Here is a 72,089-nt window from a genome sequence, read left to right as displayed (position 1 = left end):
GTATCATGATTCCACCTGTACATCCTGCTAAAGGTATCATGATTCCACCTGTACATCCTGCTAAAGGTATCATGATTCCACCTGTACATCCTGCTAAAGGTATCATGATTCCACCTGTACATCCTGCTAAAGGTATCATGATTCCACCTGTACATCCTGCTAAAGGTATCATGATTCCACCTGTACATCCTGCTAAAGGTATCATGATTCCACCTGTACATCCTGCTAAAGGTATCATGATTCCACCTGTACATCCTGCTAAAGGTATCATGATTCCACCTGTACATCCTGCTAAAGGTATCATGATTCCACCTGTACATCCTGCTAAAGGTATCATGATTCCACCTGTACATCCTGCTAAAGGTATCATGATTCCACCTGTACATCCTGCTAAAGGTATCATGATTCCACCTGTACATCCTGCTAAAGGTATCATGATTCCACCTGTACATCCTGCTAAAGGTATCATGATTCCACCTGTACATCCTGCTAAAGGTATCATGATTCCACCTGTACATCCTGCTAAAGGTATCATGATTCCACCTGTACATCCTGCTAAAGGTATCATGATTCCACCTGTACATCCTGCTAAAGGTATCATGATTCCACCTGTACATCCTGCTAAAGGTATCATGATTCCACCTGTACATCCTGCTAAAGGTATCATGATTCCACCTGTACATCCTGCTAAAGGTATCATGATTCCACCTGTACATCCTGCTAAAGGTATCATGATTCCACCTGTACATCCTGCTAAAGGTATCATGATTCCACCTGTACATCCTGCTAAAGGTATCATGATTCCACCTGTACATCCTGCTAAAGGTATCATGATTCCACCTGTACATCCTGCTAAAGGTATCATGATTCCACCTGTACATCCTGCTAAAGGTATCATGATTCCACCTGTACATCCTGCTAAAGGTATCATGATTCCACCTGTACATCCTGCTAAAGGTATCATGATTCCACCTGTACATCCTGCTAAAGGTATCATGATTCCACCTGTACATCCTGCTAAAGGTATCATGATTCCACCTGTACATCCTGCTAAAGGTATCATGATTCCACCTGTACATCCTGCTAAAGGTATCATGATTCCACCTGTACATCCTGCTAAAGGTATCATGATTCCACCTGTACATCCTGCTAAAGGTATCATGATTCCACCTGTACATCCTGCTAAAGGTATCATGATTCCACCTGTACATCCTGCTAAAGGTATCATGATTCCACCTGTACATCCTGCTAAAGGTATCATGATTCCACCTGTACATCCTGCTAAAGGTATCATGATTCCACCTGTACATCCTGCTAAAGGTATCATGATTCCACCTGTACATCCTGCTAAAGGTATCATGATTCCACCTGTACATCCTGCTAAAGGTATCATGATTCCACCTGTACATCCTGCTAAAGGTATCATGATTCCACCTGTACATCCTGCTAAAGGTATCATGATTCCACCTGTACATCCTGCTAAAGGTATCATGATTCCACCTGTACATCCTGCAGCCAGTATCATGATTCCACCTGTACATCCTGCTAAAGGTATCATGATTCCACCTGTACATCCTGCTAAAGGTATCATGATTCCACCTGTACATCCTGCTAAAGGTATCATGATTCCACCTGTACATCCTGCTAAAGGTATCATGATTCCACCTGTACATCCTGCTAAAGGTATCATGATTCCACCTGTACATCCTGCTAAAGGTATCATGATTCCACCTGTACATCCTGCTAAAGGTATCATGATTCCACCTGTACATCCTGCTAAAGGTATCATGATTCCACCTGTACATCCTGCTAAAGGTATCATGATTCCACCTGTACATCCTGCTAAAGGTATCATGATTCCACCTGTACATCCTGCTAAAGGTATCATGATTCCACCTGTACATCCTGCTAAAGGTATCATGATTCCACCTGTACATCCTGCTAAAGGTATCATGATTCCACCTGTACATCCTGCTAAAGGTATCATGATTCCACCTGTACATCCTGCTAAAGGTATCATGATTCCACCTGTACATCCTGCTAAAGGTATCATGATTCCACCTGTACATCCTGCTAAAGGTATCATGATTCCACCTGTACATCCTGCTAAAGGTATCATGATTCCACCTGTACATCCTGCTAAAGGTATCATGATTCCACCTGTACATCCTGCTAAAGGTATCATGATTCCACCTGTACATCCTGCTAAAGGTATCATGATTCCACCTGTACATCCTGCTAAAGGTATCATGATTCCACCTGTACATCCTGCTAAAGGTATCATGATTCCACCTGTACATCCTGCTAAAGGTATCATGATTCCACCTGTACATCCTGCTAAAGGTATCATGATTCCACCTGTACATCCTGCTAAAGGTATCATGATTCCACCTGTACATCCTGCTAAAGGTATCATGATTCCACCTGTACATCCTGCTAAAGGTATCATGATTCCACCTGTACATCCTGCTAAAGGTATCATGATTCCACCTGTACATCCTGCTAAAGGTATCATGATTCCACCTGTACATCCTGCTAAAGGTATCATGATTCCACCTGTACATCCTGCTAAAGGTATCATGATTCCACCTGTACATCCTGCTAAAGGTATCATGATTCCACCTGTACATCCTGCTAAAGGTATCATGATTCCACCTGTACATCCTGCTAAAGGTATCATGATTCCACCTGTACATCCTGCTAAAGGTATCATGATTCCACCTGTACATCCTGCTAAAGGTATCATGATTCCACCTGTACATCCTGCTAAAGGTATCATGATTCCACCTGTACATCCTGCTAAAGGTATCATGATTCCACCTGTACATCCTGCTAAAGGTATCATGATTCCACCTGTACATCCTGCTAAAGGTATCATGATTCCACCTGTACATCCTGCTAAAGGTATCATGATTCCACCTGTACATCCTGCTAAAGGTATCATGATTCCACCTGTACATCCTGCTAAAGGTATCATGATTCCACCTGTACATCCTGCTAAAGGTATCATGATTCCACCTGTACATCCTGCTAAAGGTATCATGATTCCACCTGTACATCCTGCTAAAGGTATCATGATTCCACCTGTACATCCTGCTAAAGGTATCATGATTCCACCTGTACATCCTGCTAAAGGTATCATGATTCCACCTGTACATCCTGCTAAAGGTATCATGATTCCACCTGTACATCCTGCTAAAGGTATCATGATTCCACCTGTACATCCTGCTAAAGGTATCATGATTCCACCTGTACATCCTGCTAAAGGTATCATGATTCCACCTGTACATCCTGCTAAAGGTATCATGATTCCACCTGTACATCCTGCTAAAGGTATCATGATTCCACCTGTACATCCTGCTAAAGGTATCATGATTCCACCTGTACATCCTGCTAAAGGTATCATGATTCCACCTGTACATCCTGCTAAAGGTATCATGATTCCACCTGTACATCCTGCTAAAGGTATCATGATTCCACCTGTACATCCTGCTAAAGGTATCATGATTCCACCTGTACATCCTGCTAAAGGTATCATGATTCCACCTGTACATCCTGCTAAAGGTATCATGATTCCACCTGTACATCCTGCTAAAGGTATCATGATTCCACCTGTACATCCTGCTAAAGGTATCATGATTCCACCTGTACATCCTGCTAAAGGTATCATGATTCCACCTGTACATCCTGCTAAAGGTATCATGATTCCACCTGTACATCCTGCTAAAGGTATCATGATTCCACCTGTACATCCTGCTAAAGGTATCATGATTCCACCTGTACATCCTGCTAAAGGTATCATGATTCCACCTGTACATCCTGCTAAAGGTATCATGATTCCACCTGTACATCCTGCTAAAGGTATCATGATTCCACCTGTACATCCTGCTAAAGGTATCATGATTCCACCTGTACATCCTGCTAAAGGTATCATGATTCCACCTGTACATCCTGCTAAAGGTATCATGATTCCACCTGTACATCCTGCTAAAGGTATCATGATTCCACCTGTACATCCTGCTAAAGGTATCATGATTCCACCTGTACATCCTGCTAAAGGTATCATGATTCCACCTGTACATCCTGCTAAAGGTATCATGATTCCACCTGTACATCCTGCTAAAGGTATCATGATTCCACCTGTACATCCTGCTAAAGGTATCATGATTCCACCTGTACATCCTGCTAAAGGTATCATGATTCCACCTGTACATCCTGCTAAAGGTATCATGATTCCACCTGTACATCCTGCTAAAGGTATCATGATTCCACCTGTACATCCTGCTAAAGGTATCATGATTCCACCTGTACATCCTGCTAAAGGTATCATGATTCCACCTGTACATCCTGCTAAAGGTATCATGATTCCACCTGTACATCCTGCTAAAGGTATCATGATTCCACCTGTACATCCTGCTAAAGGTATCATGATTCCACCTGTACATCCTGCTAAAGGTATCATGATTCCACCTGTACATCCTGCTAAAGGTATCATGATTCCACCTGTACATCCTGCTAAAGGTATCATGATTCCACCTGTACATCCTGCTAAAGGTATCATGATTCCACCTGTACATCCTGCTAAAGGTATCATGATTCCACCTGTACATCCTGCTAAAGGTATCATGATTCCACCTGTACATCCTGCTAAAGGTATCATGATTCCACCTGTACATCCTGCTAAAGGTATCATGATTCCACCTGTACATCCTGCTAAAGGTATCATGATTCCACCTGTACATCCTGCTAAAGGTATCATGATTCCACCTGTACATCCTGCTAAAGGTATCATGATTCCACCTGTACATCCTGCTAAAGGTATCATGATTCCACCTGTACATCCTGCTAAAGGTATCATGATTCCACCTGTACATCCTGCTAAAGGTATCATGATTCCACCTGTACATCCTGCTAAAGGTATCATGATTCCACCTGTACATCCTGCTAAAGGTATCATGATTCCACCTGTACATCCTGCTAAAGGTATCATGATTCCACCTGTACATCCTGCTAAAGGTATCATGATTCCACCTGTACATCCTGCTAAAGGTATCATGATTCCACCTGTACATCCTGCTAAAGGTATCATGATTCCACCTGTACATCCTGCTAAAGGTATCATGATTCCACCTGTACATCCTGCTAAAGGTATCATGATTCCACCTGTACATCCTGCTAAAGGTATCATGATTCCACCTGTACATCCTGCTAAAGGTATCATGATTCCACCTGTACATCCTGCTAAAGGTATCATGATTCCACCTGTACATCCTGCTAAAGGTATCATGATTCCACCTGTACATCCTGCTAAAGGTATCATGATTCCACCTGTACATCCTGCTAAAGGTATCATGATTCCACCTGTACATCCTGCTAAAGGTATCATGATTCCACCTGTACATCCTGCTAAAGGTATCATGATTCCACCTGTACATCCTGCTAAAGGTATCATGATTCCACCTGTACATCCTGCTAAAGGTATCATGATTCCACCTGTACATCCTGCTAAAGGTATCATGATTCCACCTGTACATCCTGCTAAAGGTATCATGATTCCACCTGTACATCCTGCTAAAGGTATCATGATTCCACCTGTACATCCTGCTAAAGGTATCATGATTCCACCTGTACATCCTGCTAAAGGTATCATGATTCCACCTGTACATCCTGCTAAAGGTATCATGATTCCACCTGTACATCCTGCTAAAGGTATCATGATTCCACCTGTACATCCTGCTAAAGGTATCATGATTCCACCTGTACATCCTGCTAAAGGTATCATGATTCCACCTGTACATCCTGCTAAAGGTATCATGATTCCACCTGTACATCCTGCTAAAGGTATCATGATTCCACCTGTACATCCTGCTAAAGGTATCATGATTCCACCTGTACATCCTGCTAAAGGTATCATGATTCCACCTGTACATCCTGCTAAAGGTATCATGATTCCACCTGTACATCCTGCTAAAGGTATCATGATTCCACCTGTACATCCTGCTAAAGGTATCATGATTCCACCTGTACATCCTGCTAAAGGTATCATGATTCCACCTGTACATCCTGCTAAAGGTATCATGATTCCACCTGTACATCCTGCTAAAGGTCACGGTCTGAGTGGCTGCTCACTCCCTGGCTTTGCTCTTTGAACAGCTGTAGAAACACTCAATCAGTCTGGCTTGTAAATACTCAGTGACGTTGATGGACTCGCACCCAATGGCACATGACTTGCTGTGTGCGTGGTGTGTGTGTGTGTGTGTGTGTGTGTGTGTGTGTGTGTGTGTGTGTGTGTGTGTGTGTGTGTGTGTGTGTGTGTGTATCCTGTATCGTAGTCCTCAGCCATGCAGGGAGGGGAGGGGAGGTAAGGGACTATCTTTACCGTCCAGACCCCTACAGGCAATACAGAGAGGTAAACATCCCAGGAGGACATGTACATCTATGTATCAATGCTTGACCGCAGTGTCTAGTGTGTGTTACTCAGTGTCTGTGTCTGTCTGTCTGTGTTACCCAACGAAAGTCTAGTATCTCTGCTAGTCTCCCGTTCTTGCTCACAACCATGTGTTATGTTAGTATTAGTATTAGTACATGTATACATGTATACAATATGGACATGTACTTGCTAGTGCTGTGAAGCCTGCCTAGTCCGACCGCTCATGGTGCCGGGGGAACCCCAAAATATGGTTCTCTTATACAGGACTGAGGTGGTCTTCTTATCCTGGGTCACATGAGTGAAAAAATGATACCCTTCAGTGCTGGCTGTACTGCTTCTCTGTAACAGGTGGTCGCTGTAACAGGTGGTCGCTGTAACAGGTGGTCGCTTTATCAGAGTGGTCACATTGAGGTTTTACTGGACTTAAAACTGAGCTAGGCAAAAGTAGTTGTGTGAGTGTAAATTGAGTGAACTTGAAAGTCTGTCCTCTTTCGCACCTGTCCTCATGATGATGATAACACTAATGGAATATGTTTGGTCACTAGTGATCAGTCATTGCAGCTCTGGCTGCCATCCAATGTTGCACATCACCATCACCAACAATACTCTGTTACCGTATTTCCACAAATAGTAGGCCGGTCTACTATTTTTTCAACCTCGTCCTAACCCGGCCTTATAATCGAGGACGGTCTTGTATTCGAGGACGGTCTTTTATTCTTTCGACCCAGTTTGACCCCAGTCTTCTATTTTTCGCCACACAGTTTTACCCCCATTCTTCCATTTTCTTCTACACAGTTTGAGCACGGTCTTCTACTTTTACCCACAGTTTGAGCACGGTCTTCTATTTTTAACACAAGTTTGAGACTCATTTAGTAGGCCCGGTCTTCTAATCGGAGACGGTCTTTTATTTTTTCAATCGCCCCGTGCCCCGGCCTTGTATACGAGGACGGCCTTTTATTTGCGGAAATACGGTATGTCATTAACATGCACGACTCAACTTAAGTCATTGCCGTCTCCTGCTCGAATCTTCCATCAGACTCGAGCCTGCCATTAGCTCCTCAATACTTGCAATAGAAGGTCCCACCAGTGCATTGAATCGTGAGAGGCCATGTTTGAATGAGAGGGAACAAGTCCCTATGCCAGCCGTGTGGGACTTCAGAATGCCAAGTCAATCTTTTTTTTCCTGCATCGCGTCTCAGTGGTCAGTGCACAACACTACATGAGTACGAGTCCTTACCGCCATATCGATACTATAGTCATGAGAAATCATCGTGATTTCGCTCAGGAGGACAATTCCAATCCTCCCCAGCAGGCCACTGCTCTCCGGATCGAGCGATCACTGCCTTCCTTTCCTCGCCGATACTCGAGAGGACCGGAGAATGACCCTGGAACGTAGAAGAAGACAAGGAAGGACATTATCAATGGAACAAGATGAATGAGCGCGCTACTTCCTTTTTGGAAGATTTCGGAAGAATGCACGGGAGAAACGCTCACTCGGGCTGCGCATTCTTAGGTTCATGAATCAAGCTGGGCACTCACCGCAAATCCACTGATGGAAACCCAAAGATAGGCCAAAGACACCAGCACGACCGATCACTCAGTTCGCCTCCATGGGATACACGTACACACACGTACATGTACTACACAGCCTTCTCTTTCCTGCTAGACGCACAGACCAGTACAATGACAATGAAAGCAGCCTTGCCAAAGACAAGGAAAAGATGTCTGCAGGCTGGCAGGCAGTCTGAGTCAGTCGAGTCGAGGACATGCAGATATCCGCGCCATTAGATTTTCACAATACGCGCCAAAGTAGTATCCTCAGCACGTGTGGTTTGCGGACGATTACCGTCGACGCGTCTATGAATCTGACCATGATGACTCATAGTCACAGTGTTGCCAACTCAACATACTCAATGCGCAGCTAGATTATTAATTTTATACAGTAGTAGATCGTGAAATCCCAGTTTGATGATAAAATGATCAGATCAGATGCGTGAGAGCATGCGAATATCAGGGCAGGTCACGTCAAAAATGTCTCTCTTGTTTGGATCGTGAACGTCTGTTTTGACGGCTGATTCGTGTCCGCAAAGCCAACTAAGGTCAGGAACTGGAAGATGGTTCATTGTTTGGACCCGCTCTACTGGCCGTAGCTCTGAATGACCCATACTGGCCATGCTAGTAGCCAATACCTGCTCACATACAGGCATAGGACCGTGGACGTGGTCTCGGTGTGGGTTCTAGGCAATTGGAGGTGAGATGCAATTACAACCGAACATACATGTAGCGATACTACTGAGCGCCAGTAGCCAGTAGACGAGTAAATTGAATTCCGTTCCTGTATCAAAACAGCAGTCTACCAGAGGGCACCTCACCTGAATGAACCATACCGGTATCCTACTGCAATGTACAGTGTATGTGTTTTAGTCATTACGTCACTAGCAAGTAAGTGGCAGAAGTACTAGTACCGTCCCATGGGCCATGGCATGTGCTTGTATGACCTGATCTGAGTGAAAACGTCATTCGAGGAGGAGGATTTCCATGTTTGGCCACGCAGAACGGTGGCCATTGATCATCCAATCCATGCACAGTCGACTCCTGATATAACGAACACCATTGTGCAGAATAATAGTTCTTTATAGCCGAAGTTCTTAACAACCGAAATGCACTCACACCATACATGTACAAGCAACATGACATGACTGGCATGGGGCCCATGAGAGCGTGATTGCACCTTGTACATGTGTACATGCAGCCCTACAAGATACAGTTTGTTATAACGAAAACTGTTCCCTATAAAGGGTCAATTTGTATCGGCTCGAACAGGGCCATGGACGCTTGTTCGCTATAAGTTCGTTATAAGTGGAGTTGACTGCACATCCCTAGGCCCATACAACATTTCCATGCAGGGTAAGTGCCACTTTTAAAATAATACATTAATTTACAAGTAATTCATATCCATGTACATGTCTGCATGTGTACATGGCACCTCTACCTCGACCACCAGGGCCCAGGGACGTCGGAACAGGTGCGGCCAAAATGTTATCCTGTGTCTGTGATTTCTGAAGCAATGAAATATGGGCTATTTCGGCCTAGTTTTCCTAAATTTTCCGTTGGGAGGGCCCCTGGGACTAGGCTCCAGCGGATTATGCTCACGAAATCATGCTTTCATGGATGCTCGCAAAATCCTCGTATCATGCTTTGGCATGCAGGGAGACTTATTCGCTGTGTTTTACTTATGGAGCCTAAAAGTTCGGACAATTGTGCGTTTTTCGTACTTCCAAGTGGCCATAAGTGCAACAAAATGCATGAGTATCCCCATACCAAGGTGTCCATGCATGCTAGGGATCAACATAGAAAAGAGAAACCATTACTTCTTCTATTCATCAGTGGACTTCCTACCCTGTTACCAAGCAGACCAGCACTGATCAGGTGCATTGTACACAATTGTGTTATTATTATCATACGCATTCTCCCGCGTTCAAGTGTAGCAGCAGTATGCTGCGTTCACAGCTTCGCTTATGCAGAATGGCTTGGGTGAGAGGAGAGGGGAGAGAAATCAACCAACATCTATGAAATAGGTCACAATAGTCAATAACATGAAGAAAACCAACCTATAATTGTACATATGCATGATTGCACAAGAATGGAGACGACAAAATTTAACGGCTATAATCATTGTGCCACAAAACCGGTACACAGGAGATCTGTCGACAATGTAACGAAACATAAAACTCAGTTACTCAATACAGGTTCCACTAAATTACAAGAGAACAACGCTACAACATTAGAATTGCCGCTAAATTATCGCAAGTGTAGAGAACGAGTCCAAAACAAATGAAAACCATGAACAGACTGTCCCGAAGTTATTTTGGGAACAAATTGTACTACATGTACTTGCTGACACTGACGCGAAATGTGTAGCCTACAATACTACTAGGCTACATAATTATGTGCATACTAGAACTGTAACACAATCATGTACTTATGCTCCTGCTTCCGAAAGGATGCCAAATTATGCCAATAATATATTGCGGGCAATAATTATGCCGGCATAATCCGCCGGAGCCTACCCGGGACCCCCCCCCCCCTCCCCCATCTTTCCATGGTCTTTCCAATGTACATGTACGTGTAGATTACCTTCCGACGCCCCTGACCACAGCGCATTACACAGACCGTGGATCACATAGAACTAGTTACTTCCCAAATCAAGAGTCAAACTGTCACACAAGTCGTTCCTGGCAACGAGTAAAGAGGCAAGCTATTTGGTGGTCGTGATGACTGAATCTTCCTGATGGTGCAGCCCAAGGGCCCAAGCCAGGGGCCATAGGCCAAGAAGGATGCGACTGCAACATGTGTAAGGGCAAGATCTCCTGTCGTGACAAACGATTTAATTTCTTTTAAGAATATGAGTTGAGGTCAAAGGCCGAAAGGTCAAACTGTCTACCTCCCAAACTCAGAATTCCCAGAAGTGAAATCAGTTAGGCAAATGATAAGCTGACTTTTCCTGCGGAAGAAGGCTGTTCTACTGGCCATAGACTTGGCAATACATTTAATCACGTGACATGTCACCTAAGAATGCTGGGTTTACGCAACATTATCTTACGTCAATAAGAAGCCATGACATGACGCATGTCGGTAGAAGAGATAGGGCCTGATCATTCCAACACATCCTAAGGATCTTACCTGCAATGTACATCCATTATTACCACTTCTCTAAGCTGGTTGTGTTTCTCAACACAATTAAACAAGCTGGTGGTAACGCGGATGTGCGAACTTTACTTTTTTACTTTTAATCATTGACTCCCATTGATTATTGCTATACCTAACCAGTCAAATATTCCTGTATATTTTGACCAGGGAGTCGTCAAATACCGGTATTTGACTACTCCCTGGCTGGTTCATGGTCATGACCATCATCAAAAGAAGAAAAACACGACATTTGTGCAACATTTATTACCAATACACTGTACCATAATTTACAATGTACTTCGCATGTCATTGACTGTATACATGTGTGCCACACTAGAGGAAAGAAAGAGACAGGGCAGACGGTGAAACTAAATCCATTCATGCAGTCCACTCACGGAACCCCCGCCTATTCACACATACATACACACACATACACACATATCCCCCCCCCCCCCACACACACACCATCCACAAAATGTAAACTTGATCAACAAAATTTCCTGGCCGATTGAATTTTGCTGATTTTGCCGCTTCAATCGGATGCCTGTTGGCTGAAGTAAATCACCGTCCACAAGTGACCATCAGGTCCAAACTAATCTTGATGCCATTGAAAATAATGTCTTCCGATTGGAGATGAGCCAACGTTTCTCGCCAGCCAAAATGCCTGTGTTGATTTACAGTGCCTGGAAGTCTATGATGGTCCAGTCTTGGGGACTTGGGCTAAGCTAAGGTGAATTTTACCATGCATGATGATAGTGAGCACTGAGCAGCAAAGAGAGCATGGTGATGTTGGTACATCGGTTCCCGTCAGACATGCCATACTGATTTCTCCGATTGTAAGTCGCATTTCTAAGTTCGCCCCCCCCCCCCTCTCATTCTAAGATCTCTATCCCCCAAAAAGATAGGGACTTTATTAGGCCAATTTAGGGTGTAACTAGTACTAACTACTTACAATCAGATGAACACAATATACATGTACATTGACACATTGACAATGTGACTTATTTTGAAGTATATTCAGGAAAGGCAGGTACTATAGTATTTGGAGGGTGCATAGACGGGTGCTCTAAGACTATGACTGAGAAACAGAGGCAACCCGAGGTTCAAGTAGCTGTGCTTGGAAACGCCAGAATTTCTTCCGACCGTGCTGAGACCCAATGGGTAGCCTGGCATGGAGGTAAGCTCCTATACTGATATCCGATATGCAGTGAATAGGATCAAGTATTCGGTCTATAACTCACCTTGTGATTGGTCTGATCTACTCACCTCCCAAAGCTCCCCGATGAGCTGCATCTGCATCTTGATCCGGGAGGCCAGTGGTCCTCCTGTGGATGCGGAAATGTTAGTCTGACGTTAACCATAAAATTAAGGCTTTGTTCAGGAAATACAGGACTTGCTGGGAATGATGTTTTAAAGTCTCATCTGTCATGAACATAGTTCATGGTCATTTTGCTGCTGAGAAAAAATCTCCTCATTCATCACTACCATTTCGGTCATGGCTCGTCCTCAGGGTGAACAAACTATCGTCGTAGTATCGAGATTGAATGCAGTACTGTAGACAATCTGGGTACTGACTAATGTGGGAATGTTGCAGCTAAGCGTTACATGCACACCCACACCTTATCTCACACATCTCTCATCTTCTTTCACAGTGCACAGCACGCTTCACAGGCAACTAACTTCTACTACGCTCAGTTCTTGGTTGTCTCCGTTGATTGTTCACCCTTTTGCTAGGATACTAGTACATGTACTAGTAGTCTGTGCCCGAAAATTTGGTGATGGTGGAGGAAAGGTATAATTATATTTCGCAGGGAAAAGACCAACCATCGCATGTTTCACTATATTCATGACTCATGAGTGATCTAGTGATCAAACTGTGCTATAAAAGGTATGTGTATGTGTAAAGGAGGTGCGCCGGAGTGTGCTAAGGGAACCTCGAGCAATAACTATTACATATTTCAAGTGTGTTAGGGGTGTTCACGCAAAGGATGCCAGCATTAATAGTATTTAGATTCTGTTGAACCATGACCTTCGGTGCTCATGCTCCAAGCATGTTGCTTGCTTACATGATGGCAGAGCCTGGACTTGGGCAGGGTGAGCCTCGGTTTTACATGCATTTTTTGTGATTGAGTGTTTCACTCGGCAGTATCACACATTTGGCATAGGTCAATCACTGATCATGTTAGCTGTGGAAGATTAGTACAAGACACGGCAGTGAAATTAGTATGGGTTGCAGTGAACTGCCAGAATCATACTGACTGTCAGAATTATTAGCAATGAAAGAACTTTTCAGCAGAGGGCCCAAGCCTTCTGAGCACACTGCTGCTGCTGCTGCTGCTGCTGCTGCTGCAGTGTGCAGGTGGTGCGTGGGGAAACAAACCTACAAAACCGTGAGTAACATTCATGTACATGTACATGCACTATGCGAAGTAGGAAGAAGGTAGTGTGACTGCATAATGATAGGCAAAAGAAGTTAGTACGACATGAACTGCTCACATGCACCTTGGGGATCACTCTGTGATGAACTTCTTGAAGCATCAACTTTGCGTATAATGACTAGGGCTCAAACGGTTAGTCCGATTAACCGGTTGCAGACCGGCTACGAAGAAATAACGGTTAACCGATAAAGATAACGGTTACGCAGTAACTTTTCAGTCAATTTTTCAAGTATCAGGTTGTTGTTGATTTTTATTTTACTTCGCAAGGCCAAGCGGGCAATGGTGCCCAATTAAGGTCGTTGCAAAGTATGCACTTTCGCAGGCTGTCGCACGGGTACGCAATTTCTGGGCTGTCAACTCGGTCATAATCTGGCCTCTTGGTGTGAGAGTATGTATGAATGAGCATGCAAGAGAATGTACATGTGTGCGTTGTACTGAATAGGGTACATTTTTTGAATGAGTGAAGTCAAATATACGGTTAAAAAAGAGTCCGCAGGATTGCCGTGGCTTATAGGTTATAACCGTTAAACCGACCGTTAGCTCAGCAGTTAACCGTTAGGGGTAAAACCGTGACCGTTTGAGCCCTAATAACGACACTCGACGGGGCATCAGAAAAGTGTCCTTATTCGCGAAATGTCCTTATACCCGGAGTCTCATTATATGTATTACAGTTAGATGGGATTTTGCTCTGGGCATGGAAATTCTGTCGTTGTTCGCGAATTGCCGTTATATCCGCAATCGTTATTAGCGAAGTTGACTGTACTTACTTTGCTAGTCCCAATGACGACATGTATGGCCCAGTGTATGGGTCGCACAGGCGCTAGGCTTCACAGATCAAGTACATGTACGCTATAGGCATAGAATAAAGGTTGAGACACAGGATTTATGAAATCTGGATCTCATGCGGGTTTTTTTATACAGGATTGGCACCCTGAACCTTCCCCCAGCTCTTGCATCTATTTCACTGAGATTTACAAGAGTTCCAATGCGAGCTCTATCGTTGCACATCAAACATCGAAGTATGATTTCTACATTGTATGCAAAGATATCACTTGACTTTTGCTGTATTTCTCTCTCTCCCCCCCCCCCCCCCCCCCCCACACACACACTTCTCGACAGGCTCTGGCCCAGAGAGCCCTACACATACCGGGAGGTGACACTGGTGCAGACTGAAACCATATGTGTAGGGCTACCTGCTCTGGCCTGAAAACCAAGTACATTGTAATAGGCAATGCGAAGCAGAGGTTTTTGTTACAGGTTCTTTACCGTAAAAGTCCGTAAACTTGATAAGTACCTGCCCGAAAGAAATACCCCCTCCAATCTTTTGGCTCTGTCTGTTGTTGAAGTCAAGTCAAGCCCGATAAACATACTGCCCGAAATAAGTACCGGTACGGTGCGCACATGCAGCACGTAGCATGTACATCGACATGAAAATGACTTCTCCACTACACACAAGTCAGGTCCGAAAGTCAGTACCCGCCCGAAAGTTAGAACCCGCCCGAAAGTTAGTACGGGTCACGGTGTGGCCACTAAATTCGGACGTAAATACATGTACGTACTAATCTTATTTACGGACTTTTACGGTATTGGTTCTGTGTTAGCCATACATGTAAATCCCCCCCCCCCCCCCTCTCCAAGCCTTGTGAGTTGTGGTCACTTCTAAGTTCTAGTGTGTGTGTGTGTGTGTGTGGGCCAGTGCCACCCTGGGGTCTCTCAATGCCCCATGCATCAACTTGAAGGACTCAGGCGCGTCGCACCGACTTTGAAGGTGGGGCGGCCATGGAAGGGGGTCCGGGGTCCTCCCCCGGGAAAAAATTCAAAAAATTGAAGCCAATTGCAAGCATTTCCGGGCATTTGGTGCCATTTCAGTGCACGGTAACTACAATGAAAGACTTTTTGATTCTGGAAAAAACCAAGAAGATGCTATGATCGGGGACAAACATTACCCTGCCCCGGGAAAAAATTCAAAAATTGAAGCCAATTGCAAGCATTCCCAGGCATTTGGTGCCATTTCAGTGTACATGGACTTTTGATTCTGCAACAAACCACGATCGGGGACAAGGATTTGCCACGTTTGCGCTGAGATCATCGCGCTTTGTTGCAGTGTAAAAAAACGGCCGAAAAAGTGGGGCGGCCATGGCCGCCCCGGCCGGTGCGGTTCCGATGCCCTTGAAGGTCATTACCCTTGGCTGAGTTTTGCTCCTGTGAGCTGGACCATGCTGGCCAAGGGCCTTGTCCCTTGCCCTGAGTCTCGCTGAGGCCAGTGAGGGAGGCTTTGCATTAATGGTCCTTTGGCCGGACCAAGTCTGTCATTACTGTAAGCCATTATTCTAATGAGGCGCATATTATAACGATTTCCCAAAATTGACTAGTTTACGTGTACGAAAGGTAACGATTCTCACTCATTTTCAACCCTCAATAGGACAGTATATGTATCGATTTCTGTATAACGATTTCTATAACGATTTCTATTAACTCGTTTATAGAGTTAGCACTTCGTTATCAGGTTATGGCTTTTACAGGTAGTTTGGTGACTGCCAGTGTGCCACTAGTGCACTGGGTGAGACACACAGCTGTCTGTGACTGCACAACAACACATTACTGGTAGCTGCCAGAGAGTGGATGCTGGTCTACGAGACTCGTAGATCTACTGTGTAGATCTACCAGGCCAGCAGGGTAGGTCACCAGTCACTAGGTGCACTGCACTGATGTCAGTGATGACCAGTGGTGACAGTGCAATACTAGCACATGTAGTAGTACTAGTAGTACAGTGCGCTAGTGCGCTGGGGTAGTGCTCGTACCAGTGCGCACACTCCATTGCATTGGCATTGTTGCACAAGAACAGCAGTGCCAGTGGTCCGGCTAGCGAGCTATGTCAGCAGCGACAACAGATCTACAGAACTAAAACTTAAAAGTGTTTTCAAAATCTTGACACACACAGACAAAATAATTGAATACAATGTTGGCAAGGTTTGGCTTCATTCAGGCTCGCCGTTTCAGTGTTTCAACTGCTTCCAGAATGCCAATCCAAGTCGGTGACAAGCTTCCCTCGGTCTCCCTTCATGAGGGCTCTCCAAAGGGCACAGTTAACATTGCTGATTTGTTCAAAGGCAAAAAGGGAGTCCTTTTTGCAGTACCCGGAGCTTTCACCCCAGGATGTAGCAAAACTCACCTGCCAGGGTATGTGACTGATATCGAGAAGTACAACGCCAAGGGTGTAGAAGTCATCGCCTGTGTGTCAGTCAACGATGCTTTCGTCATGGCCGCGTGGGGCGAAGCTCATGGTGCTGCTGGCAAAGTCCGAATGCTGGCCGACACCACAGGCGAACTGACCAAAGCCATGGAAATGGACTTCGACGCAACTCCATTCCTGGGGGGCATCAGATCGAAGAGGTACTCAATGGTCATCGAGGACGGCGTGGTGAAGACTATCAACGTGGAACCTGACGGTACTGGCCTCACTTGTAGCCTTTCCAATACTATTCTCAGTCAATTGTAACTACTTGAGTAGTTCAAATTCAAATTAAATTTTCAAACGAAATGCGTTATAATAAAATTTTTTTTTAAATTTTTTATTGATCCCACAGTCCTAGATCCTGCACGCGCACGAGTGATCTATTCGAGTGGAACCATGGAATATCATGATGTACAAGTGGCTGTTAGTAAGCTGCGGATCTAGGCCGTGAATTCACAATGGCGGCCACCATGGCATTTGGTGATTTTGTACTTCGAAGTAGTTGCAATATCCGAAAGGCTTTGGATTTACTGACATGCAAGTCCGGCCTGTATGGTGTGTGCGTGCTAGCGTTGTCCTAGATCCCGGGCATGGGTGTCATTGCATATTCTGAGATCAGGCGAAAGTCATGGGTACAATGTAGCCCTGCTATTGGGCTAATCCAACTTGATATGAACTGAGCTGCGTCTGAGGAGACCTATGGTATTTCGGAGAGTAAAGACACTGCTGGCCGTGTGCAGCACAAACTGATGCTTCGAAGTGCATCACTGATCAGGGGCGTCGCACACGGTACGGTCACTACGCGTATACGGTATTGACCGTACCACTATTTGACCCAAGTACCCTGTGAATCAATAAAATGCACTGAATTGGGTTCTAATTTTCCAAATTTTTCTGCTCAGCCACTCCCCCCCCCCCCCCACGAGTAAATTGTACTTCAGATGGCTGACCGTACCACACTAAATTACCTTCCGACGTTGCCCCTGCTGATAGATTGTGTGAAGAATAGTAGATCATTCAGTAGTAGATCAGCCATTCATTCGTTGAATTGGTATTCCAACAAATAATCGTTCGTGGAAATCTTGGTCCGTTGTATCACTAAATCTTGTCCCTTACGGCAATCCTCTTGGCCTGGCTCTCAATGCCTTCACTGCGGTGAATCGGTCTGTGATGGGTTACAAAAAGAAGAAGAAGTAGTAGTCACTAGTTAATTACGCCATAGATTAGTGGTAAAGCATCGCTGGTCATAAGCGAGGGTCACTGGCTCAAGTCCTGGTGGTGACAGTCAATTTTTTCCTCAGACTTTTTTTTCCATCTGCAACCTGATCTCAAGAGTCAAGTTTACACCATCCTGCACCAGTTCACATCCCAGTGTTCGCAGGTCTAGGGCTACACACTGTGCACAGCGCAGGTCTAGGGCTGCACACTGTGCACAGCGCAGGTCTAGGGCTACACACTGTGCACAGCGCAGGTCTAGGGCTGCACACTGTGCACAGCGCAGGTCTAGGGCTGCACACTGTGCACAGCGCAGGTCTAGGGCTACACACTGTGCACAGCGCAGGTCTAGGGCTGCACACTGTGCACAGCGCAGGTCTAGGGCTGCACACTGTGCACAGCGCCAGTTCACATCCCAGTTTTACGGTAGCTGATTGTAGCCTGATACAATGATGTATATGACTGTACATGTACATGCATAATGGTTTCCAACCGGGCCCCTGGATTCACCCCTGCAGCACTGACTCTGTACTGTAGTTCAGCACATGCACACAACCTGAATACTGGTATGATGAATGTGGTCACCACCTACAGCTACAGCCATGAACACCAGTGCCACCACCATTTCGAACCACTCACTGTCAGTTTCACTGAACTGCTGCCTTTCACCTATGATCCACACATGCGCGACATTCTCGCCAATACACTGTACTGGTAAGAACAGTGCAGCAGTACTGTTCTGTAGATAGCATTCTCGCCAATAATTACCCTAAAAATGTTAATGCAGAAGGACACATGATACGAGTTATGAACAACTGCCTACAACTGTAACTAGATAAAATGGAAGTCGAGGCAGAGCAACTGACTTTTGTAAACCCATGCACCCATTACCCGGTGAACAAATACTGTGTTGTGCATGGCAGGGGTGGAAGGCCTAACTTACACGCACAACATACTTCAAAGTATGTATTTTAATTATTTTCACCGAAGTGATCCATACCAATATAACTTTGTTGTGTGAGTCCATTGCAGATCAAGTTACAAGTTGCACACTTTTGCTTTTGTACTCATGAATTTAATAACATACCGTAATCTCGCACATTTAACTATCTCGATCACCCCTGGTAACGTTATTTCCCCCGCTTGTTTTTCATGATCCATTGCATCTTGCTTCCCCGGTTAATTTCCATCTAGCTGTTTCTGGCTAGTACCAGTTCTATCACACTTAGCAATCGTCCTTATTGGCGTCACGCCATCGTGGAATTGATTGTGCATGGTTCACGTGCAGAAAACTAAGTTGCCGCGATCCAAGTGCAGCTAACAGCCGTCAACAGCCTGATCAACAGAGACTATCTTAAAAATGGAGTTGTCATTGTGTGCAGATTGTAAAGTTTCATTTTCTTTTTATTTAAATTTTTCGTTTTGTTTTGCTTTGTAGTTGTTGCGTCAGGCCAGTGAAATCATGTTCTGTGATTGCCCGTATAAGAGGCTTACTAAGCTAACAGCCGTCTGCTGTACTAGTATCACTACATTGTATTTTTGTTTTATATTTCCTGTACTAGAAATAGCAATGAAATCAAGCCAGAGCTGAACCAAACCAATCAATAATCACCACCTGCTGAAGTGTGCGGCAGAGTTCGTAGCCTAACAGGGTATCAGACTGTTGAATTATTTGGTTGTTGTTCAATGTTGGCAAGGGTAAATAGGAAATTTCTTAAAAAATATGATTGAGAGACACTAGTAGTGCGGATCGTATAACGTGGAGTCGGCATAATAATAAACCAAGTCTGGCTTAGAACAGATCAGGTGGGAGAAGCACAGTGTCAATGGCATGGATGACACCATTGGTAGCGGCGACGTTGGGCTCAATGACACGCGAATGTCCTTCCGTACCAAAGCTAATGGCCACCTCGTGTTCCTCAATGTGGAACTTGAGTGAACTGCCCTCCACTGTCTTCGCCTCCTCTCCATCGTAGAGTCCGGCGGCCCAGACAGCGGCAGAGATCACGTGGTATGTCAAGACCTGTATTGCGGTGCAGATACAAAGATTACAGATCACAGCAGAGGCATGGTCAGTGAACTAATTCCATATTGAGCTGATCCTGCGCCCATGAATTCTTATTATCCTCTCATGAACTTAGGATGACAGCCACTGCCTACTGTAATTGTTGTATGAGTACATGTGCGGCTGTGCTTTGTTATCAGCTCATCATGCTGATCACCTGCATGTACATATGCATGTCTCGAACTCCACTGCATGCCATTCAAGTGTTGTCTTGCTAAAGATTGACGGATGCATGCCCACTACTGAGAAAAAAAGTATCTTACCTTAGTGAGCTTGGCCTTGTCAGCCAGAAGACCTTCCAGGGTCTTTGGTGGGATCTTGGCGAATGCCTCGTCGGTGGGGGCAAAGACGGTGAATGGTCCTGCACCGGACAGTGTGGGCACCAGACCAGCAACGGATACAGCCTTCAGCAGGGTACTGAATCGGTGGTCACGTGTGACGATGGTGGGGATGTCGCCAAGCGGAGGCAGCATGACGCGGTCGATGACGTGGATGACGCCGTTGGTAGCGTTCTGATCCGTGAGGACGACCGGAGATCCCTCGGCGGTAACCACCTACACAATGGAACCGCATATCAAACAGGTCACGGATAGAGACAAGCATCTAGTACTACACTAGTATCAAGAGTACATAACCCCTTATTATTATTATTATTATTATTATTATTATACTCTTGCTAGCATCATGAATACCTGTACAACATATTACTCATAATACATTGTAGACTTTGTAGTACCCAATGCTGTAATGTTACAGTACATTTTTGCAGACATCCCACACGCACACACACATACAGTCAACTTCGCTAATAACGACTGCGGATATAACGACAATTCGCAAATAACGACAGAATTTCCATGCCCAGAGCAAAGTCCCATTCAACTGTAATACGTATAATGAGACTTCGGGTATAAGGACACTTCGCGAATAAGGACACTTTTCTGATGCCCTGCCGAGTGTCGTTATAAGCAAAGTTGATGCTTCAAGAAGTTCATCACAGTCATCCCCAAGGTGCATGTGAGCAGTTCATGTCGTACTAACTTCTTTTGCCTATCATTATGCAGTCACACTACCTTCTTCGCATAGTGCGTGTACAAGGGGGGGGGGGGGGCGTTTACAGTCGATTTCACACTTCGAGTCTGATTGCAGGCAACGACTATGATCCAAGCTTGGCGCCTGTGTCATAGGGTGAATGAAGGAAGTCAGACGAGGGGAGGTGAGGGGGGGGGGGGGGTGTTGCCAAACAGTGTGAAGAGGGACCGTTTCCACAATGCGGTCATCCCACTAATGATCAGGTATCAGGTTTCTCGCTCGCCTTACCGTCTTCGTGTTCTTGTAGATATTGATTCTGATCTTCTCCTCCGGGAGCAGAGACTGGGCCAGCAAGTCGTTGGACAGCTGTGATGAGTAGACGCGACCGGAGACAACGTGGTACATTAGCACATCACGCAGCAACGTTACGTTGTGCGTCAGCAGTTCAACGATCGGCGGTGGTAGACGTGAGAACGCCTCGTTTGTTGGCCCAAACACGGTGAAAGGGCCTGGACCGGACAGGGCAGATGTTAGGTTAGCCTTGACGACAAATTCAACAAGGTCCGTAGCACCGAGCTTCACGGCCAGTTTCGGAATGTCCAGTTCCTGTGCGCTGGCGAAGGCCAGGAGGCAGGCGAAAATCACCGCACGAATCATGATCGACAAGGTGCTAGGAAAACTGCAGGTTTTCAAGTTCGTTGCTACTCTGAGCTGTGCCAGGTAATGAAGTTCTTCGCTGGGAAGTCGTCGCTTTTGTAGCCTTCCGCCGTCGTCACGTGGAGGTAGCATTGTCGAGAAGACGTGACTTCGACACAACAAAAACGGGCAATTACGGACTAGGTCAAAACATGCTGATGACGAATGTCAACGGTTGCTAATCGTACATGTACTAGGCAATGATGTAAACCAGGCTTTTATCTGCGATGACCTCGCTGAGATGTAAGTAAGGTTAAGTTCCTGATATGGGCCGGTGTGTCGATCGAAGCATCTGCATCTGATAAGGTCATAATAAACACTAGTCACAACATCTTCTATGCTGGCATCAGCAGATGCGCAGGAATCGCGTGAGATCTCGTTTGCTCCCCAGTGCAAAACAAACGAGCGATCACGGTGTTGACTACGTCGCTGTATATTCCATTGCAAAGAATGATTGTAAGTGTACTGAGAAGTTTGGGCGAAACAGGTGCAGGCAGACACCGACACACCACTAGTACCACCATTGGGGGAGGATCACCTGATTTTCTCCTAGTTTCTAGGATACCGAACAATACGCTGTACGTGTGTCTTCACTGTGCGAATCGTGTTGCTAGTGCCAGTAATGGCACTTGGATGTTCATTAGACGTGCGCCACAATCTGGAAAGGTCACGATCTGGAGCACGGACAGTGTCGACTGGTCAGTCATGCGCCTGGGCACCTGTCACAGTGTCAGCCATGGTGAAAGGTAAGAGTCAGGAAAAGACAACACTCAACAGCGTCAACTGAACTGTACCCATCTGCCATTGATGGCCGATCTCACGGACATTGTGCCAGCCCCGCCGTCATTCCAATGTCGACTGCAGCTAGTAGTAGTAGTACACTGTACAGAGCTGCATGACAGTGATGTGCATGTACACAATGTAGCTGCAGACTGCATACCATGTACCACGGCATATGTACATGTACATGATCGTGCTCATGCATGTCGACAAAATAGGAAATGCTTACACTTTTAATTAATACAGGCCTCCTTGGTGCTGCACTTGGAAATCATCCCACTTTAATGCATTGTACTAGTAGTATGGGCTTGCCACACCTCATTAAAGTCAGTGAGGACAATAATAATAATACATGTAATAATATTCGCCGTGAGGACAAGGTGAAGAAAAATGATGGACGGCATCAAGGTATCCGTCCTGGGATTCAACTACATGTACATTCCTAGGCGGCCCAAGTAAAGGTGATGATTTTCACAGTGTGTGTGTGTGTGTGTGTGTGTACCGCTCACTGTCCCATTTGTGAACGCTGCTGTAAGTCGATCCGGGGCTTTGCTATCCACAACTGCAACCGATCCACCAGGCGCCCAACTGCTGATGAAAGGGACAAGTTCCAATTGCAATGTCAGAATTGCCAGAGGCGTTTCAAAAGGCGAAACGACTTATCCCGTCACCAACGCTCATGTCTCCTCTCGTCTCCGTCTCGCTCAACGAGAAACACGTGACCTACATGGCAGTGTATACCAGGACCAGGTGTGTGTGTGTGTGTGTGTGTGTGTGTGTGTGTGTGTGTGTGTGTGTGTGTGTGTGTGTGTGTGTGTGTGCGTGTGTGTGCCTTGCAAGCTGTTGAATGGTGTAATCCCAGCACAAGTTGCTATGTCTAACATAGCTGTTCGCTATCATCGCTTCCGCGATGGGCATGTCTGAGGTCTGAGGTCTGAGGTGTGTGTGTGTGTGTGTGTGTGTGTGTGTGTGTGTGTGTGTGTGTGTGTGTGTGTGTGTGTGTGTGTGTGTGAAAGAAAAATAGAAAAAAGAAAAAAATGGAAAAATGAAAAATAGGGATTCACTGGCCAGAAAAAGTCACTTCAATCAGCTGTGTGGTGGATACCAGGCTAAAAATAGTGGCGGTCAATTCATCAGCCTTGCAAGCTGTTGAATGGTGTAATCCCAGCACAAGTTGCTATGTCTAACATAGCTGTTCGCTATCATCGCTTCCGCGATGGGCAGGTCTGAGGTGTGTGTGTGTGTGTGTGTGTGTGTGTGTGTGAGTGTGTGTGTGTGTGTGTGTGTGTGTGTGTGTGTGTGTGTGTGTGTGTGTGTGTGTGTGTGTGTGTGTGTGTGTGTGTGTGTGTGTGTGTGTGTGTGTGTGTGTGTGTGTGTGTGTGTGTGTGTGTGTGTGTGTGTGTGTGTGTGTGTGTGTGTGTGTGTGTGTGTGTGTGTGTGTGTGTGTGTGTGTGTGTGTGTGTGTGTGTGTGTGTGTGTGTGTGTGTGTGTGTGTGTGTGTGTGTGTGTGTGTGTGTGTGTGTGTGTGTGTGTGTGTGTGTGTGTGTGTGTGTGTGTGTGTGTGTGTGTGTGTGTGTGTGTGTGTGTGTGTGTGTGTGTGTGTGTGTGTGTGTGTGTGTGTGTGTGTGTGTGTGTGTGTGTGTGTGTGTGTGTGTGTGTGTGTGTGTGTGTGTGTGTGTGTGTGTGTGTGTGTGTGTGTGTGTGTGTGTGTGTGTGTGTGTGTGTGTGTGTGTGTGTGTGTGTGTGTGTGTGTGTGTGTGTGTGTGTGTGTGTGTGTGTGTGTGTGTGTGTGTGTGTGTGTGTGTGTGTGTGTGTGTGTGTGTGTGTGTGTGTGTGTGTGTGACTAGCCCTTGGCGGATTATGCTGGCATAATATTTGGCATAATCTTGGGATTTCGTCAAAAAATTATGCTCCGGCATAATGTACGGATTCCAACGTGTAAGGTCGGCATAATCTTTCGGTTTAGACAAAAATTATGCTTAGGGGCATAATACAGCTTTGTCAGAAAGTCTGCAGATGTTTTTTTTTTAAATACCCCAGTTACGACTCCTCTTCATAGCCCTTGGCGGATTATGCTGGCATAATATTTGGCATAATCTTGGGATTTCGTCAAAAAAATTATGCTCTGGCATAATACACGGATTCCAACGTGTAAGGTCGGCATAATCTTTCGGTTTAGACACAAATTATGCTTAGGGCATGGCCGTGTGTGTATGCGTGGTTTCTCAATCCTCTATGTACAACGTGAATACATAGTGGAACCGAGGATAATTCAGCATAATTCAGCAGATTTGTTGGCATAATTGTGGCATAATCAAAAGCATAATTTGACGATTGGCCGAGCATAGTCCGCCAATGGCTATGTGTGACTAAATCAGAGTGGATGTGACATAATATTTGTAATAACATGTACATGTATAGGCTTCATTAGCACCATTGTCATTGATTCGCAAGAGTTAGTCTTGCGAGAAGAAGTAGCTCATTGTCAACAGGCATGTACATGTACTTCGAATATGCAGTACACGTCATGTATATGGACCCTGAAACCGACACAACTAAGTGTTATTTTCCTGGTACAAATACACCTTCAAGCTGCTGAGCCTGCTGGCAACAGACCCAAACCACTGGCACTGTCTGGTGTCAGTGCACCCACCAACCGAGCTAGATGGCACACATACACACACATAAACACACCTTTGACCTTTTGACGCCCATCGCCGGAGGCGATGATAGCAATGCTACGGCAGAAGCCATAGCAACTTGTGCTGGGATTGCACCATGCAACAGCTTGCAAGGCTGAAGAATTGACCGTCACTATTCAGCCTGGTCTACACCATACAGCTATTTGAAGTGACTTTTCTGGCCAGTGAATCCCTATTTTTGGTCTTTTCACATTTTTTTCTTTTTTAATAGCTATGAAAAGTATGAATGCCGCAGACATCACCACGCAACATGACAATTTGTTGAAGGTTTGGTTTTGTGTGTTTCCAAAATCGATTTTCACGCTCCGATCATCAGTGGAAATACGGAACTAAAGAGATCAAGGGAAAAACAAAGGTTAAAAATCCAAAGAAGTGTGACACATGACGGGTAACTTGTGGTAAGTATTACAAAAAGTGAGAACTAAAATAAAGAGTAAGTGTGACAAACGGGCATGAACAGTGCAGAAACAACTCATGAACACGGGGTGCCAACTCACGAAAATAACCTAAGTGCTAAAACATGTTCTTTTTGCTTACACAAATCGGGCTTATGCGTACGAATACAAACAGCTTCAAGGACCTTCAACTGCTGGACATAACGGGCACGACACAGTACAGAGAAGTGGGAATCATCATAAACACCCAAACAATCGGGACGAGATAACAAATGCAAGTACACAGCTGACTTCTTACGAATTTCACCCTCATCAGCTCCATCACCTTCCCTGCCACCTGACTCCTCCTCGTCCGTTTTATCACCATCACCACCAGCCGCCTCGTCGTCATCCGCTTCGTCGTCATCCGCCGCCTCGTCATCACCCGCCTCGTCGTCATCTGTATCCTCGCCGTCATCCGCCTCGTCGTCATCTGTATCCTCGTCATCCGCCGCATCATCACCCAACTCATATTCACCACCAGTCAGTCGTCTGATACCATCCATGTTCTCCTTCCTACGTCTGTCCCGTGCCACTGTCCTTACCTCATCTACGTCCCGAGATTGTGTTCCGTTTTGCCCCCGGCTTCCGGTCTCCTTCGATGCTCCGCGTGGGCCTTGGCCATTCCTAGCATATATTTCGGTTGAATAATTGGCGGTCGACCTCCGTGGTCTCTGGACCCACGGATCAAGCGCCGGAGGGTGCTGCGGTGTCCGCACAGCCGGATACTGTGTCAAAGAAATGGGATCAATTTCTGTGATTGGCGGTACTGTCGTTGTTGCCGACTCCTCCCCAACCCCAGCCACCAACGGCACTGGTGGTGGCTCCGGTGGCGGCAAGGGCAACGGTGGAGAAGGCACATTCGGTTGGCTTAGTGATCCACCACTCTTCCTCTGCACCGTGTGTTCGACTTGCTCTGGTTGTGTCGGTGGTAGAGGGAGCGGGTTCTTGCGTGGTCTTCCCCGCTTCGGGCGCTTCGCTTTTGCTGCGTCCGGCAGCATGTGAAGTGGTACATGCTGCTTGATACGTGCGCTCAGGTGTTGAAGGGTCCTACCAACGTACCGGCTATCACAATTCCGGCACTCAAATTGGTAGACCAAGTGGCTCAATAGGTGGGATGGTAGGACATCCTTCCTCACCGTGAATGCACGTATCGTAGTGAACACAGGGATGAAGTGCGCCGCAAAGTATGTTTGTGTAACTAGCGTTTTGATTGTGCGGCACAATGTCTGTGATGCCTCTCCTTTCCAAGGTAAGGAAAGGTAGACTGGGCAACGATTTGGACCTATGATGACGACCTTTGGTTTTGATGCTGATTTTAGTAGCTTGTTTAGCAGTTCCTCCGGGTAACCATTTTTGAGAAACACAGATTTCAGAAAACCTAGCTCATCCTTGAGTCGAGAGGGGGAACAGATTCGCCGCGTTCTATCCACCAGATTCTTCACCAGGTTGACCTTATACAGGCACGAACAATACGAGTCAAACACGATTAGGCCCTGGCGGATAATGCTCGGAAAAGTAGCGTTTTCTGCTCGACATTCTGCTCGTATTCTGCCGGCATTCTGCCCCATTCTGCTCGTATTCTGCCGTATTTTGTGAACCCAATGGAGCCGTAAATAGGCGCCAGCAGCCCTCTCCGCACTTCGCAGCTGGTTCTGCAGAGTATCTGCTCCTTCGTCTGCACTTTTCTGCCGTATTTTATAATGGAGACTGAGCACTTTATTTTTTGAATGCCGCTCCAAGGTGTTCTATTATCGGAGACGTGCTATTATTGGAGACTGTGCTTATATTAGAGATAATACGGTATGTCCTTTTCCTTTCTACAAATACATGTACGTGTTTTAATATAGCTATGAATAGGATGAAGGCCGCAGACATCACGCAACTACACGTACGTTACTTGTTCGACATGTATGCGTATTTTTATAACAATAATAATATTATTGAAACCCAGAATCGATTTTCTCGTTCCTATCATCAGTGGGAAAAATACTGAACTAAAGGATACAACCAAAGAAACTGAAGTTAAATACTGTAATAGAACGGTGTTAGAAATAACATCATGATACAAGTGCAATAAAACCACGGGAAACGCAAAAAGGTAACAAGATTACGTAACCAAAGGTGAGAAGGCACTGAACGAAGTGTCAACGTACGAATACAACCTCAGTGCAACAACGTGCTCTTTCTGCTTACACAAAACAGGCTTATGAATACGTACATGTATACAAACTGCCTCAAGGACTTTCAACTGCTGAACATAACGCGCGCGCGTGTGTGTGTGTGTGTGTGTGTGTGTGTGTGTGTGTGGTGCAATCCCAGCACAAGTTGCTATGGCTTCTGCTGTAGCATCGCTATCATCGCCTCTGGCGATGGGCGTCCAATGGTGGTGTGGTGGTGTGTGTTTATGCGTGCCCCATATGGTACAGTGGTATGTGCAGCGATTTTCCAATCGATAGGTTGCGGGTTCGATTCCCGACGATTATGGTCACACACGTCTTTCTTCTCTTTCTCAGTCTCTTCCTGACTTTTCTTTCATTCTCCTGGGTGGTTACCATCAGCCAGTGCATGCCGGAGTATGTGGTGTGATGTGTGTGCGGGAAAAAAAAGAAGAAGAAAAAAGAAAAATATACAAATAATCTACGTGGAGATAAAAGTTTAATAATAGCTATGAAAAGTATGAATGCCGCAGACATCACCACGCAACATGACAATTTGTTCAAGGTTTGGTTTTGTGTGTTTCCAAAATCGATTTTCACGCTCCGATCATCGGTGGAAATACGGAACTAAAGAGATCATGAGTATGTGGTGTGATGTGTGTGCGGGAAAAAAAAGAAGAAGAAAAAAGAAAAATATACAAATAATCTACGTGGAGATAAAAGTTTAATAATAGCTATGAAAAGTATGAATGCCGCAGACATCACCACGCAACATGACAATTTGTTCAAGGTTTGGTTTTGTGTGTTTCCAAAATCGATTTTCACGCTCCGATCATCAGTGGAAATACGGAACTAAAGAGATGATTCCCACTTCTCTGTACTGTGTCGTGCCCGTTATGTCCAGCAGTTGAAAGTCCTTGAACTTGAAGCTGTTTGTATTCGTACGCATAAGCCCGATTTGTGTAAGCAAAAAGAACATGTTTTAGCACTTAGGTTATTTTCGTGAGTTGGCACCCCGTGTTCATGAGTTGTTTCTGCACTGTTCATGCCCGTTTGTCACACTTACTCTTTATTTTAGTTCTCACTTTTTGTAATACTTACCACAAGTTACCCGTCATGTGTCACACTTCTTTGGATTTTTAACCTTTGTTTTTCCCTTGATCTCTTTAGTTCCGTATTTCCACTGATGATCGGAGCGTGAAAATCGATTTTGGAAACACACAAAACCAAACCTTGAACAAATATTAATTGTCATGTTGCGTGGTGATGTCTGCGGCATTCATACTTTTCATAGCTATTATTAAACTTTTATCTCCACGTAGATTATTTGTATATTTTAAGTGGAGATACTCTAGAGAACAGATAGATACTCTGAATAACGCCCTGCGGAAACGCCATGTTTGTCGTTGCATTTCATTGAATATTTCTTTTCTTAAACAGTGTCGGGAAAGTGGCGTTTGTCCAAGTGCCATGCAGAAGCGCGTACACAGAGCCAAGGCGTATCACTCATTAACAATAGAGAGAGTATTCTTGAAGGATGATATCGCCCGGTCCTCCGATACACTTTGTACTATACAGTGTGAGTTCAAACGTTTGTACTGTGTGGCTCGCTCATTCCTTTTCTGCCCATGACTATCTTCGATTTAGTTCACTTATTGCTGCTAATGACAACAAATTACAGACGAGGCTCATTGCGAAATACGAGAAGAATCTGAAGTGGTTGCGCACAATATAAAACACGTTTCACGTATCATCCAATCTAAAATAGGTCGGGAGAGCAATTTACGGCCCGAAGGCAATAACGCCAGCGCGAAATAATGCTGCGCACAACCACAGTATACGCAGCATGTGGCTGAGTAGTGGCGAGTTCGGAAAGATGCTCGACTTGGCGAACCCACTTATCAATCTTACCCGATACAAATGTGTGCAGGAATCTCTCAGACCCAAGGGCGCCACGAAGATAAATGCAACCATCCGTAACAATTCTCACCCCAGTCCCAGCGAATAATTCCTGCGCTGCGTGCTCGAGAGATGGCTTCACGAGAAGAACTGTCTTCTTCGGATTGGGGTGGTACCCATAGTCGGGTCCCAGCTGCAATAACTTAGACCAGTAAAGGGATGTGGCTTGAAGGGTGCCAGCAGCGGAATCGTCATCAGCGTACCACAGCTGGGTGGTGTTTGGACATTCGTGTGAAAGTTTGTTTATGAGAGGCATAACAGCAACAGCGTAAATGGCCATCGCAAGGGGGTCACCCTGGCAGGTCCCCTCACGGGAAAGAATTTCGCCCACACCCGCTACGAAGAGGCGGCATGGCGTGCCATACGTGTTCTTAAAAACCTGACCTAAAGCAGGACAGAGAGCGGGAACATTGTGCAGGGCAGCATTCCTATTTAGAGAATTGAATGCATTAGATGCATCTATTAGCAGCACGGCTTCGGTTCCAGGAAGACTAAAAAAACCTGCCATTGCCTGAACGGCAGCCTCGCAAGCAGCTGGCATGCCAACGCAAAGTTGGCGCGGGGCAGTCGCAGCTCTGACGTCGCTTTCGATAACCTTCATTATCGCTCGCCCTATAATCCTCCCAAACACCTCCCCAACAGCTATGGGTCTAACGCCTGGGGATTTATCAAGGGGGATCAGGCGGGCGGCAGTGAATGCCTCCATGAAACTCGGCTCGATATTCGCAGTACACATTACGCGTGCCGAATCCGCCAATGCAGTGCAAAGTCGGTTGGAAGCAGGGAGTAGTACTACTCCCTGGTTGGAAGCTGGGCCGAAGCACGTTAGTATCCTGGTCCAGGCCTCCGAGTCTAGTCCGGACGGACCAGCGGCGCCCTTCATGGACCTGCTAACAAACTTGATGAGGCTTGGCGTGATGCGCTCGAAGAGTATTGGGTTCACCCGCTGTGAGTCGGTCGGCGCCACCAATGAGCCAGGAACCGCCGGTGAGGGAGACGGGTGCTTGTCATGCAGTACCTCACGCACAGTCTTGTCACCACCGGCCGAGTCCTCCATCCCGAGCACTGAGCCAGGTGAGTCATCACCTACCATCCTCGCTACAGAGTGAATCTTCCCTGCGAAATGCGAATACTCGTCGACTGAAGGTTGCATCATCCACTGTATCAGGCAGTTTCTGGCGACGCTTCCCAGCGGGTAGGTGTGCTTGAATACATCTAGCTTCGTCCAGGATGTCCTCAAGCCTGCCACATGACCACGATTTCAAACGTCGCGTGATGTGGGTTGCATTCTCAGCAGCTAGCCCGGGACTCCGAGGGAGGTCTATAATATTATGATGAGAAGTATAGAATCAGACATGGATGTCAGGGCAGTATCGTTGATTCAGGCCCGAGAGCGGCCCAAGGCCGAAGGCCGCGGGCCGCTCGAGGGCCGGAATCAACGATACTGCCCTGACATCCATGTCTGATTGTGTTTCACACTGCCACCCACGCATGCGCGCACGACAGCACAAGTGAAAGCCAGAACGCGCTCCTCAGCAGAACGCGCTCCTCAGCAGAACGCGCTCCTCAGCAGAACGTGCATGTGCAAGTGCACCTACAACGCACCCGCAGCATGCTAGCAGCGCAAACAAAGCCACTGTACTGCACTAATCTGCATAAATCGAACTTGAAATACATCAACTAGAAACACCGAGTGCCTGCCTGCCCAAGTTCTCTTAGGCTTTATGGCACTCGTTGCACAACAATGGCAGAAACTCACAAGCTGAAGTTCCGCGCTCCGGCTGAAGTTTCGTTCTGAAGTTTCGTTCTGAAGTTTCATGTCAAGCAAGGTGAAGTTTCAACTCAAGCAAGGTGAAGTTTCATCTCAAGCAAGGTGAAGTTTCAGGTTGGTACCGCTCTCGGGCTTTGTTGATTCAGGCCCTCGAGCGGCCCGCGGCCTTCGGCCTTGGGCCGCTCTCGGGCCTGAATCAACAAAGCCCTCGAGCGTACCAACCTGAAACTCACAAGCTGAATCCTCCACGTCCCCGACCACCACCCCTAGAGGTTTCTTCCTTTTATACCTTCATGCCGGCGTGTTCAGTTTCACCTCCACACGATCTCGGGACGTGCTGATTGGTCAAGGGCCTGAATGCCACAGCATGTATCAGACATTGACCGGATATCAGGCTTTTTCTTTCTCTCTTGAGTTGTTCCACCTCGATCAGGTAAGTCTTTCCACGTGCGAGTATACCCATCACGTGATCATTCATGTTCTCCTACGGTGCCATTCAAGCCCAAGGGCCTGAATGGCAGGGCATGATCAGAGGTTCATGCCCTGCCTGTGAGCGCTCTGATTGGCTCAAACCGTGGCAACGATCACGTGGCAAGTGTGAATGACTGTTCAGGCGATGTCCCACTGATAAGAACGCTTGATTCAGCACTGGTGTTGGCCACATCAGACGACCGGGGCTCTCTCGTTGTCCCTGTTGCTGCGGCTGACAGTTCAGGGCAACTAGCTGGAGGGTCGGTGTTGCGTTGCGTACTGGAGCTAATTGATGGAGCAATTGGCTGGCTGGCGGAAGTCATGCCACAGGTTGCGGTTGATAGATTCTTGCACCTCAACTTCGCCCTTGGCGCACAGTTCGTACATTTTCTACTGTTCTTGACACAAACACATGATTTGCATGTCCCAGAAGGACCGCATGTGCAACATTTAGCCATACTACTGTGGCATAAGGAAGCTGGAGGTGCAAATGCAGCGGGTGATAATGCAAAATTGCTAGAATCGGTAACAATTGCCAGTTGATAACTGATGTAGAAAAAAACAGCACCAGAGTAATGCAAAGGTGCGACGGGGAAACACTAAGCAAACGAGGTGAAGGAAACACGGCACTGGTGAGTAGTAAGTGCGGGGCAGGTTCTGGTGCACTTTTTGACCTTTGACCTTTGGGCCAAATAAGGCACACTGTGTCGGTCGTGCTTGGTCTGGCCCCGGGACCCCCCAGAGTTTGACCTTTGACCCCTGGCATGCCATAAATGTGCCATAAAGGTTCTTTTCCGTGGCGAACGTGCACTTGTGCACGTTCGGTGCATTCGTACCAGGGAGTAGTAAAATACGTACTACTCCCTGATTCGCACATCGTAGATGTGCATTGCATGCAGTGACATATTGCGCATGCGCGCATACGCACGCGGAGCATGTGACCTTCAGTGGCCCTACGTGTGGAAAAGACGCAGTACAACACAAGGTGTACTAGTACATGTGTCATTATACTACTCCCTGATTCGCACTTCGTAGATGTGCAGCAAACAAGTACACGTGCCATGCACTCGTTTTATTCGCACATCGTAGATGTGCACTGATTGACAAGTTGCCCTGCAGAGCATGCCTAATCGGCTTTTCGATCGGTTATGAGAATGTTCAAATTCGGCCATATTATGAGCCCCAAGATCAGAATTCGGCTCAACATAGTACTTGAAGTCACCGTTCCCATTACGTCATGTACATTTACATACACCCTGTAGAAGCACTGAAGCATCGGTTTTTGGCGAATTCAACATGCGAATTTTTGAACATTCGGCGAAAAGATGGGTAATTTCTTCAAAACCACTGTTTTCGGCGAATTTTTCGCCCGGCCGATTAGGGAAATGCCTACTGTCCATACAGGTACATTAGATGCATATTTCTATTTTGATCGGAATTCAGTTAGAATCAACCGGCTACGCCCGGAGTATCATGCATCAAAACAATTATTGAAGGGGTGTCACAGTGAAGCAGTGTTGCTACGCACCACAAATCCCCTCTGCCCTGTACCGAATTTATACTGGAGAATCCAGAGTGGCCAGCAAAGAGTCACAACCCGCGGGTATCCAGTCACACTAAGGCATGTCCACCATTCCCCACATATTCACTGTTACAAAACACAATACTGTTTACTATAATACACTTTTATTTAAATTGACTTGGATGAGTCTGTAGAAGAGAACACAATGCACGCACACGCACGCATGCGCGGACACACACACGCACACACGCACACACACATCTAGGTTATAGTGCTATACACGTATCTAGGGTTTAGGAAGCACGAGAATATGTCGAAGCACCCACGCATACCCCTTCATGCAGTGTACTTCAGTAGCCCAACACATTACGACTGCTCAGGACCATCACAAAACACATTACGGCCGCTCAGGACCATCACAAAACACTACACACTGTTACTACAATGCATACACAGTTACTACACTACGCCTGTTACAAGTACTTACAAATAATTTTGAAAACAAATGGCACATCCCGAAGACGGCAGCTAGCTCCAGACCTTCATACATACATCATCATCATCTGTAAAACCAAGCATGAGCGCACACAAACACTATTAGTGTCACGAATACGGAAGCAGGGTAAGACAAGAGGATACGAAACAAGTAAGTATCGCTATAACGAGGGGGATAAGTATACATGTAGACAGAGCAGTGCTTACTTACAGGGTCCGGATACGCTCCATGGCGTCCCGGTAGTCGGACTGCAACAGCAGCCCGACTTGCCGGCCCTCCCAGTAACGGGTTCGATGGGCCGCACCCGCCAGGTGTGCGGCCACGGCCTGGCCTCCCACCAGCCTTTCTCCACTGTAAAAACGAAAGAAACCGCAGAAAGCACAGTGTCATAGAGCTCTTTTGTTGGGGGAGAGAGCTAGGAGCACTGCACACTTACCATTTGTCACAATATATTATAAGAAAGAGGCGGCGCTTGACGCACCGCCTCAGGTGCTGAAACAGGGGTATAACTCCTGTAAGTTCCACACCGCAGTGACATGTGAAAGCCATACTGTAATGATACTGAAGTGAAGGTGTGAACCGCAAAGCAAGGCCTTTACCTTCTTCCTGTCGAATTCGCTCTCCAGCTGCATAACGACATCATCCGCTAAAATCCAATCATACCAAGTAATGCAAAGGTCATCAGTTGACCTTTTGGACTTTTCAACTCTTATCCAAAACCACCAAGAGGAAAAAAAAACCAGGATAATAATAATAATCTTTATTTCAGGATTACCCAAAGGCTAACGCCTATCTGGGGATGAAGAAGACGTCAGTTGTAGAAGCGTTTGTGGAGGAGTTGTTACATTATTCTCAGTAAATAGATATGGCTGATACATTCGGTGTAGACGTGGACGACCGGTCGTGGTCTCTCACCACGGGTCCTTTACTAATAGAAAGGCGGACGTCAATAAGAACTGTTGTGGACTTGGCAGATCAAAACGCGCAGCAAGAAATTTGGCACGTCGATGGTAGACTCCATCGGGAGGACGGACCAGCTCTTGTTGATAGTAGGGGAGTGTCCGCCTGGTGCTATGGAGGTCGCCTTCATCGCGTTAATGAACCTGCTTGGATAGGACGGGGTAGCATCGAGTACTACCTCAACGGCGTCTAGAGCCGGCGGTCCTGCAGTCAGTTATTGTGACGCCACATACTGTATTCTACGGTGGTATCACCACGGAATGCTCCACAGGGAGAATGCGCCAGCGGTGATACGCAGGGAAGGTAACAATCGTGTACGGGAGTGGTACCGATACAACCTTCGGCATAGGGAAGATGGACCTGCTTTCATCTCTCAGGAGGAGGAGGGTATCTATCAGTGGTACCTCAACGGGGTGTATTACGGTGACCACCATCAAGACCAGGCAATACACCCCATGGAGCTGCAGTACACCAATGTAGTACCTACTAAGGTAGACTCGTCAGCAATAAGTCATGAGTCCATTTGTGTGATTTGTCAGGATACCCTGGACCGTCCTCTATCCAAGTTGGAGTGCGGTCATGAATTTCACTTCCACTGTATGAAGCAGTGGATCAGTTCTACCCCCAGCCCTACTTGCCTAACCTGCCGCTACTCCATGACTGCTGAGGACTTGGTTGAGTTCTTGTAGTAATACATGACACAGCTGCATGTAGGCGACTACGAATGACCAGTCATGTGCTACAGATGGACACGGACACGCCACCCTAAGTAGCCATGAGCGGCTATTTGGACAAGGACAACAAAGCACCTCGTGGGCGGCCAAGGTTGACACTAGCCACAAGTCTGGTCGCTCAGTTGAATAAGCTGGGTGTGCCCATGAAGACCATGGAAGACCTTTCCAGGTGCCGACAACATGCAGAGGACAAGACAGACTGGAAGAAACTGTGCAGCTCGACACTCGAGGACAAATCAGTATCAGCATCTACTACACCTTGCTGATGATGCTCACAAGACAGAAGTGGGAAAAACACTGAATTTCTTTATTTAGTGCTCAACTACGCGAAATGTGTTATTATTATTATTATACATGTTCAACTGTACTCCGTCTGGCTGACTGCCATTCTCTACCACACATTACCGGACACTGTTGTGGTTTTCGTCGTTATCGTCGTCGTTGTTGATGTTGTAGTCGGTTGTTGTCGTCGTTATCGTCGTCGTTGTTGATGTTGTTATTGGTTGTTGCTGTCGGTTGTTGCCGGTTGTTGTTGGTTGTTGTTGGTTGTTGTTGGTTGTTGTTGATGTTGTTGTCGGTTGTTGTCGTCGTTATCGTCGTCGTTGTTGATGCTGTTATTGGTTGTTGCTGTCGGTTGTTGGTTGTTATTGTTGATTGTTGTCGGTTGTTGTTGGCTGTTGGATGTTGTTGTCGGTTGTTGTTGGTTGTTGCTGGTTATTGTTGGTTGTTGTTGGTTCTTGTTGGGCGTTGTTGGTTGTTGTCGGTTGTTGTCAGGTGTTGTTGGTTGTTGTTGGTTGTTGTTGTCGGTTGTTGTCGGTTGTTGGGTGTTGTTGTCGGTTGTTGGGTGTTGTTGTCGGTTGTTGGGTGTTGTTGTTGGTTGGTGTTGGTTGGTGTTGGTTGTTGTTGGTTGTTGTCGGTTGTTGTCGGTTGTTGTTGGTTGTTGTTGGTTGTTGTTGGCTGTTGTTGGTTGTTGTTGTTTGTTGTTGTCGGTTGTTGGTTGTTGTTGTTTGTTGTTGTTGGTTGTAGTTGGTTGTTGTCAGTTGTAGTTGGTTGTTGGATGTTGTTGTTGGTTGTTGTCGGTTGTTGTCAGTTGTTGTTGGTTTCTGTTGGTTGTTGTTGGCTGTTGTTGGTTGTTGTTGGTTGTTGTTGGTTGTTGTTGTTTGTTGTTGTCGGTTGTTGGTTGTTGTTGTTTGTTGTTGTTGGTTGTAGTTGGTTGTTGTCAGTTGTTGTTGGTTGTTGGATGTATCTGTCGGTTGTTGTCGGTTGTTGTCGGTTGTTGTCGGTTGTTGTCGGTTGTTGTTGGTTGTTGTTGGCTGTTGTTGGTTGTTTTTGGTTGTTGGATGTTGTTGTCGGTTGTTGTCGGTTGTTGTTGGTTGTTGTTGGTTGTTGTTGGCTGTTGTTGGTTGTTGTTGGTTGTTGTTGGTTGTTGTTGTTTGTTGTTGGCGGTTGTTGGTTGTTGTTGTTGTTTGTTGTTGTTGTTGGTTGTAGTTGGTTGTTGTCAGTTGTTGTTGGTTGTTGGATGTTGTTGTCGGTTGTTGTCGGTTGTTGTCGGTTGTTGTCGGTTGTTGTTGGTTGTTGTTGGCTGTTGTTGGCTGTTTTTGGTTGTTGTTGGTTGTTGTCGGTTGTTGTCGGTTGTTGTGTTTTAATCGTTATTTTGTTCATTACCCAGGAGGATGTTGCTATGATCCAGTACCATTTTTTCGCATATATGAGACATGTTTGTGTAACGTTAGTGTGACGTGGGGTCTGCTGATTGGATGTGAGGTGGTGAGAGTATGCTGATTGGCCGATAACAATTAGTGGAAGGGATAAAGTAATGCGCTGCTTGTGCAGCGTAACGAAACACATGGTCTGTGGGAAACACCCTAGTAAAATAAATAAAAATAATAATAACATGAATTGCCACCGGCACTTGAGAGACTCGAGCCCCGCCACCTTGTTCAAATCGGACTTGGTAGCTTCATACTGGAACTTAATCTTCTTCTTTTTGAGGTATGACCGTACAAAACGCGCTTGGATTTTTTCATTTTTTTTTATTTATTTTTTATTTTTTTTATTTTTTATTTTTTTCATTGCAACTTTTTTTAGCAGATAGCAACTTTTTTAGCAGACTCGTGAAACAACGGTGAATCTGGAACGAATAAATGGTCCATGTCAAAGGCATGACGAGTCCCGAAGTCTTCACATTCACGATGGAACCTTGTCATGATTGACGCACTCCTTGATGGTGCGCACATGAAATCACCCTGGCTCATCTTTTCCAACTCCATTCTTTTCACATCCTGCAACCCATACCCTACTAGTATCAGTGGGGATGCTAGAATCAGAAGAGGCAAGGCAGCACTCTTCCGTGGATGTATTACTCGACACAACACCACCCATACTTGTTTTCTAGAAGTTTTGACTATAATGATATATTGCAGCAGGAAGTAGTATACAGTCAAATAGGATAGGATAAGAATGAATGATCAACTGTCTGATAAAGAATGCAGTTCATTAAAGACTTATTGGAAGGTCTCTACCAGCTGATCGTCATGTTGGACGGCGACACTGCATAATGATATGAAGCTCTCAGTTAGCTGTTTCAGTTCCGTGGTAGAAAGTGTCATGTGTGCGTCCAGAGAACGATGAAAACATCTGGGGTCCACGTTGATGCAGACGATTGGAGCAACAGCAAGACGTACCTTCAACGCTTGCTCGTCAATGTCGAGGGAGACTGCCCCGGGGTAGATGAAAACATCTTGTTCCACATCCAGTTCGAACCAGCTGGTCGGGACTAGCTTGCTTTCACCGTTGATGTACACCCGACATTGACCGTAGGACGAACGTGATGGGTAGAAGTTGGTCTTGATCTTCTCCACACGTCCTCTTCGGAGAGTGTCACGGAGCGATGGACAAGTCTTGATCAAGTTCGTAATGATGAACTCAGTGGACTCATTCAGTTCGATGTAAACCTGTCCTTGAGCATCTTTGCGAGCTGTTGCCGTACTACCACAGGCTGGTAGAGCTCCTGAAGGGAAGTACATCTTATAACCAGGCTTGTAGAAGGATCTACCTGATGACTTGTAGGACAGTTGCATGTCCTCCTGAAACCCATCTACCACAATCTCTTTGTGGAGCTTGGTAGGAGCAGGTGACACATAGCGACGCTTAGCCGGTACTGCCTTCGAAGAGGGCACAACTTGAGGAGGGTCAGCAGGAAGAGCGGAATTCTTCCTCACCCGCCGCTCGTATAGGTTATCCATCTTCCAGGAAGCGAAGGGAGAACAACTCATCAGCACTGTATTCGATGAACGAATGACTCGACTACAGGACAACCACCCGTATTTATACAAGGCAGAGACGGAGGCGGGTTGAAGTGATAAAATATGTGTCAGCTAGGTCAACCAATCACCATCAAGCCCACCAAAAACATTTGACCACTCAGCATTGAGCCCACCAAAAACATTTGACCAACCAGCATCAAACCCGCCAAAAGTATTTTGTCCAATCAGCGGCATGCCCACCAAAATCATATCTCATCTTAAAGATTCCTTACATGATACCACCACTTTAGTGAACTGATACAGTATGGAAATAAGATCAGAGTCAAACGTGTGCAAGTTCTGAATCACATGATCAAGTGAATAGGTTTGCCAACAATAGGCATCAATCAATGATACCATAAGAGATGTATCAGATGGAGATAAAATCAGCAAATTCGTACGCAACGTGGACAGTTGAGAAGAAGACACCATCCTGGTCGACTCCATGAGACGCAGTACATATAGGAGTGGAAAATGCTGAGGAAGAGGTTTCATGATTCGACTGAACCTCAACCATGATACATTGCTACGAGGTAAGTAGGAACGCAGTTTACGTAGTACATCCACATTCGTATCGTATACTATGCAGGATAATGCTATAGCATAGTTTATACTCTTGTACAAACAGGATTTTTTCATCGCAAGTATCTGCTCCCGAAGAGTGTGTACGCAAAGCTGATCGGATAAGAGTTCAGTTTTCGAAAGAAAATGCAAAAGATGACGATCCACACCGCTTAACCGCTCATGTACCGCGTAAGGCTTCTTCATCAAACTACATCTCCTATGCACATCATCTTCAGGGAAGTAAATCACCGCCATGACAAGTCCACACGAAGAACACACGTATCTTCCTTCATGTAAAACATGATCAAGATGTTGACACTGTTTTTCCTCCCCGTATTGCTCTTCTTCTTCTTCTTCTTCTTCTCCTTCTTCTTCTTCTTCTTCTTCTTCTTCTTCTTCTTCTTCTTCTTCTTCTTCTTCTTCTTCTTCTTCTTCTTCTTCTTCTTCTTCTTCTTCTTCTTCTTCTTCTTCTTCTTCTTCTTCTTCTTCTTCTTCTTCTTCTTCATCCTTCTCATGAAGTCTCCTTTCACGTACATAAGCAGGTAAGATCTTAAATTCAGAATCCATCTTCACTCCTCACCAACATCCTCATTATGACAATATATCCAGCATGATATCTACTTTATATAACCAATCCTATCCAGGGCAATTATCAGGTACAACCATTGGGGTAGAGGACCTGGATAGGATTGGTTATATAAAGTAGATATCATGCTGGATATATTGTCATAATGAGGATGTTGGTGAGGAGTGAAGATGGATTCTGAATTTAAGATCTTACCTGCTTATGTACGTGAAAGGAGACTTCATGAGAAGGATGAAGAAGAAGAAGAAGAAGAAGAAGAAGAAGAAGAAGAAGAAGAAGAAGAAGAAGAAGAAGAAGAAGAAGAAGAAGAAGAAGAAGAAGAAGAAGAAGAAGAAGAAGAAGAAGAAGAAGAAGAAGAAGAAGAAGAAGAAGAAGAAGAAGAAGAAGAAGATGAAGAAGAAGGAGAAGAAGAAGAAGAAGAAGAAGAAGAAGAAGAAGAAGAAGAGCAATACGGGGAGGAAAAACAGTGTCAACATCTTGATCATGTTTTACATGAAGGAAGATACGTGTGTTCTTCGTGTGGACTTGTCATGGCGGTGATTTACTTCCCTGAAGATGATGTGCATAGGAGATGTAGTTTGATGAAGAAGCCTTACGCGGTACATGAGCGGTTAAGCGGTGTGGATCGTCATCTTTTGCATTTTCTTTCGAAAACTGAACTCTTATCCGATCAGCTTTGCGTACACACTCTTCGGGAGCAGATACTTGCGATGAAAAAATCCTGTTTGTACAAGAGTATAAACTATGCTATAGCATTATCCTGCATAGTATACGATACGAATGTGGATGTACTACGTAAACTGCGTTCCTACTTACCTCGTAGCAATGTATCATGGTTGAGGTTCAGTCGAATCATGAAACCTCTTCCTCAGCATTTTCCACTCCTATATGTACTGCGTCTCATGGAGTCGACCAGGATGGTGTCTTCTTCTCAACTGTCCACGTTGCGTACGAATTTGCTGATTTTATCTCCATCTGATACATCTCTTATGGTATCATTGATTGATGCCTATTGTTGGCAAACCTATTCACTTGATCATGTGATTCAGAACTTGCACACGTTTGACTCTGATCTTATTTCCATACTGTATCAGTTCACTAAAGTGGCGGTATCATGTAAGGAATCTTTAAGATGAGATATGATTTTGGTGGGCATGCCGCTGATTGGACAAAATACTTTTGGCGGGTTTGATGCTGGTTGGTCAAATGTTTTTGGTGGGCTCAATGCTGAGTGGTCAAATGTTTTTGGTGGGCTTGATGGTGATTGGTTGACCTAGCTGACACATATTTTATCACTTCAACCCGCCTCCGTCTCTGCCTTGTATAAATACGGGTGGTTGTCCTGTAGTCGAGTCATTCGTTCATCGAATACAGTGCTGATGAGTTGTTCTCCCTTCGCTTCCTGGAAGATGGATAACCTATACGAGCGGCGGGTGAGGAAGAATTCCGCTCTTCCTGCTGACCCTCCTCAAGTTGTGCCCTCTTCGAAGGCAGTACCGGCTAAGCGTCGCTATGTGTCACCTGCTCCTACCAAGCTCCACAAAGAGATTGTGGTAGATGGGTTTCAGGAGGACATGCAACTGTCCTACAAGTCATCAGGTAGATCCTTCTACAAGCCTGGTTATAAGATGTACTTCCCTTCAGGAGCTCTACCAGCCTGTGGTAGTACGGCAACAGCTCGCAAAGATGCTCAAGGACAGGTTTACATCGAACTGAATGAGTCCACTGAGTTCATCATTACGAACTTGATCAAGACTTGTCCATCGCTCCGTGACACTCTCCGAAGAGGACGTGTGGAGAAGATCAAGACCAACTTCTACCCATCACGTTCGTCCTACGGTCAATGTCGGGTGTACATCAACGGTGAAAGCAAGCTAGTCCCGACCAGCTGGTTCGAACTGGATGTGGAACAAGATGTTTTCATCTACCCCGGGGCAGTCTCCCTCGACATTGACGAGCAAGCGTTGAAGGTACGTCTTGCTGTTGCTCCAATCGTCTGCATCAACGTGGACCCCAGATGTTTTCATCGTTCTCTGGACGCACACATGACACTTTCTACCACGGAACTGAAACAGCTAACTGAGAGCTTCATATCATTATGCAGTGTCGCCGTCCAACATGACGATCAGCTGGTAGAGACCTTCCAATAAGTCTTTAATGAACTGCATTCTTTATCAGACAGTTGATCATTCATTCTTATCCTATCCTATTTGACTGTATACTACTTCCTGCTGCAATATATCATTATAGTCAAAACTTCTAGAAAACAAGTATGGGTGGTGTTGTGTCGAGTAATACATCCACGGAAGAGTGCTGCCTTGCCTCTTCTGATTCTAGCATCCCCACTGATACTAGTAGGGTATGGGTTGCAGGATGTGAAAAGAATGGAGTTGGAAAAGATGAGCCAGGGTGATTTCATGTGCGCACCATCAAGGAGTGCGTCAATCATGACAAGGTTCCATCGTGAATGTGAAGACTTCGGGACTCGTCATGCCTTTGACATGGACCATTTATTCGTTCCAGATTCACCGTTGTTTCACGAGTCTGCTAAAAAAGTTGCTATCTGCTAAAAAAAGTTGCAATGAAAAAAATAAAAAATAAAAAAAATAAAAAAAAAATAAAAAAAAATGAAAAAATCCAAGCGCGTTTTGTACGGTCATACCTCAAAAAGAAGAAGATTAAGTTCCAGTATGAAGCTACCAAGTCCGATTTGAACAAGGTGGCGGGGCTCGAGTCTCTCAAGTGCCGGTGGCAATTCATGTTATTATTATTTTTATTTATTTTACTAGGGTGTTTCCCACAGACCATGTGTTTCGTTACGCTGCACAAGCAGCGCATTACTTTATCCCTTCCACTAATTGTTATCGGCCAATCAGCATACTCTCACCACCTCACATCCAATCAGCAGACCCCACGTCACACTAACGTTACACAAACATGTCTCATATATGCGAAAAAATGGTACTGGATCATAGCAACATCCTCCTGGGTAATGAACAAAATAACGATTAAAACACAACAACCGACAACAACCGACAACAACCAACAACAACCAAAAACAGCCAACAACAGCCAACAACAACCAACAACAACCGACAACAACCGACAACAACCGACAACAACCGACAACAACATCCAACAACCAACAACAACTGACAACAACCAACTACAACCAACAACAACAACAAACAACAACAACAACCAACAACCGCCAACAACAAACAACAACAACCAACAACAACCAACAACAACCAACAACAGCCAACAACAACCAACAACAACCAACAACAACCGACAACAACCGACAACAACATCCAACAACCAAAAACAACCAACAACAGCCAACAACAACCAACAACAACCGACAACAACCGACAACAACCGACAACAACCGACAACAACCGACAGATACATCCAACAACCAACAACAACTGACAACAACCAACTACAACCAACAACAACAAACAACAACAACCAACAACCGACAACAACAAACAACAACAACCAACAACAACCAACAACAACCAACAACAGCCAACAACAACCAACAAAAACCAACAACAACTGACAACAACCGACAACAACCAACAACAACATCCAACAACCAACTACAACTGACAACAACCAACTACAACCAACAACAACAAACAACAACAACCAACAACCGACAACAACAAACAACAACAACCAACAACAGCCAACAACAACCAACAACAACCAACAACAACGGACAACAACCGACAACAACCAACAACAACCAACAACAACCAACACCAACCAACACCAACCAACAACAACACCCAACAACCGACAACAACACCCAACAACCGACAACAACACCCAACAACCGACAACAACCGACAACAACAACCAACAACAACCAACAACACCTGACAACAACCGACAACAACCAACAACGCCCAACAAGAACCAACAACAACCAACAATAACCAGCAACAACCAACAACAACCGACAACAACATCCAACAGCCAACAACAACCGACAACAATCAACAATAACAACCAACAACCGACAGCAACAACCAATAACAGCATCAACAACGACGACGATAACGACGACAACAACCGACAACAACATCAACAACAACCAACAACAACCAACAACAACCAACAACAACCGGCAACAACCGACAGCAACAACCAATAACAACATCAACAACGACGACGATAACGACGACAACAACCGACTACAACATCAACAACGACGACGATAACGACGACAACCACAACAGTGTCCGGTAATGTGTGGTAGAGAATGGCAGTCAGCCAGACGGAGTACAGTTGAACATGTATAATAATAATAATAACACATTTCGCGTAGTTGAGCACTAAATAAAGAAATTCAGTGTTTTTCCCACTTCTGTCTTGTGAGCATCATCAGCAAGGTGTAGTAGATGCTGATACTGATTTGTCCTCGAGTGTCGAGCTGCACAGTTTCTTCCAGTCTGTCTTGTCCTCTGCATGTTGTCGGCACCTGGAAAGGTCTTCCATGGTCTTCATGGGCACACCCAGCTTATTCAACTGAGCGACCAGACTTGTGGCTAGTGTCAACCTTGGCCGCCCACGAGGTGCTTTGTTGTCCTTGTCCAAATAGCCGCTCATGGCTACTTAGGGTGGCGTGTCCGTGTCCATCTGTAGCACATGACTGGTCATTCGTAGTCGCCTACATGCAGCTGTGTCATGTATTACTACAAGAACTCAACCAAGTCCTCAGCAGTCATGGAGTAGCGGCAGGTTAGGCAAGTAGGGCTGGGGGTAGAACTGATCCACTGCTTCATACAGTGGAAGTGAAATTCATGACCGCACTCCAGCTTGGATAGAGGACGGTCCAGGGTATCCTGACAAATCACACAAATGGACTCATGACTTATTGCTGACGAGTCTACCTTAGTAGGTACTACATTGGTGTACTGCAGCTCCATGGGGTGTATTGCCTGGTCTTGATGGTGGTCACCGTAATACACCCCGTTGAGGTACCACTGATAGATACCCTCCTCCTCCTGAGAGATGAAAGCAGGTCCATCTTCCCTATGCCGAAGGTTGTATCGGTACCACTCCCGTACACGATTGTTACCTTCCCTGCGTATCACCGCTGGCGCATTCTCCCTGTGGAGCATTCCGTGGTGATACCACCGTAGAATACAGTATGTGGCGTCACAATAACTGACTGCAGGACCGCCGGCTCTAGACGCCGTTGAGGTAGTACTCGATGCTACCCCGTCCTATCCAAGCAGGTTCATTAACGCGATGAAGGCGACCTCCATAGCACCAGGCGGACACTCCCCTACTATCAACAAGAGCTGGTCCGTCCTCCCGATGGAGTCTACCATCGACGTGCCAAATTTCTTGCTGCGCGTTTTGATCTGCCAAGTCCACAACAGTTCTTATTGACGTCCGCCTTTCTATTAGTAAAGGACCCGTGGTGAGAGACCACGACCGGTCGTCCACGTCTACACCGAATGTATCAGCCATATCTATTTACTGAGAATAATGTAACAACTCCTCCACAAACGCTTCTACAACTGACGTCTTCTTCATCCCCAGATAGGCGTTAGCCTTTGGGTAATCCTGAAATAAAGATTATTATTATTATCCTGGTTTTTTTTCCTCTTGGTGGTTTTGGATAAGAGTTGAAAAGTCCAAAAGGTCAACTGATGACCTTTGCATTACTTGGTATGATTGGATTTTAGCGGATGATGTCGTTATGCAGCTGGAGAGCGAATTCGACAGGAAGAAGGTAAAGGCCTTGCTTTGCGGTTCACACCTTCACTTCAGTATCATTACAGTATGGCTTTCACATGTCACTGCGGTGTGGAACTTACAGGAGTTATACCCCTGTTTCAGCACCTGAGGCGGTGCGTCAAGCGCCGCCTCTTTCTTATAATATATTGTGACAAATGGTAAGTGTGCAGTGCTCCTAGCTCTCTCCCCCAACAAAAGAGCTCTATGACACTGTGCTTTCTGCGGTTTCTTTCGTTTTTACAGTGGAGAAAGGCTGGTGGGAGGCCAGGCCGTGGCCGCACACCTGGCGGGTGCGGCCCATCGAACCCGTTACTGGGAGGGCCGGCAAGTCGGGCTGCTGTTGCAGTCCGACTACCGGGACGCCATGGAGCGTATCCGGACCCTGTAAGTAAGCACTGCTCTGTCTACATGTATACTTATCCCCCTCGTTATAGCGATACTTACTTGTTTCGTATCCTCTTGTCTTACCCTGCTTCCGTATTCGTGACACTAATAGTGTTTGTGTGCGCTCATGCTTGGTTTTACAGATGATGATGATGTATGTATGAAGGTCTGGAGCTAGCTGCCGTCTTCGGGATGTGCCATTTGTTTTCAAAATTATTTGTAAGTACTTGTAACAGGCGTAGTGTAGTAACTGTGTATGCATTGTAGTAACAGTGTGTAGTGTTTTGTGATGGTCCTGAGCGGCCGTAATGTGTTTTGTGATGGTCCTGAGCAGTCGTAATGTGTTGGGCTACTGAAGTACACTGCATGAAGGGGTATGCGTGGGTGCTTCGACATATTCTCGTGCTTCCTAAACCCTAGATACGTGTATAGCACTATAACCTAGATGTGTGTGTGCGTGTGTGCGTGTGTGTGTCCGCGCATGCGTGCGTGTGCGTGCATTGTGTTCTCTTCTACAGACTCATCCAAGTCAATTTAAATAAAAGTGTATTATAGTAAACAGTATTGTGTTTTGTAACAGTGAATATGTGGGGAATGGTGGACATGCCTTAGTGTGACTGGATACCCGCGGGTTGTGACTCTTTGCTGGCCACTCTGGATTCTCCAGTATAAATTCGGTACAGGGCAGAGGGGATTTGTGGTGCGTAGCAACACTGCTTCACTGTGACACCCCTTCAATAATTGTTTTGATGCATGATACTCCGGGCGTAGCCGGTTGATTCTAACTGAATTCCGATCAAAATAGAAATATGCATCTAATGTACCTGTATGGACAGTAGGCATTTCCCTAATCGGCCGGGCGAAAAATTCGCCGAAAACAGTGGTTTTGAAGAAATTACCCATCTTTTCGCCGAATGTTCAAAAATTCGCATGTTGAATTCGCCAAAAACCGATGCTTCAGTGCTTCTACAGGGTGTATGTAAATGTACATGACGTAATGAGAACGGTGACTTCAAGTACTATGTTGAGCCGAATTCTGATCTTGGGGCTCATAATATGGCCGAATTTGAACATTCTCATAACCGATCGAAAAGCCGATTAGGCATGCTCTGCAGGGCAACTTGCCAATCAGTGCACATCTACGATGTGCGAATAAAACGAGTGCATGGCACGTGTACTTGTTTGCTGCACATCTACGAAGTGCGAATCAGGGAGTAGTATAATGACACATGTACTAGTACACCTTGTGTTGTACTGCGTCTTTTCCACACGTAGGGCCACTGAAGGTCACATGCTCCGCGTGCGTATGCGCGCATGCGCAATATGTCACTGCATGCAATGCACATCTACGATGTGCGAATCAGGGAGTAGTACGTATTTTACTACTCCCTGGTACGAATGCACCGAACGTGCACAAGTGCACGTTCGCCACGGAAAAGAACCTTTATGGCACATTTATGGCATGCCAGGGGTCAAAGGTCAAACCCTGGGGGAGTCCCGGGGCCAGACCAAGCACGACCGACACAGTGTGCCTTATTTGGCCCAAAGGTCAAAGGTCAAAAAGTGCACCAGAACCTGCCCCGCACTTACTACTCTGGTGCTGTGCCCCAGGTGCATACCAAAATGAACTTACGGAAGAGGTTGTGAATGCAATAGAATGCCACCCAGAAAGTGAGGATGTGAACACCCGAAAGAAAAAGGTTAGCCCAGCAGCGCATGCACAGTGCCTGGAAAAAGGTGCTAACACTGCAGCAGTCCCTCAAACAGGTGGGAAACTTCAAATCAAAAGAGCTAACAGCAAGGAACACAACACTACCCAACAAAGCGAATAATAAAAAGCAACGTACCATGAACAGTCCTCCAGAATATTCACCAAGCTTCCTCATCAGCCAGAGCCCCCAAATCGCCAACCGTCCTCCACCAGCGCAACTCGCTACGACGTACTACAGTACTACTACTACCAGTAGTACTACTACTACACTTAGTAAGATCGGGCGCCGAAGAACGCAGGGGCTCGAGCGCAGCCTAGGAAAGTTCTTTCACACTTGCCACGTGATCGTTGCCACGGTTTGACCCAATCAGAGCGGTCACAGGCTGGGCATGAACCTCTGATCATGCCCTGCCAGCCACGTCTACTACTACGGTACTACCATGCACCGCGCTGTACACCCCATCACGTGATCATTCATGCCCTCCTACCATGTGTGAATATACTCATTCACACATGCACATGGTAGGGCATGAATTAATGAATTCACACATGGGTATATTCACACATGGGTATATTCACACATGGGTATATTCACACATGGGTATATTCGACATACTATTACTAGTACATGCCGTGCCATTCAGGCCTTTGACCAATCAGCACGTCCTGAGAGTGTGTGGAGGTGAAACTGAGCACGACGGGATGAAGGTATAAAAGGAAGGTACTCCTAGGGGTGGTGGTCGGGGACGTGGAGGACTCAGCTTGTACATGTAGGGCAAGCTTCAGCTCCCTACTCTCTCTCCGACGGTCAGCTTGTGAGCTTCAGCTCCCTACTCTCTCTCGTCGACGGTCAGCTTGTGAGCTTCAGCTCCCTACTCTCTCTCGTCGACGGTCGAGGGCTGCTCGAGGGCCTGAATCAACAAAGCCGGAGAGAGTACGGACCTGAAACTTCAACTTCCTTGAGATGACCTGAATCAACAAAAGATGAAACTTCAGCTTGTACATGTAGGGCAAGCTTCAGCTCCCTACTCTCTCTCCGACGGTCAGCTTGTGAGCTTCAGCTCCCTACTCTCTCTCGTCGACGGTCAGCTTGTGAGCTTCAGCTCCCTACTCTCTCTCGTCGACGGTCGAGGGCTGCTCGAGGGCCTGAATCAACAAAGCCGGAGAGAGTACGGACCTGAAACTTCAACTTCCTTGAGATGACCTGAATCAACAAAAGATGAAACTTCAGCTTGTACATGTAGGGCAAGCTTCAGCTCCCTACTCTCTCTCGTCGACGGTCAGCTTGTGAGCTTCAGCTCCCTACTCTCTCTCGTCGACGGTCAGCTTGTGAGCTTCAGCTCCCTACTCTCTCTCGTCGACGGTCAGCTTGTGAGCTTCAGCTCCCTACTCTCTCTCGTCGACGGTCGAGGGCTGCTCGAGGGCCTGAATCAACAAAGCCGGAGAGAGTACGGACCTGAAACTTCAACTTCCTTGAGATGACCTGAATCAACAAAAGATGAAACTTCAGCTTGTACATGTAGGGCAAGCTTCAGCTCCCTACTCTCTCTCCGACGGTCAGCTTGTGAGCTTCAGCTCCCTACTCTCTCTCGTCGACGGTCAGCTTGTGAGCTTCAGCTCCCTACTCTCTCTCGTCGACGGTCGAGGGCTGCTCGAGGGCCTGAATCAACAAAGCCGGAGAGAGTACGGACCTGAAACTTCAACTTCCTTGAGATGACCTGAATCAACAAAAGATGAAACTTCAGCTTGTACATGTAGGGCAAGCTTCAGCTCCCTACTCTCTCTCGTCGACGGTCAGCTTGTGAGCTTCAGCTCCCTACTCTCTCTCGTCGACGGTCAGCTTGTGAGCTTCAGCTCCCTACTCTCTCTCGTCGACGGTCAGCTTGTGAGCTTCAGCTCCCTACTCTCTCTCGTCGACGGTCGAGGGCTGCTCGAGGGCCTGAATCAACAAAGCCGGAGAGAGTACGGACCTGAAACTTCAACTTCCTTGAGATGACCTGAATCAACAAAAGATGAAACTTCACCTTCCTTGAGATGACCTGAATCAACAAAAGATGAAACTTCACCTTCCTTGAGATGACCTGAATCAACAAAAGATGAAACTTCACCTTGGTCGACATGAAACTTCACAACTGAGAGCCGAGAGCGCACGGAGCTGGAACTTCAGGACCTGAAACTTTGTGAGCTGAAACTAACGTTACTTCAGAACGAAACTTCAGAACGAAATTTCAGCCGTACCGTGCGCGCGGTCGAGGGCTTGCCCGAGAGCGCACGGACGTGGAACTTCAGCTTGTAAGTTTCTGCCATTGTTGTGCAACGAATGCCATAAAGGACTTGAGAACTAATTTACTTGGGAAGGCAGGCACTCGGTGTTTCTAGTTGATGTATTTCAAGTTCGATTTATGTAGATTAGTGCAGTACAGTGGCTTTGTTTGCGCTGCTAGCATGCTGCGGGTGCGCTTGCACGTGCACGTTCTGCTGAGGAGAGCGTTGTGGCTTTCGCTTGTGCTGTCCTGCGTGGGTGGCAGTGTGAAATACAATCAGACATGGATGTCAGGGCAGGTATCGTTGATTCCGGCCCTCGAGCGGCCCGCGGCCTTCGGCCTTGGGCCGCTCTCGCCGTCTCGGGCCTGAATCAACGATACTGCCCTGACATCCATGTCTGATTCTATACTTTAAAAATTTTTGATTCTAGCCAGACCGTTCTTATTCACACGCGCGCGGCGAGTCGAGTGACGTCATGACGTTTGTCATGTACATGTACATGTACATGACAACATGTATTGTACATGTAGTGCAATGTAGTGGGTGTCGTAAATGGGAATGACTGTTACTGTACATGTAGCAGTTACTGTTTACACGTGTACATGACATGTACAATGTACTCACCTCCTATACATGTACAATGTAGATCTACGTACAATGTAGATCTAGTGTTCTTAAATCTGATAATTCTAGCCTGGACTGTTCTTTTTAAAATTTTGCCGGTTTTCCAGCCTGGGTGTTCTTCGGCGCCCGATCTTACTGTACTACTACTACTAGTACTACTGTTGTGGACATGGAAATCCGGTCACACGCCGAGCGGCCCCACGGTGCTGGAGGTATATGTATCCGATTGCAACGACCAGGAGGCTGAAAGTAGTGGCTGCAAATGACCGATATCCGTCACTTGCAGCTCTGCATCGGAGGCCTGTAGCTGGCCTGAAGAGTTGTAAAATTACACCTTCGTAGCCGGGCGAGTCAGAGCGAGGGCGATTCACGGCTTGGTCAAAAACTGTCGGCCTGGAACGTAAACGTCGATCTGCCGACACAGTTCACCTGGTTCACACGCCTGACCTGGCATGCTGCCTTGCGTGAAAGGAACATTTTTCGGAAAGCAAGCTTCTTCTCCAAAATTCGAAATTTCCTTCCAAAAATGCCGTCGTCCTTGACCTCGAAGCTGAATGTTGTTAGGATAGAAAATTAGCGAAGATGTAGCCGACCCATTCTGGCAAGCCGTGTGCCTTCTGGATATGCAGTTGTTCGCCATGGTCAACAATCTTCTTCTCCTTCGTTCGTACTTTCACTTTCCTGACAACGAATACAAGCGGCACCCATGCTCAGGTTAGTGTTTATTTGTCTGTCTATGCACATACATGTAATACAATGCACTGTTCGTGCTGCAGGCACTGGCCGATCATGGAAATAGAGGAATCAGCCAGCTTTCTTTGAATTCTCGTGCTTTCAACAAAAATATTGTACACACTTTCCTTGGCTTCTCTTTCCCACCGCCACCATGCATGCACAATCGAGCTTGCTTTAATGCCCTGCAGTGCAGAATGCTCCCACCACCGCAACTACCAGCACCGCCACCACCACCAGCAGCAGCAGCACCACCACCACCATGACCACCACCACCACCACCACCGTGACCACCACCACCACCACCACCACCACCACCACCACCACCACCACCACCACCACTGTGACCACCACCACCACCGTGACCACCACCACCACCGTGACCACCACCACCGCCACCACCACCGTGACCACCACCACCACCGTTACCACCACCACCACCACTGTGACCACCACCACCACCGTGACCACCACTACCACCGTGACCACCACCACCACCGTGACCACCACCACCACCGTGACCACCACCACCACCACCGTGACCACCACCACCACCGTGACCACCACCACCACCATGAACACCACCACCACCGTGACCACAACCACCACCGTGACCACCACCACCACCGTGACCACCACCACCGCCGTGACCACCACCACCGCCGTGACCACCACCACCGCCGTGACCACCACCACTGCCGTGACCACCACCACCACCGTGACCACCACCACCACCGTGACCACCACCACCACCACCGTGACCACCACCACCACCACCACCGTGACCACCACCACCGCCGTGACCACCACCACCGCCGTGACCACCACCACCGCCGTGACCACCACCACTGCCGTGACCACCACCACCACCGTGACCACCACCACCACCGTGACCACCACTATAGAAGCATTGTCCTGCACGGCTGCAAGAGAAAATTATAGTATGCCAGTGCTGTAATGCCCTGCAGTGCAGTATGCTCCCGCCACTACCACCACCACCACCACTATGGAAGCATTGTCACGCCCTATTCATCGATCCACAAGAGAAAATATGCCAGTGACTTACTAGCACCTCCATGCTGCATGTGGACCTGGACACAGCACTGTTCCCTCTGCAGGAATAGGAGCGGGGGTATTTCATTGTCCCTGCCTGAAGTAATAATGACTACAAGACATGATGCCCAGCTAACTTTGCCAGTAACGAACGACCCTTGATCGGGCATGAGAAAAGTGTTGCTATTTGGGAGTTGTCGTCATTCACAGGGTTGAAAATATACGGCTATATTGTTACTAGGTCTGAAGATAGTGTCACTATCCGTGGGTTGTTATACCCGTGGTTGACTGCAGATACGTTTGGATTATTCTATGAGTATATGAAGGGTATATGTTATTTTCCCGAGGACGTAGCACGAGGAAATTATGGGGAATGCAGTACATGTATACAATGGTGCAATCCATTTCTCCCAGGGCACTTTCCCAAGACTCCTCCCAATATTCATTCTTGGCGCGACCCATGTGAACTGAGTGGGGTGTATCGTTGAATATACCCCTCTCAGAACGTCTACTGATTGGCTGAAATCGCCCAAATCATACCGTGCCATGGATCAATGCATGTCAGGGAGTCGTAGCACCCAAGGAAACAACACGAGATCATGATACCCAAAATGATGTACTGTAAAAGCAGAAATTTTCAGTGGTGTTTTATTTTCGGTAACTTCGGTGCCGACAATTTTTACCGCAAAAATGCACCAGTACTAGCACCCTTACCTGGAAAGCGGGTATTACCAACAATTATTATTTCCCTCCACCGAACCGCCGATTTTGGAGAATTCCGAAAATATTACACCACCGAAAATTTCTGCTTTTACAGTACACAGATTGGATCCATGGAGATTCTACATGATCTGTGGTTTATGCAACTCGTGATCGCGGACTTGACCCACTGGCCCCAAGCATGGGTCAGTCAAGCGATGCTATATGCCAACATGTTTGTATCGCACTTGCCCCTAAGGCAGTAAGGGCAACTGTCACTGGCAGCCCGGGGTTGAACCCACATTATTAATTTGTGAAATTTTCTAGGGTGACACGAAAAGCTTCACGCACTGGGTGGTCACTCTCTATTCATGTATACCACTCTGCCAATAGTGCATAGCACTCTCTTTTGAGCTGCCCGGCTGGCCCTTGTTATGATTTAGGCTGAAAGTCTACCGTGCCGTCTCCCTTATGCTATGACTCCATAATGCATAACTTATGTACAGAAGAAAAAATCACGGGGCTCCGTTGATGAAATTCTGTTTTGTCAAGTGGGCCTTTTTGATTATTGTGAATGGCGGGTAGTGCCGTAGTACAGTTCCTTTTGCTACATAACGTTTGCAGAAGTCACGTTTCAGCAATTGAACTACTTCGTAGGAAGATCTATGTCTCTGATCTTGTCATTTGGCTCGGCTGGTGCTGTGCATTAACAACCATTGTCAGGCACCCTCGAAAGACCAACAGCGATGAGTTCATGACCCAAGCATTATTTGGGCCGTTAAGTTGACTAAACGGGAGTGTAGCAAGCTTTGATCGGCGTACTTCCTTCCGTACGTAGTGAAATGTTGTCCGAGCTGGATAGATTCTATCTCCTGAGTGTAGCAAGCTTTGATCGGCGTACTTCCTTCCGTACGTAGTGAAATGATGTCCGAGCTGGATAGATTCTATCTCCTGCGGTTTAGTACAAAAGTTTCACACCTAATACTGTAGATTCGACGTCTCCAAGAAAAACCTCCATGGAGACTGGAAACTATAGCAGATCATAAATGACGCAGCAGCTCAGCTGATTTCCCAGCTCGTGTCTAGGTTCATGTACTTTGGTCAACGTGTTGTGGCAGACTCCATGTACAAAGCTGCATACTCTTGGGGTTATTGATTCTTGCTGATAATTCCATCAACGTTATTGCATAGATATGAACATCATAATAATTGAATGTTGGCAAGACCCAACAAGGTGTCCCTAATGACTTACATCAGATCTTCACAAAATGCACATACTGTAAGACATGATTGTATATAACGAGGAAGCAAATCTAACGTTTTAACGGATGACATTTCTTCGTTATAATAAGATCCGTTGAGTCCGTACTGCTTCATATATGCTGTGTGTGGATATGGCAGAATACTGCAAGATCGTTAACATATCTTCTCGTTAACCTATGAATTTTGGACAATCGTTAAATTTGCGACTCGTTATAATAACATGTCTTACAGTTCATCTTGAAAAGCCATATTTTGGTTTCACATACACGTCTCATTTCTATCACAGAGATCAGCAGCCATGGGCCATTGGTGGCAATACTGGTAGGAGTCGCCCGAGGCTAAGCCAATAATTTCCGTTCTATACCCAATATACATGCCCGAACTGGGCACAAATCTTTCCCATTCCTTGGTGCTGACCCCTTTGATGCGCCCCCGAATCCCTTAGCATTATTAGTACCTCCAATTCATTTCGTCATCAGCTCACCGCATGCTCAGTACTGTGTTGTAAAGTATGCAAATTTTCGGTGCTTTTAAATTGCAGCCTCCCCAGGGCAAAAACACATCTCGGCCACATTGAAATTTCAGCCTGTACTGCTGATGCCTGCATACACTGTCACATTGAACCTTGCAAAACAAATTTTAGGCTACAAATGCCCAGTAAATAAAAGGGGAGAAGGCACTGAACGAAGTGTCAACCTACGAATACAACCTCAGGGCAACAACGTGCTCTTTCTCTTTCTGCTTGTGTAAGCAGAAAGAGCACATTGTTGCACTGAGGTTGTATTCGTAGGTTGACAGTTCGTTCAGTGCCTTCTCACCTTTGGTTACGTAATCTTGTTACCTTTTGCGTTTCCTCTAGTAAATAAAAGGGGGTTGTCAAATGACAACCGCTCTATTCAGTTGCTATTCACTCTTGGCGCATGCGCTGGACGAAAAATTCTTTTATTAGTGATGTCGAAAAAGTATGCGGTTGTCAGTTGACAAACCCCCTTTTATTTGCAATTCAGTTGCGTGATGCCCACCACTTTCCGAATTAAAATGCACAGGCCGACAATAGCCGAAAATAAAATATGTGCCGAATATGCAGTACCTTGCGCACTCTGTTAGAAGACATTGGGGCTACTGGGAATGAATGCCCAAGTAAAATGATGAAGTACAGTAATACAATACTATAGGGAGTGCATTTGGCATGAATGCACCAAGCCAACTCTCCTATACAAACAGTATAGTGTTGCTGCCAAAAATATGATCAGCTAAAGTTGCCTTTTTGCATTATTATGGTTGAACTTTTTTTTCCTGTAGCCCCGTTCCCATGGTGTGGATTTAATCACGAAATTCGTTAGCAAGACTAAGAGGTTTTATGTGAGCTTACTATTATTCTACCTGCACTTGCTTTTATCTTTTTTGTGCAGGACTCTGAGAAGCTGGAGGGACCCCACAAACTTCAAGCATTGAGGATACAACTTTTAACCAAGAACCAGGCAACATGATGTGCATGTATCACATTCGCTGTGATTGCATCGTTTCAGGGTACACTGACAACATACTAGTACTTGTAGCTACTCCTTGATTAGCAGCAGTGGCCTGAATTATTGCCTGGTCGCTATTCGTATAATCCTTTGGTGCTTACTAATCGCCTTGTTCTGTCTCTAAAATGGAGTATGGGTGTTCCGAGGCTTGTAATATTTGCTCAAGCCGCGCATTGGCATTGGTGCATGTCGTAAATGCCAGCCACTGCTGCCTAGCTCAACATGTTTTGTATGATGTAGAATGCGCTCTGTGTATCTACAATCGAGTGACCTGCTTGTGTGGGCTAACTGTAACTACACCAACAGTTGCACTAGTATGTGCACTGTGCTGGCACAGTGTATCATACTCAGTCTTGTCACTTCTCCCACGTTTACTGTATTGTTTAATTCACTGTACACCTCTTGCCCAGCTCCTCTAAGGCCACACAGAATTAGTTTGTTGTTTTGGGCCACTACACTCAGCTCAGGGTGGTGTAAGGTTGGTCTGCTTCTCTCTTCCTTCTCTTCGACGTGTCCAGCCAATCATTCATGTCAAGCTGTGCATAACTTAGATCACTGTATATACAGTCACCTGGCTGGAAACGTCCATGGCTGCAAAATCACATCTTTCTTGAGGGACCCCATTTTATAGAGTGGACGACATTCACTTTCCTGATAGACTCACCTCAGATGTTGGTATTGTACCCATCCCTGATTTGTACATGCACCACTTTTTTGGCAACTCCGAACAGTGAGAATGTCTGCTGTGGATAGTTCTCATGCTTTAAACTCATTCCTAAATTGAATGTAAACAAGTACGGTATAATACCACCAAAATGTAGTTCATTACAAGTCGTCGATTATGATTCTTTGTTGAGACGAAAGCTTCGGGACCTGGGAGTACTTGTGGGCTCTGATGGTCTGCACTCCTCTTTGCATGGAGTCATCTCCAGGGGTTATGGCGATCGAGTGCATGTATGTTCGGATAAGGGCGTGGGAAAACACTCATCTAAAACATACTCATTTCCTCATGCATACTTTCATTTCTCATTCTTTTTGGCACACACTCCAGCTCCTCGAAATTATCATGGGATGCATGTTGATGACAGCCTGCTGCCATGCAGCCTGAGCAGTTTGGACAATCAAGTCAATCAATCATTCGGATAATCGGCAATCTATAATAAGACTATATTACTAGAGTTGTAGTAGCTGTATTTCATGTGCAGTGCTACACGGGCACCGAAGAACGTGTTGACCAAGAATGTCCAGCCTGAAATGCTACCGTACTTCCCCACATATAAGCGCATGCGCTTATAAGCGAAAATTTGCTGCAAAAAAGATCTTTGGCTGTGTAAACATGTTCGGGTAGAAGCCCATGCGCTTATATGCGCAATACAGGTTTGTCTGTGTCCTAAACAATGGTGTCATCACACCACTTAGTGGTATATTTCGCTCCCGCCTTTTCACCAATAGTGTTCACATATAAGCACATGCGCTTATAATTGAGGGGTGCGCTTATATTCGGACATAAGCACATGCGCTTATATGTGCGGAAGTACGGTAAGAACGCCACCGCCTAAAGTTTAAAAGAATGGGGGTGTTGGTTATCCGGCAGCTTTCGGGATACATATGATGCTAACATGTTTGTTTCTAAGAACATGCTATAAGAGCGCAGCCGGACAGCTGAAAAATAAGAACACCCCGGGCTAACCTCTTGGACACAACGTTCTTGGACGCTCGACTGTACTGTAGTATAGACTGTGAGCCAAGTGCATGAATTCATGATTTTCGTTCCCACTTTGGGTGTACCGCGATTTTGTTCTTTTAGCATGTGGAGAGACCTAATAGAAGATCATTTTTGATTGTTGTCAGTTTGGGAAGCTTGCAGGGAAGTCAAAATAAGCAATTATCTTAACATACCCCGTTTCCATAGCAACTACATAGCAACTGACATAGCAACATGCTATTTTGAAGGTGTTTCTTACTTTTTTCAGCAGGCAACGGCACTGGACGAAGAAATGTATATCAAGCGTCATTGCAGCTGGGTTAAAATAACTATACGAGCCAAAAATTATAGAATTACGCATAAGTGCATTGTATAAAGTACGTGCACATTTTAAATATTACTCGAAGTGACGATGCACTGGTAGGTAAGTGCACATGAAATGGTGCCGACAACCACGAAATGCATTTCAGGAATGATAATGTACAGAACAAACAGGTGGCATTCAATATACAAAGCCCAGCAGCAGCGAATTCTCCAGACAACGGTTGGAAAAGACCATCAACAACAGCCAGGAGAATCTGGTTTAATCCGGTGGAATGCTCATTTCACCCTCTACATCTCTATAATATATACATGTACAGTATGGCAGAACAATGTTAAAGAAGTTGCTGGATACATATTTGCACTCATACATGTATAACTGATCAATGTAACGTTACTTCGTAAGTACTGCTGTATTGCTTCCTAACTTATAAGTGCGAAGGGTAGAGCAATGACCGTAACCAGTAACGTTAGAGGACCACAGGGGTATACCGGCAGATACAGATCTGTAGTTTATTTGAACTATAATAATAATTATTTTGAAACATTACCCATTGTATGTACAGAACACAAGCGGAAAGATACATGCATATTCATGTTAATCATAGTCTGAAGCACTTCAGTATAAAAGATCGAAACAGTTATTACTAATATTAGCTCTCCGGAGATAAGGTACATTGTACGTTCTACATGTATTTCTGCTCCAACACTGATTACAAAAACCTTTAGACTTTTAGTTTAGCTTGACTGATCAGCAGCAAGCATGCTAGCACACTGATATGATGGACATGATGATGTTCGTACTGCCACTGCGCTGCACTAGCACTGCACACAATACTATAGAAACCACGAAAAAACATCGTCATGATGCGGCTGGGTTTGCACCACCGTACATTTTTGCGAGGTCAGTGGTGCAACAGAAGACCGCTCCAGCTCTTGTGACCTTGGTTCTTGTCGATGGCGGCTATTGATTTGGCCAAAGTAGTTTCTCCCTTCTATTTGGGCATGTTCGTGCCTGATTTGGAAGTGACAACAAGCTGAATTCGTATCTAGTCGAGTAGATGAAACGAACTGGGGAAAAAAATTGCGGTACGCTCAAGGTCGGAACGAAAAATAATTCTAACAGGATTTTTGGTGCCTGGCTCACAGTCTAGTATGGAAGAACGCTCTTCGGCAGGGATGTTACATTTTAGAAATCATGCGTACAAGATGCCTATTTAAGTCTGCTCTTCTCTTATGACAAGCTTTTATCCCAAAGGTGGAGTGCAATGACATGCATTTGAAACCGTGATCACTAAAAATCCTGCGCTAAATTCTAAGATTTAGAACTATAAGTGATGTTGCACACCCAAGAACGTCGTTCCGAGGGCCTAGGTCGGGGGCGTTCTTGGAAGAACATCATGCTGGATTGTAGATAAACTATAATATAACCCACATGTGTGTGATAACAAAAGCTGCGGTACAGTGCGGAGAAACTAGTATAACATACTAATATCACCAGTAGGTCTTCTAAACTTCTTGGTCTATACCGGAGAATACCGTAAAAGCCCGTGTATAGGCCCCCGGGCGTGTAGAATAGCAGCCTCGATTTCCTGGGTGTATACAAGGGCACGGGCGTTATTTTGGAACCGGGCGTACACTTGGAATAGGGATAGCAGTAAGTATTGGGTATCAGTACCTGTACATGTACTGGTGTTTCCGGCATACCTGGGCATGGGCGCTATTTTGAAACAAAAGTGTTGTCTTCCCCTGACTGGGCGTGTACACGGAGGGTGGGCGTATGCAGGGGCTTTTACGGTATTCCAGCGAGGGAATCCAGAGCAAGTGCTATGGAAATGGACTAGCGAGAGCTCACAATAGCCAGACAGACCCACGGGTCCTTTCTTGAACCGAACAATAATCATCTATGGCATTCAACGTGCAGTTTGGGAAGCCATGCAGTCCTGGGACAAATATCCAAATGCATTCTTGTCTCTAGACCAAACAACGATTGTTATCATACTTGACAAATTCCAACTCTACGACCACCATGCCAGCTCAAGCAAAAAGAAGCAAAGGAAGCCGGAGATTTCTACTTGCGTAGCCATTCAGGGAGGAGCACGAAGGCTGTTTTAACATTACATGATTCGACTGTGCACGCACTTTCCAAAAGTGTACTTATCACATACCACGTGAACTCTTAGGCTGTTTCCAGTGCGATATACTTACATGTGCACGCCCTTGCCGCACATTCACACTCCAGTACAAAACATAATTATGCAAATATGTAATGCACACAATGGGACATTCTACGCTTGAAAGCAGATCAGCATTCGAACGTTTTCAGTGCCTTCAGGCTGCAACAGCATATTGCAAGAGGGCTCAATGGCCCAACCCAACATCTTCCAGTGAACACCATCGGCCATGGCAGTACAGATCATCTGACATCACTCACACCACCCACATAGAAGAGAAGCAATGTTGATACTTCATAGTTAACACGTTACAAATACTTCTGAGAGCGCATATAGGCAGTACACAAGGTTCAGGATGCATTGATCCATTCTTCTGCTTCAACTACCTTAGCTGCTCATTTGATCTATGGCTATGCATGCTGTCATCAGTGAGCCACATCATTGCGAAAGACTGATGACGGAGAGATCATTGCGCGTGTGTAGTCGCAATACTACCAGAGAAATACGTTTGGCAAATATTGGAATACTGTGGACAAAATTGTACACAATAACCTGCCTTGAAGCAAATCTCAGAAAGACAGCGCTGTGCAGATGCATGTCAGCCGCTTCAGATTCAGGCACTTCGTGAGATCCAATATTCTTCCAACTGTACTGTTCAGCCTTCGGTGATCCACAGAGACAGACAAACAATCTGTTCCGTCCTTCCACATGAGAAACAGAGAGTGAACATGTTCCAGTTCATTCCAGTATGAAGGTGGCGGATACAGACAATGAAAGTCAGCGTTGGGCCAACATGACCAGCTTTCAGACATGGGTTCTCAGAGACCTTCGCTCATGATAATGGTATTCACCCTTGGCTACAATCCTGCAAAACACGTGAAAAGATTGCAGCAAAACAAACTGAATGTTATAATGAAGCAATTTAGGAAAACTAAGCATATCGTATTTGTAGTACAGTGAAGCTAAGATACAACACCCAGCAGGCAGGCAAACTTGCTAATATCCGATGAATTAGCATGCCTGGCCATGGCACACCGGGTAAAAAATCATGCAACCCGCATAACGTTTCCACCAGTATTGATAATCTATCGTAACGTTATTATCAAACTACATAACTACTAAGAATGTGCAACTACTAACATAAGGTACGAACGGCTTCGAAATCAAATGATTATGAGCAAGCGCGCATATATTTCTACATGTGCCATGTAGATAGAGTGTTTCATCAGGTTCAGTAGGCATGGATCCACAGTTTATTGTTCTGCTTCACCTACCGTAGCTGTGATGTACAAGTTTTGATCTCTGGCTACGCATGATGGTATTAGTGAGCCCAATGGCCCACAAAAACCGAAGTGATGAAACTTTCTGCCATGGGCAGAGGGATCATCGAGTTGCCCACTCTTGGTTATGTACTCATGTCAATACCAACTATCAGTGCACAAGTACTGCTACGCCCTCACTATGATCCATTGCAATAATATCACCAGGCACATGCATGCTACTGCACTCATTAAACCAAGAGTCGCAAATAGGAAAATCTTTGCTGTAAACCACAGCTATAAGGCGCTTTGAGTCCAGTTTTGTGGGAAAGTTGCACTGCCCGATGCACAATACCACATCGAGCGAAATTCTTTTTTTCACATAGCGTGAAGTGTCTCTCGAGAAATGCAATGCACAATGCACAGCACATCGCAGAAAAATCTTGCATTGCACCTGCAGTCTAAAACTTCTTGCCAGCCAGAGCTCTTGAGTCACATGCACCAGCATGCAGGAAGTGATGCCCATCACGTGTCACCCAACCTAGAAGTGGAGCTGGACTCAATTTCCCGTGATACGCCTGTGATGGAGCTGCAACAACCAGCGATGCAAGTTTGCAGTCCAATTACTGTAATTTCACAAATGTTAAGTGTACTTTTATTTTCGGTACTTTCGGTGCGTCTGTTTCATACCTAAAATCAATACACCGAACAAACCCTAACACATAATCCGATAGAGAACTGCTTCTCTGTACCTAAATTATCTGTTCACCTAACCTGGCCTTTTGCTCTCATACCGAAAATATTGAGCACCTAAAATTTCTGAAATTAGAGTATGTGAAACTGGCCCGCTATGTTACTGAGAACGTACTCAAGGCAACATTTGAGAAATTACCTTTCGAAAAAATGTTCGGTACAAACCTGGCTGGATATTGTTTAAACTTTACGGTACTGTGTGAAGAAAACAACTATTTTATTGCATAGACTAAGGAGCTATCCAGCATTATCGATAATTTTCATGAAATGAAAGAAGGATCCTCCTCCACCCACCCCCCACCCCCCTGTATTGATGTCTGTAATATCAATATTTTCGAAACGAAACTTCCCTTGACCCACCCACAAACGAAACTTTTTCTCTCCGTGTAAAAGATCGACAATTATGGACCCGGCATTATTGATAATTTTCACGAAATGAACAGTTTAGTTATGAGTAACTTGTGACCGTCCCCCACCCCCACCCCTCAACGAAAAATAGCTGGAATGGACTAGTGTTTCAGCTATCAATATTTTTCATTACGAAACCCTTCTTGACCCACCCGCCCATGAACGATTTTTTCTCGTTTCGTGTTAAAGATAGATAATTATGGACGGCCCCTAACGTGCCAGGTTCAAATGAATGGATCGTAGAAGATTGTTTGTGATATCACACGATCAGAACAGGTGACAACCAACACTACATGGCTGTATACTTGATGTGCTGCATTTGCTGCGTGCAGCGCAGGGAGTTGTAGCATCTAGGTAGACGGCACAGGCGACTGTAAAGCTAAATGACATGGGGTTCGACCCAGGGGTTCCTGTTTCAGCCACCCTGGGGGCACCATTGGGCAGATCTGTACACGCTCGTACATGGCATTGCTAATCTGGGCCGTTCTCAGGGTCAGTAGGTCAAGGCCGTGATCGCGGGTTGCACAAATCACGGAGAACCTCCAAATCCAGACCCAAAATTCTATAAAGTATTGTGTAGTCTCCCTACAGTGTAGGTGCTATGACTCCCTGGTGCGATGTACCTGCTGGCAAATAGACAAATTGCAACCAGGCCATAATTCGGATAGAGCAGACGATCCTGTCCTGGACCCTGTTCCACATTCAAAAGTGTATCTAGACTCATATAGTGAGGGAGGAATATTGTGGTACTGACTCCGATTTTCATGCGCTAAGAAATTATCAAGTATACCGTAAAAGCCCGTGTATAGGCCCCGGGCGTATAGAATAGCAGCCTCGATTTCCTGGGCGTATACAAGAGCACGGGCGTTATTTTGGAACCGGGTGTATACTGGGAATAGGGATAGCAGCAAAGTATTGGGTATCAGTACCTGTACATGTACTGGTGTTTCTGGCATACCTGGGCGTATACATGGGCATGGGCGCTATTTTGAAACAAACGTGTTGACTTTCCCTGACTGGGCGTGTACACGGAGGGTGGGCGTAATTTCGAGTGGGCGTATACAGGGGCTTTTACGGTATGTAACTGTAAGTGATAATCACTCAAAGTACGAAGCTAACAGTAATATTCACTGGTTTGAGGGAAAGACACAAACGGGAAAGGTCTGAAGAAAAAATTGACTGTCACCACCAGGATTCGAACCAGGGACCTTCGCTTGAGGCCAGCGATGCTCTAATCACTGAGCTAACGTGTAGCCGTCATCCCAGCCGAGATCGTTCAAGATTTTCAGTTCAGACTTCGTAATGCACACTAACAGTATCAGCTAATGGTATATGTTATGTACTCTTTTTTGATTGTATATGCAAGCTCTACCTTGTGATGTTGAGCACTCTTCGTTTGGTGGGGGCACTCCGATCGTCTAATGTGAACCACAGTCCACCTACAGTTCTACATTTGCAACGTTGTCCAATGTGCATCGAAACGCATTGTGCATAACTGTTACAGCAGAGTGCAGATTATCCGCACTCCTCGGGCGCACGCTTTCTCCAGGGGGTTCGGATGGGGAAAAATTCGGATAAGGGAGCAATCACACATCCATCTAAGACTTGCACATTCCTTCACGTTTCCATCATTTCTTCACAGGAATTAGACACACTCTAGCTCCTCAATATGACTCTACGGTGATACATTGTTGCTCCAACCTGTTGCAAACCATCTTGTGCACCGCTTGAATGGTGCTTGGGGTTGTCCCTTCAATTCAATGGAAACTGGCATTTCGGATAAGTGATTGTTCGGATTATCCGCACTCTACTGTATTCATATTCACGCTTTCGGTACAGTCTGGAACAGGAGATCCTAGTTCGACTCAGACTGCCCTTTCCATAATACGTTTCCCATGTACTCGCAGTTCTTTTATCGGAACATCTTTTCTTCCCAACCTCAAATCCTGTGCAACACCGGTTGGCTTTCCTCAGTTTCCTGAGTGGTGTTACCTCTCGATAGAAGCATGAGTGGCCATTCAATGTCATATTATAGTAAAAAATGTCCATAACTATCGGAGAAAGGATCGGATGTGGCTAACTAATTTGAAACTGTCCACCTCTCCTCACTGCGCTCTAGGCCCACATTTACCACACCATACCGAGGAAGTTCGTTCTTGGATAGATGCTCTACATCCTCCAGACATCTATCCAAGAACAAACTTCCTCGCTATGGTGTGGTGAATGTGAACCAAGAGTGCAGTGTGGAGGGGTGGACACTGTTGCAAATAATTTTACTACAATGTGCTAAGCAGAACAGAGGCACTAGCACCTGGGTGGAAACTATTCTGAATTTTGAATGCCAGGGAAGGCTGAAGGATACACATGAAACCACTGCCAAAGCAAACACAAATTTGAAAAGCAGTGCATGCATGCGCATGGTGGCGGTGGGAAAAAGGAGCCAAGGAAAGTGTGTACAATATTTTTGTTGACTGGATGAGAATTCACAGAAAGCTGGCTGATTCCTCTATTTCCATGATCGGCCAGTGCCTGCAGCACGAACAGTGCATTGTATTACATGTATGTGCATAGACAGACAAATAAACACTAACCTGAGCATGGGTACCGCTTGTATTCGTGGTCAGGAAAGTGAAAGTACGAACGAAGGCGAAGAAGATTGTTGACCATGGCGAACAACTGCATATCCAGAGGGCACACGGCTTGCCAGAATGGGTCGGCTACATCTTCGCTAATTTTCTATCCTAACAACATTCAGCTTCGAGGTCAAGGACGACGGCATTTTTTGGAAGGAAATTTCGAATTTTGGAGAAGCTTGCTTTCCGAAAAATGTTCCTTTCACGCAAGGCAGCATGCCAGGTCGAGGTCAGGCGTGTGAACCAGGTGAACTGTGTCGGCAGATCGACGTTTACGTTCCAGGCCGACAGTTTTTTGGCCAAGCCGTGAATCGCCCTCGCTCTGACTCGCCCGGCTACGAAGGAGTAATTTTACAACTCTTCAGGCCAGCTACAGGCCTCTGATGCAGAGCTGCAAGTGACGGATATCGGTCATTTGCAGCCACTATTTTCAGCCTCCTGGTCGTTGCAATCTGATACATAATATACCTCGGTGCTGGCCATGCAGCCGTGGATAAGCGGTGCACACATGCATTATTTTTATGCGCTGCAGCGCGCTAGTCGCAAAGCCAAAGCCAGGCAAAGGATCAACATGTGCCCTGCACGCAGCGTTCCGTAGACCCGGGTGCTCGAATGAGAGACAGGGTACCAAAACAGAAACAGCCTGTACCTAAACTTGTTCCGATTTCGTTTAGTTTTCACAAATAAATACTAGTACAGTCGTCCCTCTCTAATCCGGCACTTTATAATCCAGCACCCTCGATAAACCAGCACAATTTTCAGTAGCCAAAATGTCCTCTTCATGCACATTGCAGCAGTAAATCAGATTTGTTAATCCAGCACCCTCCCTAATCCAGCAGATTTTCGTGGCACAAATGGTACCATCAACATACGGCCTGCTAACAGTATGCCAAATTTCAGCGCTGCCCGGTAAACGGTTTAGCTTTTGAAATACTCGCGACCCACTTTTTGCTGGGTCCTTGATTCGAGGATGTGGGTCTCCTGTACGGTGCTGCCAAAGACCTGCTGAATCTGCGGCTCCACTGACCATCTTGCTCTCAAAAACGAAGTAGTAAGTTACTACTCCCTGCCCTCAACTGCCAAACCAAGCGTAGACGATGGTAGACCCGTGTGCTTGAATCGGAGACGATCTGACGAGTTTGCTGTTTCTGATTCGAGCACCCAATTTTCAAATAAAAAATCCGATGAAAATACGACCATTTCACTGCGTACTGTTATGTAGCTTGTATTGTAGCGCACCCAGGTTCTGAATTCCTGCTTGTCAAATCGTTTCTGATTCGAGCACCCGGGTCTACGCGCTGAGGGCGCCGGCCCCGGTCAATCGACCGGATTTCCATGTCCACGAGTAGTAGTTTTGTACTCTACTAGTACTAGTAGTAGTAGTCTCTACAACTGACTGTCTGTGTAGCCTTGCCAGAGGAGAAGTACAAGTGCCAGATCTACACTGTACAGTGCTACAGTGCTGGCAACTGAAATCCGACCCCTACCGTCCCGTACGTACGAATCACTAACGCGGCTAGCGCACCGCTAGGGTGGTCGGATTTCAGTTGCCAGCACTGTACTAGTAGTACTACTACTGTAGTACTAAGTAGTATAATATCGCAGCACTGCTAGTGCCTTGGTGCGGTGGCAGTGGGAGATGATGGGTAGAAATACTAGTAGGGCCAAACTAAAGAAGGTGTGTGGTTCGACTCACCCGACCGACCGTACAATTTCAGCCCGACCGTAACTTTTTTTCGGCGGGCTGTCGTGTGACTGACGTACGTGGACTGAACACGTCCACGTCTACGTGCTGTGCGGCGTGAGTCTGCGGACGCAGGCGGCTCCTTTTGGACTTGACTTGTAGTTGTACTGCAGTGCAGTGCAGTGAGTGGTACGACTGCTGCCTTGTGCTGGTAGTAGAGTCTACTCGATACGCGTATACAGTGTATTTACATGTACTAAAAAATATATATTAAAAAAAAAAATCCGCCCGCCCGCCCGTAAAAAAAATGTCCATGTTAGTCGAACCACACACCTTCTTTAGTTTGGCCTAGAATGATTATGTTTTACTCTCTCTCAATATCTCAGCCAGCAGTTACATAATAAAGTCGAAGCGTCGCTACAATTCGAATTGTAGTGTCACAGATAGTCTTGTTGCAAAGCTTCTACTACCACTAGTATAGTAGGGTGAAGTAGTGTTGTTCATGTTGAAAAGCTCCTACCAGTTCGTACGTGTCGTATTGTGCCCTTGACGGTGTCCTGTCAAGCCGAGAACTTTTCCAGCAGTTGAAATACAGTTGTGCTGCTTGTTTGTGAGAAATATTTCAAGATGCAGAGCAGCGCGGAGCAGGCCCAGCAGTCGCCAGCTATGTGCGTAGCCGAATGCGGGTTCTACGGCAGCCCAGCGTTCGAAGGTCACTGCTCAAAGTGCTTCAAAGCGAAGAATTCAACAAATAGAGGCGGCCAGGATGCGTCCAGTGCCGGCCTCGGTCCCACTGACAATCCGCGAGGTACGTGCTTGGCCTGAATTCGCCATACTAAAAAGTAATACTGAGTTGTCACAGTCTGCACAAGTGAGCAGTAACAACCAGCTTAGCGCTCCCTGCTCTGTAGCCTGGACACTGTACTAATTAACAGTCTGTTCACAAAACAAAACGTGGATACTGTTCTTCACTGGTTCAGAGAGGTCGTGGTCTTGATATTTAAATTATTATTATAGGGACACTCCAGTACTCTTTACTCATGGACCTTATCACTACAAGTTGAGGAAGAAAAGTGCACAAGGAACAAAGAGAAAAGCAATGGAAGAGAATAGCACACTCTACCGCATGCCGTATTTTCCGGTGTGTTGTGTAACTTGTGTTTTAGCCGCACCAGGTCTAAGCCCCCCCCCCCCTTTTGGGCCCAACATTTGTATTTTTGTTGACATTCGGAGTACAAGGCCCATGCCAGACTTTAATAATGACACTAGTTACAGTTCGCATGTCACTCGTGGAAGGATCCGTGGGCTTTTAGCGCATCTGTCAATGAAATCCAGGCAGAAGAGCCAACAAAAGGCATCTCAATATCATTCAAACTTATAGCACTAAAGTACAACAGTACTACGCAAGAGCAGCACATTTCCCCACAAGTATCAGCCTTTTTTCGTTTTTTGTCTAGAGCCAGCTCAAAGCAGTAAGAAATATCAATATTGGCATAGCTATAAATAAAATGATACCGAGTACCCGTGCATGCTCATGTCACAAAACGAAGTATCAGTAGTATAGTTCCAGAGCGTTTTCTTGTCACGTTTACCAATGGAAACTCGTGACAGACAGAAAGTAGATAGCCAGTAGTAGGATGTATACACTTGAGTTGACGGCTACAGTGTGCAAAAATACCTTCAACTCTAGTGTATACATCCTATTGCTGGCTATCTATTTTCTGTCTGTCACGAGTTTCCATTGATAAACGTGACAAGAAAATGCTCCAGAGCTATACTTTCTGCTACTAGTACTTTGTTTTGTGACATGAGCATGGGTATCATTGTATTTATAGCTATATTTCATTTGTTATCTCCACATCGCCTTTTCAAATATTGGCATGCTTTATATTATTTTTAATATTTTCAGTCCATCTGAGATGGGGTCGGCCACTGTGACGTGGGTGCTTGATGTCCCGGATATTAATTGCCATATCCAGTGTTTGGTAACACACTGAGTTAGGTCTTCCACAAACAACATGACCCAGCCAGGGAAATCGACATCTGTGTCAGATACTACAGGGCCGGTGCCACTGGTACGGCTGGTGCGGCCATAACCGTACCAGTTTTCACCAATTCCAGCATTCATGACTGCTCAGTGTGCAATTGATTATCCGGAAGTACTAGTAATAAGCTATCCTCATACACGCCTTCCTAGAGTCTCTACCTCCTCACCTGTTCTTCTTGTCCAGTGAAGTCTACTCCGCTAGCTGCCACATCTGTTGCTAGAGGAATGTGCAGCTGAAACAAACAGATTATTATGCATAGAGGTAGAGATGTATCCTCCCAGGATTTTGAAATAACTGGGCATGTGGAAATAGTCGGTCCTGTAGCCGACCTGGGGCCGTACCTGTAGGAAATGCTCATTTCGCTAGAAAGTTCAAGAATCTATTTATTCATTTATTTCTTATTTGTCTGAAGTCACTAACTAACTTACATTAAAATTACAGTCTTCTCAGATATTTATTTACCGGTTTTCATTTCGTTTGGCTATTGCAGACGCTCGTTTGTAGGGTGCGTCTCATACTACGTAACTGTTTCTGCGTACCGGTAACTTCTTCAGCGGACACAGATACGTGTAACGTGTGCACGTATAACTTGTTCTACATACGCGCGCACCCCTTTGTGTGCGCATGCTGTTCCTTTTTTGCTATGCTCTTGTAAAATGAAATCATTCTTGTTTTCGAGTTATCTGTCGTCCATTGCTTGGACTTCTTTGGAGCGAATAATTATTGAAAGGAAGAGTCAAGATGTATTCTCTTGTTGGAATAATGAGCATGAGCCTGATGTCAGTGATGAGGATATAAATTTAGTTAATCCTCCAGTTCCCACGGAATTCGTATGTTGAGAATTTCGTACATGGTCCTTCGAGCTTCAACACGAGCCCGAGAAATTTGATTTGTGATTATGGCCGAGACGGAGTCTGAGGATCAGCCAAAGACGACAACAGTGTCGGTCCAACGGTTAGTTCGATTGCGTGGAGCACATCGGTCAGCTGCCTCCAAATTGGTATCTAGAATCGATGATTTTGTGGAGAAGATTTCCTATGTTACGAGGAGCTCACCCGAGTGGCAAGGGGAAGATCTCAGCGTAAATGATAGAGAGGATTGTGCCTTGGACCTGAAGAAACTCCGGGAGAAAGTGGATTTGCTAGGGCGCTTGGACTCCCAAATTTTGGACGCCGTCGAGGACGACGACATTGAATCTGAAATTTGTGATGCAGCGGATTATCTTATGAAGTACGAGTCCCGCATCGGCAGGGCTACGCGAGCCATTTCAGATGCAAGTCAATTGTTGGAGAATATCGCCAGTGTACGGGCTTCCCAATCCTCACAGCCAAAGTCAGAGTCACTGTCACCCGTTTCCGGAAAGGATGAGTGCTGCACAACAAGCAAGGCCAAGGGCAATCTGGACAGTCGGGAACCAGCTCCAGATGAGACTGGTGAGGACTCGCCAGTTGTCGCCCCGTGTGACTCGCGTTCCAGTGTAGTATCTAGTACGAGTGCCAGTAGTGGAAGCAGCTTCCACCACCGGATGAAGCTGCCCAAGCTCGAGATTCCTAAGTTCAGTGGTGACATCCGAGCTTGGTCCTCGTTTTGGGACATGTTTGGGCCGGCCATTGATGGCAATGACACCCTGGATGACGTTGATAAGTTCAACTACCTAAATTCCTTGGTAGTGGGAGAGGCACGAGAGGCAATTGCCGGATTTGCCCTGACAGGAGCCAACTACAGGGCTGCAGTTGACGTCCTCAAGCAACGATTCGGCAACGTCCAGGTCATTGTCGCCAGCCACATGGAGGGCCTCTTGAATGTTGCTTCTGTCACCAGCGAGGATGATGTAACTGGCCTCAGGAAGCTATACACCACCGTTGAGACACACATTCGTAGTTTACAGTCCCTCGGGATGAGTCGCGAGGCTTATGGATCCCTGTTGACGTCTGTTTTGATGTCCCGATTACCCGCAGAGTTCCGGCTCATTGTCAGCCGCAAGATTGCCGGGACTGAGCAGCATTGGGAGATCGGTGAGCTGCTATCGGCTGTCCATCTGGAGCTGTGTGCCAGGGAGCGAGCGGCACCGGCAGCTAAGCCAACCATCCCGATAGCCCAACCCAGAAAGTCCGCACCAGCCACAACGTCAACACTCTACACTGGTGCGCCTGAGCAACTGAAGTGCTTCTTTTGCTATGGTAGTCACACTGCCGGGAGATGCGTAACAGTGACGAATGTTGCCACCCGTAGACAGATCTTGAGGAAGCAAGGCAGGTGCTTCCGATGCCTCAAACGCAATCACATGGCAAAGACCTGTCCGAATGCATACTCTTGTGTCAAGTGTGGTGGGAGCCACAACGTAGCCATATGTAGTGGCGAGAGGCAGCAGAAGGCAGAGATGAACACGCAGGCTGTTGCTGCGAATGCTTCCGTGGAACCTCGCAGACAGGAATCGGTATTGCTACAGACCGCCAAGGCCGTGGCTTATAATGTCACACAGTCCGATCGCAGCGCCGCTATCCGACTGTTGATGGACGGCGGCAGCCAACGGACGTATGTTACGAGCGCTCTCCGTGATGCTTTGCAACTGCCGGTCCTGGATCAACGTAAGGTCATCATCAAGGCGTTCGGCCAGGACAACACAACGTCCCAAGTAGTTGATGTAGTTCAACTTGGAATCCGAGTCCCCGACGGCGAGGACATCACGGTACAAGCCTATGCTGTGCCGCTATTGTGTGACCCGATTACTGGCCAATCCATGCACACGTCAGTGGAGTGCTGTAGTCACCTCGATGGATTGGCGCTAGCCGACACCAGATATGACACAGGTACTCGATCAGTGGATCTGCTAATCGG

General features: G+C 46.1%; 3 protein-coding genes and 2 long non-coding RNA genes across 5 annotated transcripts in view; 3 read left to right on the top strand and 2 right to left on the bottom strand.

Annotated features, from left to right (window-relative positions):
• The first annotated feature begins 16,484 nt into the window (after window positions 1–16,484).
• Window positions 16,485–17,326, top strand: LOC135806933 (peroxiredoxin-5, mitochondrial-like). The gene has a single exon (XM_065321082.1). It carries the CDS (start codon window positions 16,517–16,519, stop codon window positions 17,054–17,056), a length of 540 nt encoding a protein of 179 aa, XP_065177154.1. The 5' UTR covers window positions 16,485–16,516; the 3' UTR covers window positions 17,057–17,326.
• Window positions 17,327–19,352: 2,026 nt separating this feature from the next.
• LOC135822001 (protein sll1483-like) lies at window positions 19,353–21,832 on the bottom strand. The gene is made up of 3 exons (XM_065334910.1): window positions 21,393–21,832; window positions 20,336–20,626; window positions 19,353–20,030 (listed from the first exon to the last, which is right to left on the bottom strand). The coding sequence occupies exons 1-3, from the start codon at window positions 21,759–21,761 to the stop codon at window positions 19,800–19,802; spliced, it is 891 nt and encodes a 296-aa protein (XP_065190982.1). The 5' UTR covers window positions 21,762–21,832; the 3' UTR covers window positions 19,353–19,799.
• Window positions 21,833–33,745: 11,913 nt separating this feature from the next.
• LOC135806931 (uncharacterized) lies at window positions 33,746–34,672 on the bottom strand. The gene is made up of 4 exons (XR_010551352.1): window positions 34,531–34,672; window positions 34,305–34,445; window positions 34,086–34,161; window positions 33,746–33,786 (listed from the first exon to the last, which is right to left on the bottom strand). It is a non-coding gene; the product is annotated as an uncharacterized LOC135806931 (long non-coding RNA).
• An 11,378-nt stretch (window positions 34,673–46,050) lies between these two features.
• Window positions 46,051–46,949, top strand: LOC135806930 (uncharacterized). Its single transcript, XR_010551351.1, has 4 exons — window positions 46,051–46,164; window positions 46,250–46,390; window positions 46,534–46,609; window positions 46,909–46,949. It is a non-coding gene; the product is annotated as an uncharacterized LOC135806930 (long non-coding RNA).
• A 20,629-nt stretch (window positions 46,950–67,578) lies between these two features.
• The window catches only part of LOC135821985 (uncharacterized), a 14,987-nt gene continuing 10,476 nt past the window's right edge, over window positions 67,579–72,089 (top strand). Inside the window, exon 1 of the mRNA XM_065334909.1 lies at window positions 67,579–68,011. Coding sequence (XP_065190981.1) covers window positions 67,831–68,011 — 181 coding nt within the window. The 5' untranslated portion in view covers window positions 67,579–67,830. The remainder of the gene's footprint in view (window positions 68,012–72,089) is intronic.

The sequence above is a fragment of the Sycon ciliatum genome, chromosome 1, assembly GCF_964019385.1.
Source record: "Sycon ciliatum chromosome 1, ocSycCili1.1, whole genome shotgun sequence".
Classification (NCBI taxonomy): Eukaryota; Metazoa; Porifera; class Calcarea; order Leucosolenida; family Sycettidae; genus Sycon; species Sycon ciliatum.
The sequence above is the reverse complement of the archived record's forward strand: the minus strand, read 5'-3'. Positions and strand labels throughout refer to the sequence as shown.

Excerpts from the sequence above, each read along its gene's own strand:
- LOC135806933 (XM_065321082.1), top strand. The coding sequence starts at position 16,517 with ATGTTGGCAAGGTTTGGCTTCATTCAGGCTCGCCGTTTCAGTGTTTCA.
- LOC135822001 (XM_065334910.1), bottom strand. The coding sequence starts at position 21,761 with ATGATTCGTGCGGTGATTTTCGCCTGCCTCCTGGCCTTCGCCAGCGCA. Across the intron at positions 20,627-21,392 it reads TCTACAAGAACACGAAGACG|GTGGTTACCGCCGAGGGATC; the intron begins GTAAGGCGAGCG and ends TCCATTGTGTAG. Across the intron at positions 20,031-20,335 it reads ACAAGGCCAAGCTCACTAAG|GTCTTGACATACCACGTGAT; the intron begins GTAAGATACTTT and ends ACCGCAATACAG.